Here is a 72,089-nt window from a genome sequence, read left to right on the forward strand (position 1 = left end):
TTTTATATGGGTAGACTCGTGAGCGAATGGGTTTCCAGTTTTTGATTTTTATTAGATTCCGAGACTTGGGCTCGGAGGCCTGGTTTGAGCCAATTTTGGGTTTTTTGAGTTAATTTGCTTATTTTTGCTTGGGCTTTGTTCCTTTAGCGTATATTGATGATAATATACTGATTTTGGTTAGATTTGGAGCATTTGGAGAACGATTCGAGAGGTAAAGGCATCGTGGGCTAGAGTTTGGACCGTATAGAGGTAAGTAATGATTGTAAATGTTAATCTTGAGGGTATGAAACCCCGGATTTTACATCGTTGTGTTGCTATGAGGTGACTCACACGCTAGATGACAAGCGTGGGGTCGTGCACCATTGGGGATTGTGACTTAGTCCGTCCTGTATGACTGTTAAGTCACGTATTTGATTGAAAATTGTTTGATATCATTGTGTTTGGAAATTATTATCATGTTTTGGGCTGAATGTCATATTTGGGCTTCGTGCTAATTGTTTTGGACCCTTAGAGGATTTTTACTACTATTCCTCACTGTTTTGACTTCATATTTGTACTCAGTCATGCTATATTCTACTGTTTTCATAACTCAGCCATATTTACTCGTTTTTGATATTTTAAATGATTTTTTGGACTGAGCATCATATTTTACTGTTGCCCGAGTGGCTTGAGTGGTTTCTGATTGAGCGAGGTCGAGGGCCTATGTTGTGAGGATATTATGGGATTGGGGTGCACGCTGCAGCAGCTTGTTATTGATTTATGATATTGTCAGGCCGAGGGCCTGATTGATTTATGCCACGAGGTGACTCGTTGTTATGAGGCCAATTGCCTGTTTGATTATGCCACGAGATGGATTGTTATTGCGCTTGGGCTATAAGGAGCCCCTCCTGGAGTCTGTACACCCCCAGTGAGCGCGGGTACCTAGTGAGTGATATGTTGTATCCCGATGGGCTATTGTTGTTTCATATTGATGCCCGGGGGGCTGTTCTTGATCCATGTTTGCCCGAGGGGCTGTTCTTGATCCATGTTATGCCCGAGGGGCTGATTACGAGTGATTGTGAGATAGCCCAAGGGGCTGGTTCTGTTGATATTATGCCCGAGGGGCTGTTTATATTTCTATCATTTTTAATCATTGTTTTTATCACTCATTTGAAACTATTGAAAGTTGTTTTAAAAGGTTTTTACTGAAACTGAGCTTGATTTACGAAGAAAACGATTTTTGTAATGTTTTGGAAAGGTATTGCATTTGCTGTAATGTTATGTTGTGCTTTACGTGTTTTCTTACTACTAAGATTTCATTTACTTTTATTACTTACTGAGTTGGTGTACTCAAATTAGTTCCTGCACCTTGTATGCAGATTTAGGCATTTCTAAACCCGGTAGCGGGTCTTGATTGCTCAGTGGTAGAGTCATCATTGTTGGCGAGGTAGCTGCCCGATGTTCGCAGCACTGCTTTTCTCCCTCTTGTTTTCCTTAGACTGTATCTAGTACATTTTTAGACTCTTTGTTGTATTTAGACCTTAGTAGATGCTCGTGACTTGTGACACCCCGATGTCGGGCTTGTGTATTTATTTTGCATTATTCATTTAAACTTACATTATGAGATATTTGATTAATTAAAAGCTTAAAAATGATTGTCATTGATTAAATGGCTAATTCGGGAGTTGTGTCGGCTGGCCTAGTTTCACAATAGGCGCCATCACCACCGAGTCGATTTTAGGGTCGTGACATACCACAATTTCATGCCCAATTCCATCGATTCTTTCGCCATGCTTGCCGATTCGTTCATAAATGCACACACCGGAGCAATAAAGGTCGCGACTAGGAAGTCAGACCTCTTCAAAGTGAGACAAAAGGACAATGAGATGCTAAGGGAATTTGTATTTTAATTTCAGATGGAGCGCATGGGCCTACCCCCGGTTACCAATGATTGGGTTGTCCAAGCGTTTACTTAGGGTTTGAACGAGCGAAGTTCGATAGCATCACGTCAACTGAAGAAAAATTTATGAATATCCAGCGGTGACCTAGGGCGATGTGCATCATAAGATTAGAGTCGAGGATGATCAGTTGGGAGCCCTATCCAGTTCTGTTTACCCAAATAGATCTGAAAGCAAGATTCAAAGAGACATTGATAGAGAGCCCCAATCAAACAGAGATTGGTACCAACCTTATAGCGCAGATCGTAGAAACAACGGACCAGGACGTAATCCCATTTGAAATGATCGAAGGAATGATCGAGGTCAAAATTCCCGAGGGCTCATGAGTAACAGTGGCTTCGATAAACATGTCGAGCTTAAAGAAGCACCATGATTATTGAAATACAACTTCAGCATCGATGCTTCAGGTATTGTGTCAGCCATTAGATGAATCAAGGATACTAGGTGGCCCAGACCCCTACAGACCGATCCAGCTTAAAGGGATCCAAATCAAATGTGCAAATACCATGGAACCCATGGTCACAGAACCAAACACTACAGACAGGTAAGAGAGGATGTAGCTCATTTATTCAACGAGGGTCACCTTTTGAGTGACCAAGCTAAAAATCACATCAAAGATCGGGACGCAAAGAGGAAAAATGAACAAGAAGAACCACAACACGTGATTTATATGATAGTTGGTGGGGTTGATATTCCTCAAGGCCCAATATTCAAACCCACCAAGGTGACAATCACAAGGCAGAATCGTACTCGGGATTACTTACCAAAGGATACCTTATCTTTCAACGATGAGGACGCAGAAGGAATTGAACAGCCTCACAATGACACACTGGTAATATCTATCCTTATGAATAAAATTCAAGTTAAATGTGTATTGGTTGATCCAGGTATCTTGGAAAATATTATTCGATCGAGGGTCATAGAGCAGCTCTGCCTTCAGGATCAAATCATACCTGCATCTTGAGTGCTCAACGGTTTTAACATAGCAAGTGAAACCACCAAAGGGGAAATAATGTTGCTAGTAAATGTGGTCAGAACTATCCAGGAAACAAAGTTCCATGTAATCAAAGGTGATATGAGATACAACACGCTGCTCGGGAGACCTTGGATCCATAATATGAGGGCGGTACCCTTCAATGCTTCATCAAGTCTTGAAATTCCAAACACCGAAAGGAATCAAAACGGCGTATGACAAATAACCAGCAGCCAAAGATATGCTTGCAATTGATGAGGTAATACCAGTATCGACACTAACATCAACCAAGGGGCCAGAATCGAAGGAAAAGCATGAAGTCAAATAGCAACCATAGTCGTCGGCTTCAACCATATCACAACAACAGGAAACTCTCGAGGATAATGATTATATGATACCTCAAACTTTTGTAATCCCCGATGATTCCGATGCTACGATGTCAACAGTCAAAGAGCAGGAACAAGTCATACTGATCGAGCATTTGCCCGATCGAAAGGTATACCTGGGCACGGGGTTAACTCCCGAGCTTAGGGAAAAACTCATTAAATTCCTTATTAAAAATATGGTTGTTTTGTTTGGTCCCACCTTGACATGACAAGGATCCCACCGGAGATCACCACTCATCGATTAAGTTTAAACCCAAAGTTCAGACCGGTAAAGCAAAAGAGAAGGCCACAGTCCGAGGTAAAGCATGTATTCATCAAAGAAGAGGTAACCAAACTTCTCAAAATAGGATCCATCCGGGAGGTAAAATATCTCGAATGGTTAGAAAATGTAGTGTAGTCCCCAAGAAAGGTACTAAACTTAGAATGTGCGTAGACTACAAAGACTTAAACAAAGCATGCCCTAAGGACTCTTTTCCTCTACCAAATATCGATCGCATGATCGATGCCACGACCGGCCACGAGATCCTCTCGATGCCTACTCCGTGTACAATCAAATACAAATGAACCTAGAGGATCAGGAAAAGACTTCATTTATCACTAAGTATGGTACTTATTGATATAATGTAATGTCGTTTGGGCTAAAAAAAACCGATGCTACTTATCAAAGCCTAGTAAACCGAATGTTTGAAGAACAAGTAGGTAAATCAATTGAGGTTTATATTGATGAGATGCTAGTTAAGTCCCTGCGAGGAGAGGACCATTTGAAACATTTGCAGGAAACCTTTGACATATTGAGAAAATACAACATGAAGCTCAACCCCGAGAAATATGAATTCTAGGTCGGTTCAGACAAGTTCCTCAGCTTTATGGTGTCGAATCGGGAAATCGAGATCAACCCCGATAAAATCAAGGCAATCGAAGACATTACAGTTGTGGACAACATTAAGGTCGTACAAAGATTAATAGGTCAGATAGCTGCTTTAGGCCAGTTCATCTCGAGGCCTTCAGATCGAAGTCACAGGTTCTTCTCACTGCTCCAAAAGAAGAATAACTTCACTTGGACTCCGGAATACCAACATGCATTGGAAGAATTAAAACGATATCTTTTGAGCCCACCATTGCTTCATACTATGAAAGCGGATGAGCAACTCTACTTATATTTGGTAGTCTTAGAAGTTGCGGTAAGTGCTGTCCTAGTTCGAGAAGAGCAAGGTACGGAATTTCATGTTTACTACGTTAGCTGAACTTTAAGTGAAGCCGAGACCCAGTACCCACACTTAGAAAAATTAGCGCTTGCTCTAATAAGCGCCTCTAGGAAATTAAAACCATATTTTCAATGTTACCCAATTTGTGTTGTAACTACCTACCCCCTTCGCAACATTTTGCACAAGCCCGAACTCTCGGGTCAACTGGCCAAATGGGCCATCGAAATCAGTGGGTACGATATCGAGTATCAACCCCGAATGGCCATCAAGTCTCAAATCTTAGCAGATTCGTGGCCGACTTTACACTAGCCCTTGTACCCAAGGTCGAAAAATAAACTATTGACTAAATCGGGTACCCGAGGTATGGACCCTTTTCATAGATGGTTCTTAGAATGTGAAGGGCTCTAGGCTGGGCATCGTTTTGAAGCCATCCACAAGCAATACAATTAGACAATCTATCAAAACCCCTAAGTTGACTAATAATGAGGCCGAGTATAAGGCCACGATTGCAGGTCTTGACCTAGCTAAGAGTTTGGGAGCAGAGGTCATCGAGTCCAAGTGTGATTCCTTACTCGTGGTTAACGAAGTCAACAAAACCTTCGAGGTCCAAGAAGATCGAATGTAGAGGTACTTGGACAAATTATAGGTAACCCTACACCGATTTAAAGAATGGACCCTACAACACATACCTCAAGAGCAGAATAGTGAGGTCGATGTCCATGCTAATTTGGGGTCATCGGTCGAAGATGACGAAATTAGCTCGGGGATTTTCGTACAACTTTCAAAGTCGGTAGTCAAAGAAGTCCATGCCGAAATAAACTCCACAAGCCTAACTTGGGATTGGAGGAACAAATATATCGATTATCTAAAGAATAGGAAGCTTCCATCAGACCGTAAGGAATCACGGATTTTGCAAATGCAAGCTATACGATTCACACTGGCCGAGGATGGAAAATTGTACAGAAGGATATTCGATGGGCCGTTGGCAATATGTTTAGTTCTGGGAGACATCAATTCTGTCCTGCGAGAAATTCACGAGGGTACTTGCGGGGAACATTCTGATACCGAATCATTGGTTCAAAAAGTCATCAGAGCAGGATACTATTAGGACAGTATGGAAAAAGACACTAAGGAGTTCGTTCGAAAATACGACAAATGCAAAATACATGCACCAATGATCCACCAGCCCAGGGAGAAACTTCATTCAGTCCTATCCCCATGGCCATTCATGAAATGAGGAATGGATATCGTCGACCCTCTACCATCGGCCCCAGGTAAAGCTAAGTTTATTTTATTTATGACTGACTATTTCATTAAGTGGGTTGAAGCACATGCCTTCGAGAAAGTCAGAGAAAAAGAAGTCATAGATTTCATTTGAGAACACATCATATGCCAATTCGGGAAACCCACCGAGATCGTGTGCGACAACGGGAAACAATTCATCGGCAGCAAAATAACAAAGTTCCTTGAAGATCACAAGATAAAAAGGATCTTGACAATGCCATATCATCCTAGTGGGAAGGAACAGGCCGAATCAACAAACAAGACCAACATTCAGAACCTAAAGAAAAGGTTGAACAGTGCTAAGGGGAAGTGGAGAGAAATTTTGCCAAATGTCATTTGGGCGTATTGAACAACGTCAAATTCTAGTACGTGGGAAACACCATTCTCCTTAGTATATAGCGTTGAACCCCTGATCCCGGTCGAGGTCGGGGAACCCAGTGTCAAGTTTCGATACATGACGGAATAATCAAATCACGAGGCTAGGAACACGAGCCTCGAGTTTCTAGATGAAAAACGGGAAGCCCTCGTTAGAATGGCAGCACAAAAGCAGCGCATCAAAAGATACTACAATCGAAGAACCAATTTTTGCCACTTTCGAATCGGGGACTTAGTTCTGAGAAATTTCACCCTCGACACTCGAGATCCAAACGAGAGGAAACTCGCCCAAATTGTGAAGGACCATATTGGCCCTCAGAGTCATCGAAAGTGATCATACAAACTTGGCACGATGAACGGCTAACAATTGCCAAATAATTGGAACATATTGCTCCTCAAACGATACTACTGCTAAGGTATGGCTCTTTCCTTTTTTTCATTTATATTTGATACTAACTTATTGCAGGTGTTTGATCGAAGACTTCAAGAAATCCTTCAACACAAAGACCTCAAGTTTTAAAGCACGCGTTGCACTCTTTTTCCCTTAGATCGGTTTTTGTCACAAATGGGTTTTTCTGGTGAGGTTTTTAACTAGGCAATAATTATTTGTGCTATCCGGGGACAATTCAACAGTATCCGAGGCTTCCTTACAATCGACCACGAATATTGGGGGGCATCACCCTCGGATGTAATGTTTTCAAGGAAAATACTTTGTGTCGACAGTGTCTTGATAGGTAAATTTTGTAAATTTCCAAACGGTCAAATAAACTGTGCTCGTGTAGATTACTCAAGCCCTAATGGAAAAATCTATACGCATGAACAATCTATTTAAAGAATTACCTTTTCCCTACCAAATGTTCCATGCCTTAGTGAAATTTCTACTTTACAATTTCATACTTTGCGAAAACCGGCTCAAGAGCCAATCGTAACTAAAGCTCGAGCAATTAACCCTGTACTCAGGGACTGCCTTCCAAAAATCGACATGCTCAGATTACTAAACTTCGAAATCATAAGACCTTAAAAAGGCAATACTCGATATTATTGGCCATGACCACCCCATTCGAGGACTGACAGTTTGAACAAGTTCGAAGTATAAGCGAGAAACAAGCCCAAAAGGAAAATCTCAAGTTAAAGGCTACAACCAAACTAACACGGTTCAGAGATGTCCGAATTCCATAATCAAACAAGCCTTAAAATATTTTCATAAAACCAGTTGAAAAAGGGGATACCCTCGGCAAATTTACATAGGATTTCGATAACATCAACCCTCGAAAACCTTACGAGGTATCAAGTTGTTCGAACTCTCGAACAAACTTATGCTAAGGTATTACAAAGCTTTTCGATAACAATGAATCTTAATGAGTACAAAATTATCTCCTTCTAAGGCATAACAAATTTGAATATGATTAAACTTTTTAAACCAAAAAAGGGAAAAGCCACTCTTTTAAGACATATCGGCCCAATCCATGAGCCCAAGGGCCATTGTATTTTTGAGTTCGAGAATCCACCCTCACTTAATTAAAACCTAAGGGTCTTTTTTTACTTCGAGTTTTAGAAAATACTCACTCGATTATAGAGACTACACTAGTCCAACTTTGATCAAGTCGCTTAAGTTTCGGGTTCACAAACAAATTTTTTGCAAGACAACGAAGCGAGTCAAAACCCTCACAGGATATAATGTATGTCAGAATTATTATAAGGCAAAAAGCAAAATAGACTTTTCACAATTCACAAAACAGAAATCAGAGACAAATCAGAAAGAAAAGGGATCTTTCATATATGCAAAAATATTTACAAAGACCACTCAGGGTCTTACACAAAAAATCAAAAAAAGAAGAAAAAATTCTAAGTGCCTAATTTTCCCCGGGAGCATCATCTTCATCCCCTCCACTCTCGGATCCACTCGATCTTCCGGAACCATCATCATCAGAGAACAAAGCTTTGGCTTTGGCCTTTAACACTTTCGCGTTCTCGATATCGGCAGTAAGGTCAAAACCATGAGCATGAATCTCTTCAAGACTGGCATTTGTCATGCTCAGCAACACAGAATGATCAAACCTAAGCAGCATCAAAAATTTCCTTTGCTCGAGCGTGAGCGGCTTTAGCATCAGCTCGGTAGATGGCCATGACCAACTCTACGTCGGCCTTTACTCTTTCTACCTTAGATGTGGCCTTTGCAAGCTCAGAAGCTAACCGAACCTCAAGCTCCTCAATCTTCTTGGCTCGGGACAAGCTATCCTCCTTCATGCCTTGGAGTTGACATTCGGCCGTAGATAGCTAGGCCTGAACAATATCTTTCTCCGAGGCAAGGCGGTCCATGTTTTACTTCCACCCCAAGGTCTCTGCCTCCTTCATCTTGGCCTCCTCACGAAGTTGCTCTATTTTTTGGCCTTCTGCTAAACCTACAAGATTGAAGTGTTGGTCGACGTCTTCAAATTAATAAAATGAGCCTCCAAAAAATTACATTACCTTCTCAATCAGGTCGGTTTGCCCTTTGTGAGTTGTCGCTAATTCAGCTCGGAGGTCCTTGATTTCCTCTTCTTTTTGCCGAATAAGAAGTTTTAGGGCATCCCTATCCTCCATGAGCCTTTTAAGGTCAGCCTCGCACCGGTTCAGCTCTGCCCGTGATTTAGAAAATGCTTCTCGATGAAGCGTCAAGGCCTATGAAAAACGAAAGTCAAACAAGAGGAAACAAAGGCAAAAGTAATATAGATAAAGGGAGTTAAGGCTTACCTGACTCAAAAGTCGATAGGCCTCATCAAAGATGCTCGACGCATCACCCGGATCGAAAGTATCTTCGGCCCCCATGAAACAGCCACGAAAAAGTTCTTCCCCTTTGTGGGTCGTTCCCACATCGGGGGTCCCGATGGCCCGGGCTTCATGAATTTGCCCCTCAAAAAATGTCGGGAGGGGCGTGTCATGACCCGAAACCCAGACCCGGTCGTGATGGCGCCTCTTGTGAAGACAAGGCTAGTTGACACACTCCCAATTCATTTTTAAGAAATTAAATAATACAAATTAAGTCTTTAACATAATAATAACAATCCCACAATAAGGTGAATAATACAGTTTGCAGAATAGACATAGCCCGACATCGGAGTGTCACCAGTCATGAGCATCTATCATAAAAACTACAAGTCTGAAAGAGTCTACACAACTATTACATAACTAAAACAGGAGAAAATAAGATATAGGGAGAAGCACTAGGCTGCGAACGCCGAGCAGCTACCTAGTGAATTTTCAAAGTCTACTGGAAGCTCTCAACCCTCGCAAGTAGGACCTAAAGCGCCTGAATCTGCACACGGGGTGCAGGGAGTAAAGTGAGTACTCCAACTCAGTGAGTAATAATAATAAATGAAGACTGAGCGATAAGAAATCATGTGAAAGCACATCAACATGCTATAAAGAAGCAGTATAAAACTAGTAAAAACAATGAAACAGTGAAAACATGTAAAAACACTGAGTTCAGAAGAAGCTTCTTAAAACACCGTTTTAACAGTTAAACTATTAAATGAGAAGCAGCTAGAATAGATAAACACATAAAAATCTTCCCCTCGGGCATAATATCAACAGAATTCGCCCCTCGGGCAATATCATGGAACAACACCAGCCCCTCAGGCTATATCTCATATCACAACGGGTACCCGCGCTCACTAGGGGTGTACAGACTCCGGGAGAGGCCCCTTACGGCCCAAGCGCAATATCGAGCCATCTTATGGCATAATCAATAGGTTCACGGCCTCATATCAACAAGCCACCTCGTGGCGTACAATCTCAGGCCCTCGGCCTCATAATCATAAATCAGTGTATCCTCACAACACAGGCCCTCAGCCTCGTTCAGTCAGAAATCTCTCATAAGCCATTCAAGCAACAGTAAAACATAATGCTCAACCCAAATTATCATTTAATGTGTTAAAACAAAATAAATATGGCTGAGTTACGAAAATAGTAGAATATAGCATGACTGAGTACAAGTATAAAGTTAAAACAGTAAGGAAATATCAGTATAAATCCCCTAAGGGTCCAAATAGTTGACACGAGCCCCAAATATGGCATTAAGCCCAAAACATGATGATAGCAAATAGTTTTCAATCAAATACGTGGTACAACAATCATTCGGGATGGACTAAGTCACAGTCCTCAATGGTGCATGACCCCACGCTCTCCATCTAGCGTGTACGTCACCTCAATATAGCACGACGATGTGCAATCCGAGGTTTCATGCCCTCAGGACAACATTTACAATCATTACTCACCTCTATCCGGTCCAAATCTCTAGCTCGCAATGCCTTTGCCCCTCGAATCGACCTCCGAATTCTCTAAATCTAACCAAAATCAGTGCAAAACTATCAAAATATGCTAAGAGAACAAAGCCCACTAGAAAAAAATCAAATTACAACACAAATCCCGAAATTGGCCAAACCTGACCCCCGGGCCCACGTCTCGGATTCCGATAAAAATTACATCAATAGACTCCTTATCATTCCCCGAGTTCATTCATATTAATAGCATCAAAATCCAACCACAAACGACCCCTCAATTCCCAAATTCTAGGTCTCCAATTACAAGCCCTAGCTCTTCAATATTAGGCTTAAATTCCATGATTAATTAGGTAGAATTCACGTTAGAATCGAGTATTAAATCCATAAATCTTACCTCCAAGTGTTTCCCATTGAATCCCTCTTCAATCCTCTTCAAAAAGCTCCAAAATCGCTGAAACATGGTGGAAGTTAGCCCCAAAATCACGGATGAATGGCTATTTGAACATTCTGCTCATGCATCCAATCCTTCTTCGCGAATGCGGTCAAAGCCTCGCGTTCACGAAACACAAACTAACTTTGACCAAATTTCCCTCTTTCGCGAACGTGACCACTACCTCGCGAACACGATGACTCCACAGCTGAACCTTCGCAAATGCGGCTCCCTTTCTCGCGAACGCGATGCTCAATGGCCCAGCCCTTCACGAACACGGGACCTCCCTCGCGAACGCGAAGGCCTAATGTCTGCAACACTTCAGCAGATTTTCTACAATTCTCAACATCTTGAAATGATCCGATTGACCACCCGAAACTCACCCGAGGCCCCCGGGCCCTCAACTAAACATACCTACATATCCCATAACATCATTCAAACTTGTTTCAACCTTCAGAACGCTCAAAACAACATCAAAACACCAAATTCGCATCGGATTCAGGCCTAAGAATTCCAAAATCTTCTAAATTACTCTTTTTATCAAAAAGTCTACCAAACTACGTCCGAATGACCTGAAATTTTGCACACACATCCCAAATGATACAAAGGAACTACTGCAACTCCCGGAATTTCATTTCGACCCCTATATCAAAATCTCACCTATCAACCGAAAAATGTCAAAATTTCAATTTTGCCAATTCAAGCCTAAATCTACTCTGGACCTCCAAAACATATTCTGATCACGCTCCTAAGTCCCAAATCACCTCCCGAAGCTATCCAAACCATCAGAACTCACATCCGAGCCCTTTAACATATAAGTCAACATTAATTTGTCTTTTTTAACTTAAGCTTCCTCAAAAGAGACTAAGTGTCTCAAACCTTACCAAAACCTTTCTGACCCCGAGCCAATCAACCCGATCACATATAGAACCGATAAACAAAGAAATAAGAAGAATAAATGGGGGAAACAGAGTGATAACTCATGAAACGACTGGCCGAGTCATTATAGGGCGAGTCGCTAATGTATGTTGCCCCAAGAGAGTCACTTGGGGCATTCTCTTCATTTTAAAGGGCCTCAGAATTGGCCCCTTCAGGTACATCCACCGGTTTCCCATCACGGCAGGGGGCATTCTCAGCCTTTGATTACTCGGGGACTTTGCTTGGGCCACCTTCCGAGATCCCCTCGGTCCGAGGTTGAACCTCTTCAGTCATCACCGTCTCGGCGACCTTTGGGACCTCAACGCTCCTCTTTTGAGCCACCAGCTCGCAAGTAGCATCTTCATTCTCCTCTTCTTCATCTCGTAGCTGTTGAACTACATTTTTAGGCAGGGCGGCATCATCTTGCTTCGACTTTCGAGCCTTGTTCTTTTTTTAGGGTTTGGAGTATCGGAAGGCGAGACCCTTTTCCTCTTCTTATCCTTAGTCGGCCTCGGGGCCTCCTCTTCCCCAGGTAGGGGCGGCCTCATGACAACATTGTGTCTGAGACCTATATGGGAGGAAATCAAGTAAAAATAAAAAAGAAACATTTTGCAGAAGAGCATCAAACACGAGTAAAGAAACTTACCGTGATTTTTGGCCTCCCATCGGCCCATTGCCAAATCGCGGCATGAGTGCTCAGCGAACGAAGAGGTCAAGGCTAGTTTCCAAAAATAGCCTTCAAGGTTCGGGATTACACCAGGCACCCAAGAAACCACTGCGTCATAGGAAATGACATCAATAAGAAAAGGCAAAAGAAACAAAATGATAAGCAGAAGTTATAGGTGGGTTTGTACTTATTCTTTATGTTCCACTCTTCGAGGAATGGCATCTTCTCGGTCGGAGTTATGTCGGAAGTCCACACTCGGACAAACCTGCTCATCCATCCTCGGTTCTTGTCCTCATCTATGCTCAAGAACAACACCTTGGTGGCCCGACGCTAAAGCCTTATTAATTCTCCTCGATAGAGACAGGGGCTGTACATTCTAATGAGATGGTCGAGGGTAAAAGGAATCCCCTCGAATTTGCTCACGAAGAATCGAAGCAAAATAACAATGCGCCAGAAGGAAGGATAGATCTAACCTAGGGTTATTTGGTATTGGCGGCAAAAATCGAGGATAACGGGGTCAACAGGACCTAGCGTAAAAGGGTAAGTGTAAACACTCAGGAACCCTTTCACGTGAGTGGTGATTTCCTCTTCGGGGGTTGGAATCACCACCTCTTGCCTGCCCAACAACAATCTTTTTTCACCTGCTTCAAATCACCCTCAATTATCGAGCATATATATCTCGACATCGGCTCACATCGGCCAGGGACCGACAAGGGTTTCTCGATCTTGAAATCAGAAGTGAGATCGCATACCCCGGGAACCCACTCCTCGATGCGTGGCTCCACCAGCATTTTATCGTCGGCCGATCACGATGAAGAAGCTTCTCCTTTTGAGGAACGGTTTTTAATGTTTTTGCCATTTTGGTATAGATTCAGAGAAAGAAGAAGATGAGATTTATAGTTTTGAAGAAAGATTAGTAACGAGGCCTAGAAAATGTGCAATAACAGAGAGGCTAAATGAGAAATGAAGAGCTTTGGAGACTTGCAAAAAAACTCAGAAGGATTTTGAAGATTAGTACAAGAAAATTTCAAAGTAAAGTTTAAAGAAGTATGAAGAAGACATATTTAAGGATTTACGGAGACTGTTCAAGGGCACTAGTAAACGACTATCAACTGACGCTAATTAATGATCTTGGGAACTGTACCGACGCGACGCGTTGGTCGTTTCTGTCGCTTACGTCACAAGAATGATGTCATAATTGGTCGAAGTATAAAATTGAAGGCTCAGTTCGTTTCTTCTCATTACACTCCAATAAACGAGGGGACTATCTGTATACGGTTAAAATCGGGCTTGCCCGATTTTGCTATTTAATCAAGACCAGGGGATCACGTCGAAGGTCAGCCTCGTAATGGATCGGGCTATAGCACGAAGACAGGGTGTTGAGTTCAAGAATCGAGGTGTCTGTCGAGATCGAGGCCAGCAACAATTGAGACTTAGTATGACCGACTTCGAGTGAAGTGCAATAACGGAAAGGCGAGATATCCGTAACTGGTCGAATATCATGGCAGAAATCTCGGAACAAATAAAATCAAGGGCGGTTATTTGTACCTATCATGGGTTTTGCTTCCGTAATTAGAATTGTACCATAATTAGGATTCCTCTAGTATATAAAGGAGAGTCTCCACCATTTGTAAACACCTTACATTCACGAATATCTCAGCAATATAATATTTGTTTCTTTTGTTTATCAACTTGCTGCTCTTTGGTTGTTCTTACTCTGCCAAACTCGAGGGTTCATTAGCCCGAGGGCACTGCCCAAACGCTGGTTTGCTTTATATTATTGTCAATTTGCATCACTTATATTTTTGTTTATTAATTTGTATTAGGTGAAATCACGTATCCTTAAAATCACATTATAAATTTAATTGTTATCCAATTTTTAGGGTAAACACCATCAACACCAGATTTTCTCCGTTTAGCGTGGCACTTTAGGTCTGACTTTATTTACGGGAAATAAATGATTTTGTTGTTTTGTAACTTATTATGTTAGCATCAGTTATTTACTGCTTCGAATAAGTAAATAATACTTGTATAATAAATAACAAATGACAACGATCAGTACATAGTTGAGATCGTTATTTCTTTTGAAAAATAAAACAATGCAGACCTGGGAACCTGCCAAGGGAAGCGTACGTATCTCGGGATTCTGCAGTAAAAAAAATAGTACTCTCCCCGTCTCATATTATCAGTCGTGGTTAATAAAAATAATTGTTTCAAATTTTTTGTCACTTTAAAAGTTCAAGACAAAACTGATAATCTTTTTTTATTTTTACCTTTAGTAATAATTATCCTTGAAGACTACAAATACCTCAATTATGGATAACTTTGATCAAATACCAATGAAAGACGATTAAATATTAAGACATGAATAATGGTAAAGTAGTCAAAATCCCATCCTAATTAATTTTACTTAAGGGATATATACAAGAGAATCATAATAGATAATATGAGAGGAGGTAGTATGTTTCTACGAGTATTGTTACCTTTCTCATATTGACATAGAACAAGTCCTGAATTTTGTCTTATATCAATAGATAATTAAGCTCGCGCATGTCAATCCTTTTGTTTTGTCCAATGGTGTATCTGTTGGAACCAATATTACGACCCGGATTTCCCACCCTCGAGAGTCGTGATGGGCCCTACTCGTCAAAGCTAGGCAAGTCGCGTAATATAGAACCACTAACCCTTTTATTTAGCCTTTTTAACAATTTAAATTAACATGCGATTAATAATGAAATATTAACGATAAATAAATACATGCGAAAGACTTAATCTGATAACTAGCCAAAACCAGTACGGCAATACCAACATACATCTCTACCCGGAATCCGGTGTCACAATATCACAGACCACCTACGAATACTACATACAAATGTCTGGAAAGAAAGGTACAATCTGTCTCTGAAGTAAATAAAAATAGAATACATATAAAGATAGAAGAGAATGCCGGGCTTGCGGCCGCCTGCAGGACTACCTCGGGATCTCTAACTGGACTGAAGGCAGCCACCCAATGCTACGGTCAAAAAGCTACTGCTCCGGGATCTGAACATAGTGCAGAGTGTAGTATCAGCACAACCGACCCATGTGCTGGTAAGTGCCTGGCCTAACCCCGATGAAGTAGTGACGAGTCTAGGACCAAACTACCAAATAAACTTGTACATTTATATAATATCCAGCGGAAAATAAAACAGGAATAAACAAGTAGAGATCGGACGGGGTACATGCTGGGGGAAATATCAATACCAACAGTAAATTAAGAGAAAGACATAAGGACAATTTAGAATTCATAGCAAACCAATAAGGAACTCGTCACCAATCTATAAGCACTTCGTATTATCCAATGTTGCGGCGCGCAACCCAATCCAAAAACATAATAATACTGTTGCGGCGTGCAACCCGATCCATATCATTTATCACTGTTGCGGCATGCAACCCGATCCATTATATCATTGTTGCGGCGTGCAACCCGATCCATATCATTTATCACTGTTGCGACGTGCAACCCGATCCATTTATATCGTTGTTGCGGCGTGCAACCCGATCCAAATATAATATTGTTGTGGCGTGCAACCCGATCCAAATATAATATTGTTGCGGCTTGCAACCTGATCCAAATATAATATTGTTGCGGCGTGCAACCCGATCAAAATATAATATTATTGCGGCGTGCAATCCGATCCACATATACAGTTTAACACCAATCACAACGAAAGTCCCGGCAAGGGATCAATAAGGAAACAACACCATCCCGGTAAGGGAATCGACAGTATAAGTAATTATGTCCCGGCAAGGGAAAATCAGCTATAACCAAACTTGTTCCAACATCTAACTACATCAATTAGCACCAATACCCAGTCATAAGTAATTCCCACGAGAATAATAATAATCCTTGCTCAACACAGAGAATCAACAACTTAGGCATTCGTAGGTTTTATTAAGAACACAACAATTTTAATTTAAGACTCACGGTCATGCTTGACACCAACGTATAGATACTCGTCACCACGCCTATACGTCGTACTCAACAAGTAACATGTAGTAGATAGGACACAACACCTAATCCCTCAAGCTAAGTTTAGACCAAACACTTACCTCTAACTTACACGGCTAACTCAAGCCTCAAACACAGCTTTTCCTTTAGAATCCGCTTCCAAACAACTCGTATCTAGTCCAAATTGATTTAACAACATCAATAAATGCTAAAGAATTCATACCCAATACTCAATTATAAGTTTTCTATCATTTTCCCCAAAAATAAAAAATTGACCCCGGGCCCACTTGGTCAAAACATGAGGTTCGGACCAAAACCCGATCACCCATTCAAGCACGAGCCTGAATATGTAATTAGTTCCAAAATCCGACCCCAAAATGAGGTCTAAATCCCAATTATGCAAAAAGCCCTAACTTTACCCAAATCCCTAATTTTCAACCCTTAAGAACATGATTTAGGCCTAAAAATCTAATGAGTGTTAATGGAAATTGAAGAAAATGAGTATAAGATTACATACCTATGAATTTGTGGTGAAGCTCCCTTTCAAAAATCGTCCAATTTGGAGTTTGGAAGAAGAAGTTATGAGGTTTTTGTTAAATCTCGTGTGTTCTGTTACTGTTTAAATGACTGAGCAAAATTGGTCTCTGCGATCGCGAACAAGGGTATGCGATCGCATAGGGTAAGGGGGGCTGGGCATCGCGATCGTGGAGCATGGATTGCGATCGCATAGAGGAAAATGGGTTCCCTTCCCATGCCTGGTTTAACCCTTTGCGATAGCGGAAGAAACAATGCAATCACATAGAACAATTGGTGACCTCCCAGAATTCACTCTACGTGATCGCGGAATGACCTATGCGATCGCATAGCACAAAATAGGACCCCCTGAAATTTACACTATGTGATCGCGAACCTTCCTATGCGATCGCATAGCACAAGCACCAGGACACCAGCAGACATCAGTTTTCTAATATTTCTCCTAAGTTCAAAACCTTCCGAGACCCATCCGAAACTCACCTGAGCCCTCGGGGCTCCAAACCAAACATGTACACTACCTCAAAAACACCATACGGACTTACTCGTGCATTCAAATCACAAAAATAATATCAACAACTATAAATTTAGCATCAAAATCATGAAATCACTTAAGAACTTCAAATTTTCCATTTTTCTCAAATACGGTTCAATTCACGTCATTTCAAGTCCGTTTCTTACCAAATTTCACAGACTCGACTTAAACCAAATATAAGATCTGTACCGGGCTTCAAAACCATAATACGGGCCCGATACCATCAAACAATTCCAAAACTCATAAATAATTCTAGAAAATAATTTTCTTTAATAATTCATTTCTCGGGCTTAGGACCTCGGAATTCGATTTCGGACATACGCCCAAGTCCCATATTTTCCTACGGACCCTCCGGGACCGTCAAATCATGGGTTCGGGTCCGTTTACCCAAAATGTTGACCGAAGTTACTTAAATTCATTTTAAAGTCAAAATTTTTCATTTTCACAGATTTTCACATAATGGCCTTTCGGCTACGTGTGCGAATTGCGCACGCAAATTGAGGTGATACTGAAAGAGGGTTTTTAAGGCCTCGGGACACAGAATTTGTTTTTAAAACAACCATTCGTCCTCGAACAAACATAAGAAGGAAGTACCTGAGTCGGGGAAAAGATGGGGATAACGACTCTGCATATCGGACTTGGACTCCAGGTTGATGTCTCAGCAGGCTGACCTCTCCACTGAATACGAACAGAAGGGAAACTCTTCGATCTCAACTGACGAAGCCGGTCTAGAATAGCTACCGGCTCCTCCTCATAGGACAAGTCCTTGTTTAACTAGATAGTGTTGAAATCTAACACGTGGGATGGATCGTCGTGATACTTCCGAAGTATGGACACATGAAACACTGGATGCACGGCTGATAAGCTTGGCGGCAACGCAAGTCTATGAGCCACCTCTCCTACTCGATCAAGAATCTCAAACGGGCTAATGAACCTAGGGCTAAGCTTGCCCTTTTTCCCAAATCTCAACACGCCCTTCATAGGAGACACTCGAAGCAATACCCGTTTACCGACCATGAAAGCCAAATCTCAAATCATACGGTCAGCATTACTCTTTTGCCTGGACTGAGCTATACGAAGCGTATCCTGAATAATCCTGACCTTGTCCAAGGCATCCTAAACTAGATCCGTACCCAACAACCGAGCCACCCCCGGCTCAAACCATCCAACCGGCGACCGACACTGCCTACCATACAAAGCCTCATAAGGAGTCATCTGGATACTCGATTAGTAGCTATTATTGTAGGCAAACTCTGCTAAAGGCAAAAACTGATCCTACGAGCCTCCAAAGTCAATGACATAAGCTCGGAGCATATCCTCCAAATCTGAATAGTCCGCTCGGACTGCCCATCCGTCTGTGGATGAAACGTTGTGCTCAAGTCAACCCGTGTGCCCAACTCTCGCTGCTTCTCTCCAGAAATGTGAGGTAAACTGTGTACCTCGATCCGAAATGATAGACACGGGCACACCATAAAGGCGAACAATCTCCCGGATATAGATCTCAGCTAACCTCTCGAATGAATAGGAGACTGCCACAAGAATGAAATGTGCTGACTTGGTCAGCCTATCAACAATAACCCACACTGCGTCGAACTTCCTCTGAGTCCATGGGAGTCCAACAACGAAGTTCATAGTGATACGCTCCTACTTTCACTCAGGAATCTCAATCTTCTGGAACAAACCACAGGGCCTTTGATGCTCGTACTTAACCTGCTGACAGTTCAAGCACCAAGCCACATATTCAATGATATCCTTTTTCATTCTCTACCACCAATAATGCTGCCGCAAATCCTGATACATCTTAGCGGCGCCCGGATGAATAGAGTACCGGGAACTATGGACCTCTTCTAAAATCAACTCTCGGAGTCCATCCACATTAAGCAGACAAACTCGACCCTGCAATCTCAAAAATCCATCATCACCTAAGGTAACCTACTTGGGACCTCTGTGTTGCACCGTGTCTCTAAGGACACACAAATTAGAATCATCATACTGTCGATCACGGATACGCTCCAATAAAGAAGAACGAGCGACCGTGCAAGCTAACACATGGCTAGGCTCAGAAACATCCAACCTCACGAACTGATTGGCCAAAGCCTGAACATCCAAAGCAAGCAGTCTCTCATCGACCGGAATATAAGCAAGACTGCCCATACTGACTGACTTCCTACTCAAAGCATCAGCCACCACATTTGCCTTTCCCGGATGATATAAGATGGTGATATCATAGTCTTTTAATAGCTCCAACCACTTTATCTATCTCAAACTCAACTCCTTCTGCTTGAACAAGTACTGCAGACTCTTATGATCAGTGAACACCTCACATGTCATGCCATACAGATAATGCCTCCAAATCTTCAACGCGTGAACAATGGCTGCTAACTCCAAATCATGAACCGGATAGTTTTTATCATGAATCTTTAACTGTCGTAAAGCATAGGCAATGACCTTGCCATCCTGCATCAACACCACACCAAGTCCAATACGAGATGCATCACAATAAACTATATATAGCCTTGAACCTATGGGCAAAACCAACACCAGTGCCATAGTCAAAGCTGTCTTGAGCTTCTGGAAGCTGGCCTCACACTCGTATGACCACCTGAACTAGGCACCCTTCTGGGTCAACCTGGTCATCGGGGCTAAAATAGACAAAAACCCCTCCACAAACCGATGATAGTAGCTTGCCAAACCCAAGAAACTCCGGATCTCCGTAGCTGATGCTGGTCTAGGCCAATTCTTGACTGCCTTAATCTTCTTCGGATCAAGCTGAATGCCCTCTACGGATACAACATGACCCTGGAATGCAACAGAACTCAACCAGAACTCACACTTCAAAAACTTGGCATACAACTGACTATCCCTTAGAGTCTGAAAAACCACTATAAGATGCTGCTTGTGCTCCTCCCAGCTGCGGGAATAGATTAAAATATCATAAATGAAGACTATTACGAACGAATCTAAGTAAGGTCTGAACACTCGGTTCATCAGATCTATAAAAGCTGCTGGGGCATTTGTCAACCCGAATGACATCACCAAGAACTCATAATGCCCAAATCGAGTGCGGAAAACTATCTTAGGGACATCAGATGCCCTACTCCTCAACTGATGGTAGCCAGATCTCAAGTCAATCTTCGAAAATACCTTGGCACCCTAAAGCTAATCAAACAAATCATCAATCCTTGGCAACAGATACTTATTCTTAATTGTAACCTTGTTCAACTACTGATAATCAATACACATTCTCATCGATCCGTCCTTCTTCTTAACAAACAACACTGGCGCACCTTAAGGCGAAACACTAGATCTAATAAATCCTTTTTCAAGCAAGTCCTGCAACTGCTCCTTCAACTCTTTCAACTCAAGCGGGGCCATACGATACGGCGGGATAGAAATGGGCTGAGTGCCCAGAGCCAAATCAATGCAGAAGTCAATATCCTTGTCGGGTGGCATACCCGGCAGGTCTGAAGGAAATACCCCAGGGAACTCACGAGCAACAGGCACAAAATCAATAGAAGGAACCTCGGCACTAGAATCACGAACATATGCCAAATAGGTCAAACACCCCTTCTCGACCATATGTCGAGGCTTCACGTAAAAGATAACACTACGGGTAGAATGACCAGGAGTCCCTCTCCACTTTAAACGAGGTAAACCCGACAAGGCTAAGGTCACAGTCTTGGCATGACAATCCAAGATAATGTGGTAAAGTGATAACCAGTCCATCCCCAATATGACATCAAAATCAACTATGTCCAGGAGTAATAAATCCACACGAGTCTCAAGACCCTCGATCATAACTATAAACAAGCGATGGACTCGATCTACCACAATAGAATCAGCCACCGGTGTAGACACATATACCAGGACACTCAAGGAATCACTAGGAATGACTAGATATGGTGCAAAATAAGATGACACATAGGAGTATGTAGACCCTGGATCAAATAAAACTGAAGAATCTCTGCCACAAACCAGAACAGTTCTATGATAACTACATCAGAAGCCTTAGCCTCAAGCCTGGCTGGAAGAGCATAACATCGGGGCTGGACCTCACCACCCTGGACTACATCTCTGGGATGGCCTGCAATTGGTAGGCCTCCACTTCTAGCGGTCTGAGCTCCACCTCTACCTCCACCTATAGCACCTCTACCCTCGCCCCTAGCTGGCAGAGCAGACGGTGGAACACCTGGTGCCTAAACCATAGCACAGGAACCATGCTGCTACGACTGAGTACCCACTAATCTTAGATAAGCCCTCTGGATATGACCATACTTACCACACTCAAAGCATCCACCTGAGCGCTACGACTGAGGAAACTGAGACTGACCCTGATGACCTGAATGACCACCCCAAAAACTCTAGAGCAGTGGCGCACTGATAGGAGATGGTGGTGTATTGTAGGGCTACTGATCAAAATACTGCATATGAGAACCACGACCACCTGAAGCACCGTGAGAAACCTGAAGGGCTAACTGAAAAGGCCTAGGATGATGGCCTCTACCATATGAATCTCTGCCTCTAGATGAGGTACCACTGAATTGGCCTGAATGACGAGGCCTCTTGTCAGACCCCTGACCACCTCCCTTCGATAGAACCATCTCAACTCTCCTGGCCACATTGGTCGTCTCCTGGAAAGAAATCACACTCCTAGTCTCCTTGGCCATCTGAAGTCGAATAGGCTGGATAAGTCCCTCAATGAACGTCCTCACCCTTTCTCTATCGGTGGGAAGTATGATAAGAGCATGACGGGCCAAGTCGATGAATTTGGTCTCATACTGAGTAATAGTCATAGAACCCTGTTGGACGCTCAAACTGCCTCCGATAGATCTCTCTCTGAGTAATAAGGAGAAACTTCTCCAGAAATAGCTGAGTAAACTGCTCCCAAGTCAAAGCTGGTGATCCGGCTAGCCTAGCCAAACAACAATCTCTCCACCAAGTCTGGGCGGATCCAGATAAGTGAAAAGTAACAAAATCGACCCCATTGTTCTCCACTATCCACATGTTCCTGAGAACCTCATGACAATTGTCTAGAAAATCCTGGGGATCCTCAGAAGATGCACCGCTAAAAGTAGTAGGGAAGAGCTTGGTAAACTTGTCCAATCTCCACAAAGTATCGGCAGACATAGCTGCTCCCTCACCGGTCTGAGCTACCACACCTGGCTGAACTGCTCCAACTAGTTGTGCTGCTGGAGTTTGAAACTGGGGAGTCGTCTGCTCCGGAGTGCGAGTAGCAGGAGTCCAAGCTCCTCCTCCAGCCTAAGAGACGGCTAGTTCTACAGGAAGCAAGCATGCTTGGGTGACATTCTCCATAAGGCCCACTAGATGGACAAGAGCATCCTGGAGTACTGGGGTAGCAGTAAACCCCTCTGGGACCTGAGCTGGGCCCACCGGAACTATCTGGGCCGGAAACTCATCATCAAAGTCAACCTGAGGCTCCGCCGCTGGTGCTGCTACTCTGGGATGAGCTCTACCCCTACCTCGGCCTATAGCTCGGCCTCGCCCTCTACCCCTCATGGAAGCTACTATTAGGGGCTCGAGCTACTAATCGGTGGATGAGGAAGTGCGTGTTCTCGCCATCTGCGAAAGAACAGAGTAAAAATTCAATTAGCATTGAGAAACCAACCCGCACGACATGAAAGAATAAATGTGAAGTTTTTCCTAACTCTGTAGCCTCTGGGGGATAAATACAGACGTCTCCGTGCTGATCCCTCAGACTCTACTAAGGTTGTCCGTGAATTGTGAGACCTATATGACCTAGAGCTCTGATACCAACTTGTCACGATCCGGATTTCCCACCCTTGGGAGTCGTGATGGAGCCTACTCGTGAAAGCTAGGCAAGCCGTGTAATATAGAATCACTAACTCTTTTATTTAGCCTTTTTAACAATTTAAATTAACATGCGATTAATACTAAAATATTAACGATAAATAAATACATGCAGAAGACTTAATCTGATAATTAGCCAAAACCAGTACGGCAATACCAACATACATCTCTACCCGGAATCTGGTGTCACAATATCACAGACCACCTACGAATACTACATACAAATGTCTGGAAAGAAAGGTACAATCTGTCTCTGAAGTAAATAAAAATAGAATACATATAAAGATAGAAGAGAATGTCGGGCTTGCGGCCGCCTGCAGGACTACCTCGGGATCTCTAACTGGACTGAAGGCAGCCACCCAATGCTACGGTCAAAAAACTACTGCTCCGGGATCTGAACATAGTGCAGAGTGTAGTATCAGCACAACCGACCCATGTGCTGGTTAGTGCCTGGCCTAACCTCGGCGAAGTAGTACCGAGGCTAGGACCAGACTACGAAATAAACCTGTGCAATTATATAATATGTAGCGGAAAATAAAACAGGAATAGACATGTAGAGATGAGAGGGGGTACATGCTGGGGGAAATATCAATACCAACAGTAAATTAAGAGAAAGACATAAGGACAATTTAGAATTCATAGCAAAACAATAAGGAACTCGTCAACAATCTATAAGCACTTCGTATTATCCATTGTTGTGGTGCGCAACCCGATCCAAAAACATAATAACACTGTTGCGGCGTGCAACCTGATTCATATCATTTATCACTGTTGCGGCATGCAACCCGATCCATTTATATCATTGTTGCGGCGTGCAACCCGATCCAAATATAATATTGTTGCGGCGTGCAACCCGATCCACATATACAGTTCAACACCAATCACAACGAAAGTCCCGGTAGGGATCAATAAGGAAACAACACTATCCTGGTAAAGAAATCGACAGTATAAGTAATTACGTCCCCGCAAGGGAAAATCATCTATAACCAAACTTGTTCCAACATCTAACTACCTCAATTAGCACCAATACCCAATCATAAGTAATTCCCACGAGAATAATCATAATCCTTGCTCAACACAGAGAATCAACAACTTAGGCATTCGTAGGTTTTATTAAGAACACAACAATTTCAATTTAAGACTCACGGTCATGATGGAAACTAACGTATACATACTTGTCACCATGCCTATATGTCGTACTCAACAAGTAACATGTAGCAGATAGGACACAACTCCTAATCACTCAAGCTAAGGTTAGACCAAACATTTACCTCAAACTTCCATGGCCAACTCAAGCCTCAAACATCGTTTTTCCTTTAGAATCCGCCTCCAAACAACTCGTATCTAGTCCAAATTGATTTAACAATAACAATAAATGCTAAAGAATTCATACTCAATGCTCAATTTTAGGTTTTCTATCATTTTTTCAAAAAGTCAAAAATCGACCCCAGGCCCGCTGGGTCAAAACACGAGGTTCGGACTAAAATCCGATCACTCATTCACCCACGAGCCCGAATATGTAATTAGTTCCAAAATCCGACCCCAAAACGAGGTCTAAATCCCAATTATGCAAAAAGCCCTTGCTCTACCAGAATCCCTAATTTTCTACCCTTAAGAACATGATTTAAACCTAGAAATCTAAAGGGTGCTAATGAAAATTGAAGAAAATGAGTCTAAGATTACATACCTATGAATTTGTGGTGAAGCTCCCTTTCAAAAATCGCCCAATTTGGAGTTTGGAAGAAGAAGTTATGAGGTTTTTGTTAAATCTCGTATCTTTAGTTACTGTTTAAATGACTGGGAAAAATTGGTCTCTGCGATCGCGAACAAGAGTATGCGATCTCATAGGGTAAGGGAGAGCTGGTCATCGTGATCGCGGAGCATGGATTGCGATCGCATATAGGAAAATGGGTTCCCTTCCCAGGCCTGGTTTAACCCTTTGCGATAGCGGAAGAAACAATGCAATCGCATAGAACAATTGGTGACCTCCCAGAATTTATTCTACACGATCACGGAATGACCTATGCGATCGCATAGCACAAAATAGGACCCCCTGAAATTTACACTATGCGTCGCGGACCTTCCTATGCGATCGCATAGCACAAGCACCAGGACACCAGCAGACAACAGTTTTCTGCAATTTTTCATAAGTTCAAAACCTTCTGAGACCTATCTGAAACTTACCCGAGCCCTCGAGGCTCCAAACCAAACATGTACACTACCTCAAAAACACCCTATGGACTTACGCGTGCATTCAAATCACCAAAATAACATCAACAGCTAAAAATGTAGCATCAAAATCATGAAATCACTTAAGAACTTCAAATTTTCAATTTTTCTCAAATACGGTCCGATTCACGTCATTTCAAGTCCGTTTCTTACCAAATTTCACACTCGACTTAAACCATATATAAGACCTATACCGGGTTCCGAAACTATAATACGGGCCCGATACCATCAAATTTTAAGCACATTTCATTTCCAAAACTCATAAATAATTCCAGAAAATAATTTTCTTTAAAAATTCATTTCTCAGGCTTGGGACCTCGGAATTCGATTTCGGGCATACGCCCAAGTCCCATATTTTCCTATGGACCCTTCGGGACCGTCAAATCACGGGTCCGGGTCCGTTTACCCAAAATGTTGACCGAAGTCAACTTAAATTCATTTGAAAGTCAAAATTCATCATTTTTCACAGATTTTCACATAATGGCCTTGCAGCTACGTGCGCGTGCTGCGCATGCAAATCGAGGTGATACTGAAAGAGGTTTTTTTAAGGTTTCAGAACACAAAATTTGTTTCTAAAACAAGTGATGACCTTTTGAGTCATCACAACCAAATTACTTTAAAAATAAAAACTATAATCTTTTACACAAAAACTATCATGTCTAATCATCGAAAATAAAACTAGATGCGAAAGCATTCCTGAATCCATAAAAACGACTGGAATTCTTTAGTCAAGAGGTTAGAAGTCTTTGAAATCAATACGTAAGTCGTAATTACCTTCCTAGCGATAGGATGCCTTGAAAGAAAACCTCACATATGTTTTGGGGGCCATAACTCTATTAATAGGTGCACAAATTTATGTATTTCTAATTTTTCTATTTTTGTTTTTTGCTAATTCTGTCGTACGGTGGCAATGCCTTTTATATCAAAACAAATACACCCTCTGTTCCAAGTTATGTGAAACTGTTTGACTGGACATGGAGTTTAAGAAAAAATAAAGACTTTTAAAATTTGTGATCCTAAATATGTTAGAAAGGGGTACATAATATTTGTGTGGTTATAAAAACGTTTTATTAAAGATAGACATGAGAGTTTAAAGATAGAACGGAAGTACTAAAGATCAACATGAAAAGGCTGGCTCTACTGCCACTCCATTTTCAATGTGCAGAGTAGCGACATCCACTCTGCATCAACAATAAAGAGTGCTTCCTTTACATTTATACTGTCATACCTCCTTTTTAACCATCCAAAGGGGATATAAGGGAGTTTTCCCAATTAAAGTGACATTATTCGAAATAAAATTATTTTATTTATTTTTCAGAGTCACCACTTGAAATAGTTTATTTGGGTGTCCCAAGTCACCGATTTATTTTTAAAGTCCCAAATAGAGGAAAATCGACTTTATTTAAAAGTCTGCGAAACCAAAAATTCTAGATAAGGAATTCTGTTAACCCGTGAGGAGGTGTTAGGCATTCCTGAGTTCCGTGGTTCGAGCACAGTCGCTTAAACTATTAATAATTGGCCTATTATCTGATTTACTACATGTTTTAAACTTATTGTGCATTTTAACTTTATAACCGCTTTTATTTATTTAAAACCACTTTTTAGGATTTATGGAATCATTTCTTGAACAAGTCACGATTGTCGTACACTTGCCGTTTTGGAGCATACCGCAAACCACGCTACATGAAATGCACCGGCAGTTCGCGACATGTTTATTTTTATTATTATTCGAAATTATGGTCAGGTCACATGAAATGTACATCCGAATTGAGATTTACGTATCGTGACCATGTCACGGGAACCGTACTCATGACCACGATAATTTATTAATCGCGCCTAGTGCAACTAACGCATTTAATTATTTTCCTAATTTTTGAGATTGTTGTGATGCCAAATTTATGAACAAGATATTATTGGAAGACAAATAGGCTAGCTAACATGATCTATTACTTGGCCAGGTTCCTTATGGTTCAAAACTAACCTTATGACCCATTCTTATTCCTTGCCAAGAAAGAAACAACTCCAATTTTCCATCTACCCAATTAAAAGCATTTATTCAAAAACCAAGACTAGACGAGATACATCACAATCGAAATAAAAACTAATTAAAACAATTTAAAGGAAAACTAAGACATGCTATTCAAATAATGTAGAATCACAAATCAATCAACACGCGCACCAAACTATCATAACAAAATGAAACGAGAATGAAAATTGAGAAATGAACCTTTTATTGATGCACAAAGCTAAAAATTACAAATCAATCGGGCTAAACAAAGTAACAATCCTTGGACCGAAACACCGAAATTACAAATCGGAACCTCGATCGGCAACATGAACTCCAACTAGAAATGGACTCATTTATCAAGCGTGGAATCCAAGCCGATGGAGGATCTGATTTCCCAAACTGAACATCAGCTTGGAGAAGAGCACGTGTAATTTCATTGAGGCATTCGTTGAGAACTTTCTCATCAATGATTGTGGCATTGCTCATTTGCTAGAGAGCACGTGATATGCTTCCCCTAATTCTGCTAACACCATCTTGATTCAACAATTTGATGATCAGATTATCGAATTGAGGATTGGAACGAAAGGAACAGGGATGATTTTAGAGTTTTGAATTATCGATTCGCCGGTGATGAAGGGTTTTCAGGTGAAGGGGGAAACTCCATAGCTGTCAATCAAACATAGATATCATCTTTTTTCTTGTAGAACTCTCGTGGGGGTATCAATCAAAAAGCTGTTGTCTTGGGTAATTGGGTTTGGATTTAGAGAATTGAGTTGGACAATATTTTTTTTTTTGAGTTTTAATTTAGGTCAAGAAGACCCAATAATATAATGTACCTATAAAGTATAAAAATTATTCTAAATTAAAATAAACTAATACAAAACTAAATACTAAAAGTGAAATTAATTTTTTTGTATTTTCAAATGTTATAATACTATAAATATAAATATACTAATTGACTTTAAGCTAAAGATTAAAAAAAAATTGTAATTTTTATTCTTTGTGATAAAAATAAAATAAAAGAGTCAACTATTTAAAATAGTGATATTAAATTTAAATTAAATATTTACGCTAAAATATGTAAAATCTTGGGAGGATCAAAAATTACATATCTACATGTACAATTATCTTCCATTTTATATCCATTTTAATGTGCATTTGACGACAGAGCAACATATCTCTCGCTCCTCCATGCAATGGTGTAGGCAGTCAACTTCTCCACATTCCCAAATATTCCAAATTATTCAGCTATAACATTAATTAATGTGACAGTATTTTAATTTTTTCAAAGCAACTCATTAAGGTCATTCTTTAAGGCATTTGTTGGAAGTTGAAGGTTAGCTAAAACATTAAACATGGTCAATCTTAGTCGTCAATGTTACCTCAATAATAACTAGGGAGTGGCAATTTGAGCTCAAACATATTTGATCCGTTTAAAATTGGACTGATTATTGACCTGCTCATTTATTGAATTCAAGTCATCTTGACCCAACCTATTTCAGCCTATCTAAAGTTGGACTGATTTTCAACCTAAATTGATACATAAATAATTTTGCTAAAATAACTTTCAAATAATTTTTTTGTTTGATATGCTATATATGACCATAACAAAAGAAGAAAGTCTTATTTGATAATTAAATAATTCATAAGAAAATAATGAACATTAATAAAGGGATTTTTACCTTTACATACACTATTTGAAACTTTATTACCAAAAATATTCACGTTTAGTTAAGTACCCGATCTAAACAAGTTTTATTTACAAAATATATGCATTCCACCTTAAAATACTCTCAATCTATTATTAGTGCCTTCAATCAAAAAATTTAGTTCCACCATTTTTCTTTTTCTTTTCTCCTCTTCTCTTTCCTTATTTTTCTTCCGCCTTAATTAATGAATGGTGGAGAACAAAAAAATACTCATTGTTAAGTTAAGATGCGCATATTCATTTGACTTTCAATGTTATCAATATCTTATTCTCCTAAAATGGGCTTTTATATCATTGTATCCCTATAATCGTTTTGAAACACTTTTTTCTAGCAATTTCAATGGCCACCATAATTAAAGAAAAGATGATGTATTTTAAAGTGGCAGTAGCAGCGATTGCGGAGGGTCTCATATTCGCCAATTCACCCGCTATTAAAATCAAAGTTTAAAAAGGAAGTAAAAAATGTAAGCAAGAGAAGAAGATCCAAAAACTAATTTTATACAAGCTAAATGAAAAAGTTTCTAATTGACTAGAATATGAAATTTTGATTTTATCTTTTAATGTGGGCTGGCAGTGAGTCCCACATATTTTATACAATGTGTCTTTTGTATATTTTATAGCTAATTTATACATAGTAAAAATAAATTTCATACAACTAATTATATATTATACAACTTATCTACAACTTTCATACATTATTTCGACATAGTTAAATTCAACTACAATATCATACAACTTAAATATAATTTTTATAAAAATTTTATAAAATTTTTATACAATATGTCTTTTGTATATTTTATATCTGATTTATACATAGTAAAAACAAATTTCATACAAGTAATTATATATTATACTATTTATTGTCACGACCCTAAATTCGGACCCGGTCGTGATGGCGTCTATCGTGAAACAAGGCCACCGACACAAACTCCCAATCCATTTAAAAAGTTATAATAATTTAATTTAAGTCATTAATAAGTGATAAACCCCAAAATACAGTGAAATAGAACAAGTGCGAAAATAAACACAGCCCACCATCGAGGTGTCACCAGTCATGAGCATTTAAACATCTATCTAAGAGTATGAAAGAGACTACGCAGTTTAATACAGAACTAATACAATGGAAATTAAGATAAGAGGGAGAAGCACTGGGCTGCGAACAACAGCTACCTAGTGAACTCCGAACAGCCTGCTAGAAGCAATCAGCCCTCGCTAGCGGGACCCAAGGCTCCTGAATCTGCACACAGGGTGCAGGGAGTAATGTGAGTACGCCAACTCAGTGAGTAATAAAAGTAAAGGCAGCTGAGCGATAAGAAAACACGTAAAACACAGCAAAATATTACAAAGAGACAGTGTAAAACCAATACAATGCAATAAAACAATGAAAACTTGTAAAAAACCTTAGTTCAATATAAGATTCTTTAAAACATCCTTTAACAGTTAAACGAGTGAAAGAAAAGTAGTGAGAAACGATAAACACATAAAACTATCCCTTTGGGCAAAGTACCTATAGAATCAGCCCCTCGGGCTATCTCACAATCACTCGTGTCAGCCCCTCGGGCAATAGCATGAAACAACATCATCCCCTTGACTATAATACATCTCACACTGGGTACCTGCGCTCACTGGGGGTGTACAGACTCCAGGAGGGGCCCCTTACGGCCCAAGCGCAATAACAAGCCATCTCATGGCATAATCAATAGGCTCTCGGCCTCATATCAAGGCACCTTGTGGCGTATAACTCAGGCCCTCAGCTTCATAATCATGAATCAACACAATATCGCTGCGGCGCGCAGCCTAATCCCATATTAACCTCACAACACAGGCCCTCGGCCTGCTCAGTCAGAAATCTCTAAAAGCCACTCGAACACGGTAAAATATGATGCTCAACTCAAAATATCACTTAAGATGTCAAAAAAGAGTAAACATGGCTGAGTTATAAAAACAGTAGAATATAGCATGACTGAGTACAAGTATAAAGTCAAAACAGTGAGGAATAGTAGTAAAAATCCCCTAAGGGTCCAACACAATTGACACGAGGCCCAAATATTACATTCAACCCGAAACATGATAATAGCAAATAATTTTCAATTAAATACGCACTAAAATAGTCATTCGGGACGGACTAAGTCTCAATCCCCAATAGTGCACGACCCCACGCTCGTCATCTAGCATGTGCGTCACCTCAAAATAGCACAACGATGTGAAATCCGGGATTTGATACCCTCGGGGCAATATTTACAATCATTACTCACCTCTATCCGGTCCAAACTCTAGTCCACAATGCCTTTGCCTCTCGAATCGGCCTCCAGATGCTCCAAATCTAACCAAAATCAGTATATAACTATTAAAATATGCTAAGGGAACAAAGCCCACCCGAAAGTAATCAAATTACAACGCGAATCCCGAAATTAACCAAAACCTGACCCCCGGGCCCACGTCTCGGAATCTGATAAAAATTACATCAATAAACTCCTTATTCTCCCACGAGTTCATCAATATCAAAAGTACCAAAATTCGACTACAAATGACCCCTCAAACCTTTACTCAAATGTCTCCAATCTCAAGCCCTAGTTTCTTCAATATTTACCCACAAATTTCCATAAATTTCAAGCCTAACCAATGAAATAACAACATAGGAACGAGTTTTAAGATCAAAATCTTACCTCAATGAAGTTCCCTCTGGTTCCTTCTCTAAAATCCCCTAAAAAGCTCCAAAATCGATTTAAAATGGTGAAAAAAGGCCGAAAATTGCGAAGGAGGGTTTATATACTTTCTGACCTAGAGATTCTGCACCTGCAGTCCTATTTTTGCTTATGCGGTCCAACCCACCGCATCTGCGGTTTTCACTTAAAAGTCCATTTCTGTATCTGCGATCACATTCTCGCACCTGCGACACCATAGGTACGCTCCATTTGCCACTTATGCGGTTCCAACTAATCCCCTCTTGGCCGCATCTGCCTCTCCATCTCCGCTTCTGCGAGTCCACGCCTGCAGTCCCCTAGCCACATGTGCGATTATGACAGCAATAGGAATTCTTCAGCTGCCAAAACCCAACTCAAAATCTTTCGTCAACCACCTGACATTACCCCGAGGCTCCCGGGACCTCAACCAAAAGCACGAATAAGTTATATACCACCATCCAAACTTATACCAATCTTCAAAACACCTTAAACAACATCGAAACAACCAAATCACATCGGATTCAAGCCTAAGAATTCCAAAATCTTCCAAATTCCGCTTTTGATCATAAAGTCTATCAAACCACGTCGGAATGACCTGAAATTTTGTACACGCATCCCAAATAACACAACGACCTACTGCAACTCCCATAATTCCATTTCGACCCCTATATCAAAATCTCACCTATCAACCGGAAAACGCCAAAATTCCAATTCAAGCCTAAATCCACTCCGGACCTCCAAAATACATTCCGATCACACTCCTAAATCCCAAATCATCTCCTGAAGCTATCCGAACCATCAGAATTCACATCCGAACCTTTTTTCACATAAGTCAACGCCGATTGACTTTTCCAACTTAAGCTTACTCAAAAGAGACTAAGTGTCTCAAACCTTACCAAAACCTCTCCGAACCCCAGCCAACCAACCCGATAATACTTAATACAACTGAGCAATGCGATAGGAAGCATAAATGGGAGAAACAGAGCGGTAACACATGAAACGACCGACCGGGTCGTTACACTTATCTACAGCTTTCATACATTATTTCTACTCACCTATATATAACTAAAATATCATACAACTTAAATACAATTTTTATACAACTTTGTTCAAATCTCATACAATATTTAAATAAAAAAATATATATAAACAACAGAATATAATTTTTCTATAATTTGCTACAACTTTACTATAATTTCGTAAGTATTATGTGTTTTAACAAGAAAATAAGAATTTCGGTCAAAGATTAATTTTAAAAGAACTCGAGTTACTGATAATCAAATAAGGAAATAACTATGTAATGAAAAAAGGGAAATTGAACTGAGAAGTAGCCGAGTAAGCAAAATAACGCAATGTAAATAATTATATTCCAATAATAATCAGTGTGTCCCATACAAAATATTATTTCTCTCCTTTTATAGCTATTTCTAAGTACTACGTTTCTTTCCTCTCATAATAGAGCCATTATGAGCAATTAATGAAACATTATAATTGGCAATCGTAACTGTTTCGTGAAGATTCTATAACGTTCCCCATCATTTATGCTCATTAATTGCAGATAATACGTATCTGTACTTTTTACTATCTTGGTTCATTCTACTGATGTCTCTTTAAATTATCAAGAGATCCGAGTAACCGTTCCTTCTTATTTTCTTGAACCTTTTCCCGTACCTATTAAGGCTCGCGTCTCTTTGTGTACTCTTTGCCAGCTGTCACTCTTTTATTTATCCACGTGTCTTGACATGTCAGCCACATAATTAATTCCAAATGTTAACTCAATTTTCCTCAATACAGATAGTCCCCCTACTTGCCATTTATTTAGCAATTGAATATTTGGGAAGTGGATCTCATTAAAACGGAAAAAGTTTTGCCGCCATTCCCATATATCATTATACCTTTTCCAGAACTAACCATTCGCATATCACTTCTATTTAATGCATGTGATACGTGGTGGCTTTTGATTGGTTATGCAGTCGTTCAGCGTCTTTTAGGGCTTTTTTATGGCTACATCAATCACGAAGTGACAGTTTTCATTATGATGTTCCCATCATTACCTTTTTATTTGACGGTTGCTTCTGAGTATAAATATATCCTTTGTCTTTTCTTACATAGAAATGTTTTCCATCTTTGACTTTTCAATCTTCTCTTCTTCTTCGTACAACTATGTCTTCTTCAAACCCTGATCCTCAAAAAGTTCTTATCGTAGCTGAACTTCCCCTTGCTCCTACTAGAAGCAGGAGAGGGGGTAGGCTGCGTAGTTTAGGGTCATTTTCCATTAGAGGTTCTTCTTCTTCTCAACCTAGTTTCACTCCTCCTTCATCTTCTAGAACCAGGGCTTCTCTTCCACATAGGTCTTCTGGCAGAAGTAGAGATTCCAATGAGTCAGTCTGTAAACCTACAATAGATGAGATTATCCCTTCTAAACTGTCTTCTTATATTGATAGAAAATCGATTAGAAACCAGGTTTCTTCTATGTCCTCTCATGATCGTGCCGATGTTTACCCTTCATAGATTACTGAAGGTTTGATCTCTGTTGTTCGTAGAGATCGTCATTGGAAGTTAGATTTCCCAATTCTGATCCTTAATGCAAATCAAAGGATCACTTCTTTTAAAGCTGGCTTTTCTTTTGTGTATACGTACCCCTTTATATTGGACTTTAAACCCCCTATTGATCAAGTCATTATTCAATTCTGCCACTTCTTCAATGTGTGTTAAGGACAAATTGGCCCTATTGTATGGAGGGTTGTTGCATGTTTAAGGTATTTGGCTAATTTGGCTCAATTGGCTTTCACCTTTTTTCATCTAATCCATCTCTACTCCCCTAAGTTGTTCTATTATGGGATTTTTACTTTGATGGCGAGGAGTAAGAGAGTTTTAGTTAGCCCTGAGGACGATAAAGATTATGCTTGGTACGCTCGATTTGTTGCTTCTCCTACGATAGGGTTAGTAGGTGAAGAAAATATGTCATTCCCTAAAAGGTGGAATTTTGCACGTAAGTTTTCTTTACAACTTCTCTCTTCTCTTTTTTTTAAGAGTTTGTACTTCCCGTGACTATTTCACTTTTCCTTTTTCAGCAACCATGGGAAAAGTTGAAGAGATTCCTAATTTCTATGGTTGGGTAGAAAATTTGTTGACCATTACTCTAATGGAAGTTAGATCTTAGAAGTACCTCTCAAATAGGTTTGGTTGGAAGGTTAAGACTCACGGTAAAAATTTTATTCTTTCCTTTCTATTTTTACTTATTCTTTCATTGGAGTTTATTTAACCCTTCTTTTTATCAGGGTTTCCTATTCATGGCGTAAGTGCTGAGTCAACCGCAACTTCTAGACTTTCTTTGGCAAGAGCTCAGAAGATAATTTTGAGTTCTTCATTGAAAAGAAAAGCTAACGGACCCCGGGACTCTGAAGATGAAGAGGAGCGGGATGGACGCTCTTTGGTTAGAAAGTTGCGGGCTAGAAGACGCGTCATTTCGGATGATGAAGTTACTCCTCCTCCTCGTTCTGTTCTTGTGACCGAGCGTGTTGAAGCCACTTTAGTGATCTAACGAAGAGACGCCTATGGCACCTCGTGACTGTGCTGATTACCTCTTTTCATGTGAGTTTGACAATGAAAGCTTTGATTTGGTGTTTAAGGAAGTACCTCTTGCCTTCTTCCCCGTATACGTCCCAATGGAATGCCATTTGCATGTTCTTACTGCTGCTATTTCTGCTCCGCCTCAAGTCATTATGACTTCGTCTACTGTCCCTTCCGCCAATATTTCTTGTACTGAAATTGGTTCTTCAAGTGGAAGCAGGGTAATGAAGCAAATTACCATTGAAGTTCCTGCCGATGGTAATCTTCTGAAGATGTCAAGTCAGGCTAACGTATGATTAAAACCCTTGATTGGTACGATTGAAAAGTCCAAGCTAGAAAGTCATAGTTCTTTGATTTGGATGAATGACAACGTGCAATCATCATTGAAGGTATAAACTTCTTTTTATATCTTATACCATTTTCCTTCTACTAGGATTCTTATCCTTTTCTCTTTATGTAGATCAATCTCATCGGCATGGAGATCATGAAAAGGGTTTCCCATACGAAGCAATTGATGCATGAATACCAGATTGAGGTAGACAATTGGAAAGAGCAGTATGGAAGCCTCCAGCTTGAGATAGAAGTTTTAGAAGAGAACAAATGTACCTTGGAGCAACAACTAAGAGTCATGGCAGCGGAGCTAGCTATTGAGAAAGCTTCTTCCAACCAGGCGGGCAAGGATAAGAACCTTCTTGGGTCGTTTTTTGTTGAATAACTCTCCAAAGCTACAGAAGAGATCAGAGGTCTGAAGGCCCAGTTGAATGAGAAAGAAGTTTATGTTGGTGAGCTTGTTCAAACACTCACTCAGACCCAAAAAGATCTCCAAGTGTCTTCTGATAAGGTTAAGTTTTTGGAGAGTTCACTTGGTCCCTTACAGACTTCTTACGATGCTGCATTAGCTGATAGAGAAGAGTTCAAGAGTGAAATTGATCATTGGGAAAGAGACTACGAAGCTCTTGAAGACAAGGCTACTGTTGAAGTAAGTTGGGCCATTTTAAATACGTGTCATGATACTCTTATGGAGGTAAGCCAGGAAGGTTTTAACTTAGACGCTGAGTTAGCAAAGATTAAGGAGACAATTGAAAAGACTCAGCAAAGCTAAAGTTTTTCTTCATCCATGGCTGATACTCCCGAAAGTATTGAAGCTAATCCTGGTGTAATGGTTGTTCAAGCTCATTCTGATCAAGTTGAACCTTCTGCTGCTGATGACGTCACCTTGAATTCTTCTTCAGAACCTGCTCCACAGTGAAAGTTTGTTTGTGAAGTTTAACTTTTTATTTGTTGGTAGAATATTTGGTGGTTTTATCCCTGGTCCCATTTAGGGGTAATATTGTTGGTAACAACATATCCCCAGGTCTTTTCGGGGATTTTTATAATGATAATTAAGTTAGGACTAAGTTCATACTTAGTTTTAACTAAATATTATAAAGTTTTTGCTTCAACAGACTTGAGTTTCTGTTATTCTCTTTTAATGATTTGTCCTTGCCTTTTTCCTTTATAACTTTAAGGACTTGCTTCCACTTCAATTTTAATATATGTGGGTTTTTATTTTACCCTTTTAACTTTTGCATTTAAAAATGCTTAGTTAATGTTATGGATTTTGACTCAAGCATGAACTATAAAAGAGGGCCCTTTTATATATGACACTTAATGAAGAAGACGTCTCAACTTCACAATAGTGTAAACATATGAAGGGAGAAATAGGAACACACGTGTTTCTTGGAATAACTTTGAGAAAAGTTTTATTTCATTCGAACTTGTCAAGCTAAATAATACCTTACATGTATTTAAATATCTTCTATAACTCTTCCATAACTGTTTTCTTTACAACATATTTATAAAAAAGAAAATCCAAGGGTTTCTTTATCACCCATGGTGAAATACTACCTTTAACCTAAACATTTGTAAGATTTTGAAATTTATATCCACGAGTGTATTCTTCACAGGTTTTTGGATCAGGATTGCATTTTTGGCTCGTGACTTTGCTCTGAACTTGATATTTGTTGAGTAGAGTTTTAGGCTTGACTTGAAATTTAATTGTTTCAGCCTTCTTTGCCTTCCTTATACATATATTATATGTATATTATATAGTCCTCCAAGTGTTTGAGCTTTGATGTATGAAATCTTGAGTACTTGATATTCCTTCCATTGGTCATTTTCCTGAAAAGGAAAACATACGAGACTCTAAGGTATAATTTAGATGAAGACTGCTTAACCCATTACATTTCCATTAGAATATTTGTAACCCTAGACCGGAAATTATGTTTCTTCCACGTGTCTTTTAGGTCTAAATTTATCATTTAGTGTGTGCTAGTTTTTTGCATATCATCTAAATTTGTTAGTATAACTTTAACAATTCAAAAATAAAAATCATAAGTGGGGATATCTGACCATTGGTATTTCCTTCCCTTAGAAATAGTACTTCTTCAGATGAACAACATTCCAACTCGAAGGTAGAATTTTGCCATCCATGGTTTAAAGCTCATATGCACATTTTCCTACGATACCACGAATCTTGTAAGGCCCTTCCCAATTTGGACTTAACTTTCCTGCATTAGCTGCTCTCGTGGATTGGAAGACTTTCTTGAGTATGTAGTCTCCAATCTTGAAGTATCTGAGATGAGCTTTCCGATTGTAATATCGCTCAATAACTTGTTTTTGCGCTGCCATCCTTATTAAGGCAGTTTTCCCTCCTTTCTTCAAGCAAATCCAGATTTACCCGCATCTCTTCTTCATTCGACTTTTCAGTACCTTGAGTATATCTCGTACTTTCTCCCCTATTTCAACTGGAATTAAGGCTTCAACACCATATACAAGCGAGAACGGTCTCTCTCCCGTACTTGTTTTTGTTGTTGTTCGGTAAGCCCACAAGACTCCAGGCAGTACCTCTGGCCACCTACCCTTTGATTCTTCTAGTCTTTTCTTTAAGTTGTTGATAATAACTTTATTTATTGATTCAGCTTGTCCATTGGCCATTGGATGATAAGGTGTCGAGGTAATCCTTTTAATTTGCCAACTTTGGAAGAATTCTGTGATTTGTGCACCTATGAATTGCGAGCCGTTATCACACACGATCTCTTTGTAACCCCAAACCGGCATATGATGTTTCGCCAGATAAAGTCTCTGACCTCTTTTTCTCGTACCAGTTTGAAGGCTCCTGCTTCTACCCACATATTAAAATAGTCGATGAGTACTAACAGAAATCTTACCTTGCCTTTGGCTTGTGGTAGTGGACCTACGATATCCATCCCCACTTCATAAAAGGCCTTGGTGCAACAACCGGATGTAATAATTCAGCTGGTCGATGCATGTTGTTACCATATCTTTTGCATTTGTCACATTTAGCCACAAAATTTTCCACCTCTTCTTCCATTTTTGGCCAGTAATAGCCAACTCTAATTATAGTTTTTACCAAAGATCTTTCTCCAGCGTGATTTCCACAATGTACCTTATGTATTTCTTTCATCACATATTCCGTTTGAGAAAGCCCGAGACATCTTGCTAGAGGGCCACTGAACATCTTTCGATATAATTGCCCTGATTTAAACAGTAACGAGTAGCTTTTTGGTGAAGTGCCTGAGCCTTTTTTTTGATCTTCAGGTAATATTCTATACTACAAAAAATTGACAATCTCGTTTCTCCAATCCCAAGTTACATTATTGTAATTTACCTCGTTTGTTATCTTGATCAAGCACTGAATGAAACAAATGTATTACGGAAACGTTTTCTCCATTTGTCACTTCTATAGCGAATGCAAAATTAGCCAAAGAGTCTACCTCAGCATTCTTTTCCCTTGGTATCTGCGTGACTTTCCAAGTTTAGAATTGTCTGACCAAGTCCCGTGCCTTTTCCACGTATTGTTGCATCCTTGCCTCTCTAGCTATATAAGTCCCCTGCATTTGGTTAACTACGAGATGCAAATCACTTTTGATTATGACCTACTCTATTCTGAGTTCTCGTGCTAATTCTAAACCTACAATCACAGCTTCATATTCTGCCTCATTATTAGTGATAGGATGACATTTTATAGCTTGTCGTATGGTTTCTCCAGTAGGTGGTACCAAGACAATGCCTAGACCTGCTCCTTTTACCTTTGACGAACCATCAGAAAATAAGGTCCAAATACCTGGATTAGACCCGTTAAATACCTACAGTTCTTTTTCTGCCTCTACTTGTAACCCTAGGCTAAAATCTGCCACAAAATCTGCCAAAACTTGTGACTTTATTCCAGTTCTAGGTTGATATGTAATGTCATATTTGCTTAGCGCTGTAGCCCACTTGGCTAATCTACCCGATAACTCTTGTTTATGCAATATATTACGTAAGAGGTAGGCAGCTACTACAAAGATAGGATAACATTGAAAATAAGGCATTAATTTCCTAGTGCCATAATTAATGTTAGTGCAAGTGTTTCTAAATAAGGATATCGAGTCTCAGCATCTAATAAAGACTTGCAAACATAATAAATCAGAGATTGTTTACCTTGGTCCTCTCAAACTAATACGGCACTTACCGCTACTTCTGAAACAGTAAGGTAGATGAGTAGTTTTTTCCCATCTTTTGATTTGGCTAGCAACGATGGATTTGACAAGTACACTTTTAAATTTTTAAGCGCATGTTGACATTCTTCAGACCATTCAAATTGATTTTGCTTTTTTAGGGCTGAAAAGAATTTGAAGCACTTTTCCGATGACTTGGAAATAAACCTTCCCAAAGCTGCTATTCTTCCTATCAACCTTTGTACTTCTTTTTTGCTCGTAAATATATTCGGAATTTCCTTAATAGCTTTAATCTGTGTGGGATATACTTCAATGCCACAGTTAGAAATAAGGAATCCCAGGAACTTACTTGATGGCACGCCAAATGCACATTTCTCAAGATTTAACTTCATGTTAACTTTGCGCAGAATCTGAAATGTATTCGACAGGTGTTAAATATGATCCCCTGCTTGTTGTGATTTGACCAACATATCATTTATGTACACCTCTATGGTTTTTCCTAGATGTTCTTGAAACATTTTGGTCGCCAGCATTTGGTACGTGGCCCCAGCATTTTTTAGGTCGAACGGCATAACTTTGTAACACTAAGTCCCCCTGTCTGTGATAAAGGAAGTTTTTTCTTCATCTAGAGGATCCATTTTAATCTGATTATATCCTGAATAGGCATCTAAAAAACTTAATAATTCAGGTCCTGCAGTAGCATCAATTAGTTAATATATGTGCGGTAATGGAAAAGAATCTTTAGAGCAAGCTTTATTTAGATCAGTATAATCTACACAAACTCGCCACTTACCATTCTTTTTGGGCACTAATACAATATTAGCCAACCAATCTGGATACTTTACCTCGCGGATGGACCTGATTTTTAAAAGCTTTTGTACCTCATCTTGAATCACCTAATTCTTGAAGGAACCTTGCTTCCTTTTCTTTTGTTTGACAAGTGGGTATGATGGATCTTCATTTAATTTATGGGTCATTACCTCTGGTGGTATACCTGTCATATCTGAATGAGACCAAGCAAAATAATCTGAGTTAGCTTTTAAAAATTCAATCAACTTACATTTCATTTCTGGGCTGAGGTTTATGCCAATGTAGACTTTTTTGTCCAGCCAATGTACAAATAGTACACAGCTTCCAGTTCCTTGATTGTTGTCTTGATGTTTTCATTTTCTTCCGATTCTTGAATAGTATCAGGCCTCGAGTCTACATCTGTTTGCTTGTCTTCAGTTGAGGCTCGTGTTGCTGCATCCTCAACTGAATTTTGTGATTGCTATTTTTTGTCACTTTTAGCGCTTGAATATGCCACGGAGTTAATGCTTCGAGATGCTCGTTGGTCACTACAGATTTGTCGTATGCCCCATTATGAAGGGAACTTGATGACTTGATGTAACGTAGATGGGACAGCATCCATTTCGTGAATCCATGGTCTGACGAGAATCATATCATAAGCCATATCTATTTCTACTACTTGAAATTTGGTGTCTTTGACTACTCTTTCTGCGAATGTGGTAAGTATTGTCTCCCCTTTTATTACGATGCTCGAATTGTCAAAACCAGACAAGATGCGTGCCTTGGGTATCAGCTTATCATTGGCTTGCATCTTATTTACAACTCTCAACAGAATGATATTCACAGAATTACCTGGGTCAACCAAAACTCGTTTTACATTAGGTCCATGTATAAGTAAAGATATTACCAGTGCATCATTATGTGCGCTCAGTACACCATCTGCATCTGTATCATCAAATGTTATACTATCTTCTTCCAAAACCTGTCAAACTCGCTTCCCGTGGGTGACTGTAATTTTTGACACCTTCTTTGTTGCCGTATATGTTACGCCATTGATCTTCTCCCCTCCACTTATGACATTAACTGTCCTTTTTGGTAAAGGAGGTTTTGGAGGTTCCTGCCTATTCTTCAAATATGCTTGCTTTCCCTTTTCACTAAACAATTCAGTTAAATACCCTTGTTTTAATAAATGTTCTACTTCACCTTGTAATAATCTGCAATCCGCCATTTTGTGACTGTGGTCGTTGTGAAACTCGCACCAAAATTAGGATTTCTCCTATTTGGGTTTGATCTCATTTCTTTTGGCCACCGTACCTTGTCTCCCATGCTTCTTAAAATAGCCACCAACTTAGATGTGCTAACATTAAAACTGTAGCTGCCGATTTTTACTTTCGAGCTTCTGTCACAGTCTCGCGTATCTCGTATGCTTCGTTCTTTTCCAAACCTTGACGATGAACCTGACTCTCTATCTCTTAATCTAGGATCATACCTTGGGTTTTCCTGTTTTGAATGCGAATCCCTTCCTGCTGGTCCTATATAAGGTTCGTACCTGTTTTTACTGGACCTTTTTTCAGTTTCAGCTCATCTTGAACTCACTCTTTCATCTTTCCGGGATTGAATAATAGTATCTTCTTCTATCCACAGCTTTGTGTTGTATCTATTATAAACATCATTCCAAGTTGTTGCTGGAAATTCTCGTAAGCATTCTTTGAGCCTCCTCGTGGCTTTCGAGCTTTTTTCATTTAGATTACTGGCATAGGCCATAGCCGCCCAATTATTAGGTATACGTGGCAATATCATCTTTTCACGTTGTAATCTGTCTACGAATTCCCTGAGCAGTTCCGTATCTCCTTGTTTTATTTTGAAAATGTCCTCCATTTGCTTTTCAACTTTTTGAGCTCCTAAGTGTGCTTTGATAAATGAATTTGCAAGCTCAGCAAAAGAATCAATAGAATTTTCAGGTAAAAGAGAATACCATGTCAATGCTCCCTTCGTGAGTGTTTCCTCAAATTTTTTGACCAACACTGATTCAATTTATTGCTTGGTCAAATTATTGCCTTTTACACCAGTTGTAAATGCAGTTACGTGATCCTGTGGATCAGTTGTTCCATTGTATTTCAGAATATCAAGCATCTTGAATTTCTTTGGAATTGGTAAAGGAGCGGCACTTGGCTTCCAAGGTTGTTGAGAGCATCTGTCCATATCTATTCCCTTGGTTACGAGGGGCAATCCAGGTATCTGCTCTATGCGATCGCTATGCTCCTTGAGCTGTTTCTGCAAAGTTAGTACTAAACTTTGTAAATTAGAATTAACTGGGTTACCTGACCCTCCATCACAAGATTCGCTAGGAGTTCCTCCACTGCCTGAGTTAACGAGTCCTAAACGAGGATATTCCACGATGTTATTTTTTGGAGTTGGTGTTGTTGTTTGGAGTCCTGAGTCCTGAGTGAGGATTTGCATATATATATATATCACTACTAAAAAAATCTGATTTTAGCGGCGAACAAATTCTGTAGCTAAATTGAAAAATTCGTCGCTAATGTCATTTAGTGACGGATTAACAACGGATTATCAAGAAATTCTGCTAGCTATGAGCGATTCAACGATAGATTAGCTACGACATTCGTAGCTAATTCCAATTTTTTTTGTAGTATTGGCAGTACAGCCGACAACTGGTTAGCAAAAGTCTGAAGAGCATTACTGACCTGTTGAGCGATTAATTTTTTCAAAGCTTCATCAATAGCTTGATCATTCTCAAACTGCTCGTTCATATTTGATTCAGATCCGTCATGAGTCCCTTCTCGAGATTGTCGAGGAGAGTTTCATTGTTAGGGGAGTGGAGTTCCATCACCTTGTTGATTCTCCTGATGTTGCTGATTTTTTTGGTGCTGTAAATTTTGTTGGTTATTGTCGTTGACATTCGACATGATTGTTTTGACAAGATTGTTGATTTAGAAAGTAAAAGATTATCAGATTACCGATAATGAAACCAATTTGTTTAACTAGTAAATAAGAATTTCGATCAAAGCTTAATTTTAGAAGAAATCGGGTTACTGATAATCAAATAAAGAAATAATTATGTAATGAAAAAAGGAAAATTGAATTGAGAAGTAGCCAAGGAAGCAAAATAACGCAATGTAAATAAGTATATTCCAATAATAATCAGTGTGTCCCATATAAAATGCTATTTCTCTCCTTTTATAGCTATTTCTAAGTACTACGTTTCTTTCCTCTCATAATAGAGCCATTATGAGCAATTAATAGCATTAATAAAATATTATAATTGGCAATCGTAATCCTGTCATTTATGCTCATTAATTGCAGATAATACGTATCTGTACTTTTTGCTATCTTGGTTCATTCCACCGATGTCTCTTCAAATTATCAAGAGATTCGAGTAACCGTTCCTTCTTGTTTTCTTGAACCTTCGCCCGTACCTATTAAGGCTCGCGTCTCTTTATGTACTCTTGTCAGTTGTCACTCTTTTATTGATCGACGTATCTTGACATGTCAGTCACATAATTAATTCCAAATGTTAACTCGATTTTCCTCAATACATAATGTATGTCATGTCTTCTTCTTCTTCTTTGACGAGTTTCAATCTGAAATTAAGCCAAAATAAAGTCCAATCTTCACCAAAACACCCTCAAAATTGAGATATCTCTAAATCCGGTTATGTCATTAGGATAGGAGGGAAATCAGCAGATCGACGGGGAGCTTGCCCGGCCTATAAACTCCAAACAATATTTTCAATTGTTTGCAACAACACTCAATCCAAACAAATAATGGTTTTTGAAAACCCAAATTCGAATTCAAAGTTTCAAATTTTTTTAATGGTTGTCAATGGTGAAATTGCTGCTCTCTTTTCCTTTGCTCTGAAGCTGCTCCTTCAACTCTTTCAACTCTATTGGTGCCATACAATACGGTGGAATAGAAATGGGCTGAGTGCCCGGCACCAGATCAATACCAAAATCAATATCCTTGTCCGGTGGCATGCCCTGCCATCTCCAGGAAATACATCGGGAAAATCCCTCATAATAGGAACAAAATAAATACTGGGAGTCTCTGCACTAACTTCCCGCACAAAGGTTAAGTATGAAAGACAACCTTTCCCAACCATCTATTGGGCCTTCAAGAACAAAATCACCCTACTGGGAACATAATCAGTTAAACCTCGCCACTCAATTTGTGGCACACCCGGCATAGCCAACGTCACTGTCTTAGCATGACAGTCCAAAATAGCATGACACGGAGATAGCCAATCCATGCCCAATATCACATCGAAATCCACTATGCAAAGTAACAATAGGTCCACTTGGGTCTTCAGACCCCCAATAGTCACCACACATGATCGGTACACACGGTCCATAATAATAGTATCACCCACCGGAGTAGATACACGAATAGATGAAACAAGAGACTGACGGGGCGTATCCAAATAACAAGAAAAATATGATGACACATAAGAAAAAGTGGAATCGGGATCAAATAATACAGAGGCATCTTTGTGGCAGACTAAGACAATACTTGTAATCACGGCATCTGAAGCAATAGAATCTGGTCTAGCTGGGAGTGCATAGAAATGGGCCTGACCACCACTTGATCGACCTCCCCCTCTAGGGCGGCCCCTAGCTGACTGTCCTCCACCCCTAGCTGGCTGGTTGGGTGATAGTAAAGTAATTGGTGCTGAAGTCGATGGCTGTCTCCTTTACTAAGATGAACCCTCAGACGACAAGGACATTGCCTCCACATATAGCCCAACTCTCCACACTCATAACAGCTCCCAGGTGCTGGAGAAGTGGACTGAAGGGAACCCCTAGCACCGGAATGACTAGCAGATGCACCTGCCATAGAAGAGCCCTGAACTGATGGAGCACGGGATGATCTCTAGGCTAGAAGGGCACTGAGTGATGAATGGCCCTAATGAGAACTGTGAGAACCATGACCCGATGACGCCCCACGATAACCCAGGCGAGCTGACTGAGCATGTCTGAATGGATGGCCCCGCCATGCTGGAACTAACCCCTCGAAGGAGCACCACCATAGCTACCAGATCCCCGAGGCCTCTTGGCCTCCCTCTCATCTCGCTCTTGGCAACGAACTGACTCAATCTCGCGAGCAATGTCAACAACCTCCTCAAAAGTAGCACCAGACACCCTCTCCCTAGTCATGAGAATATGAAGCTGATACCTGAGGCCATCAACGAACCTCCTGATCCTCTCTCTATCTATCGGAACCAAACAAATAGCATGACGAGTTAACTCTGAGAACCTTATCTCATACTGCGTCACAGTCAAATCTCCCTGACGTATTCATCAAACTGCCTGTACAGCTCCTCGCTGCGAGAATGTGGCACATACTTCTCCAAAAAGAGAACAGAGAACTACTGTTAGGTAAGGGGTGCTGTACCAACAGGCCTACACCTCTCATAAGCCTCCCACCAAGTGAAGGCAGCTCTAGAAAACTGAAAGGTAGTGAAAGCGACCCCGCTAGTCTCCAAAATACTCGTTGTACAAAGAATCCTCTCACACTTGTCCAAGAAACCCTGAGCATCCTCACCCTCTACACAACTAAAAGTCGTAGGTTGAAGCTACCAAACCTCTCTAATCTATGTTGCTCATCCTCTGGCATAACAGGAGCCACATAGTCCTGAATAGCTGCAACCGGCTGGACTGAGGTGCCCCTAGTATCTGAAGTCCATGCACGACATGCTCAGGTGTGTGAGCGGCGGGAGTCTAAGTACCTCCCCGGCCTGAGAAGTAGTTGCAGCTGTAGTAACTGAGACCGCCTGAGCTAGGCTAGTGCATACTGATAGAATCTGACCTAAGGCCTCTTAAAGACCCAAAATCACAATGGACACAACTGGTGCCTGAACTGGTGCTGCTAGAGCATCCACAACTGGGACTTGATTATGAACTGGGGTGGCTAGTGGATATGCAGGTGCTGCCCTAGCTGTTGTGCGGGCTACAGCCCTGCCCCTACCACGGTCTTGACCGCATCTTCGGCCTCTAGTGGCCACAGCTGGTGGTACTGGTGGTCATCCATCCTGACTGGTCGCTCGTGTCCTCACCATATTTGATATAATAGAATAATAGCAGTTTAGTAGTCTGATCAACAGATTCGCACAACAAGAATTTCAAGAATATGAAGTTTTTCTAAAGGTTCTGCAGCCTCCCGAGAATAAATACAGACGTCTCTATAGCGATCCACGAGACTCTACTAAACCTGCTCATGACTTGTGAAACCTATGTAACCTAGGCTCTGATACCAACTTGTCACGAACCTAAATCTGAACTCAGTTGTGATGGCGCCTCTCGTGAAGATAAGGCCAGCCGACATAAACCCCCAATCAAAATTAATAGTTATAATAATTCATAATTAAGTCATTAATAAGTGATAAACCCCAAAATACAGTGAAATAGAACAAGTACGGAAATAAACACAGCCCGATATCGGGGTGTCACCAGTGATGAGCATCTAACAACCATCTAAAAGTAGGAAGAGTCCACATAGTATACTACAAATCCAGTACAAACGAAAATAAAGATAGGAAAGAGAAGCACTAGGCTGCAAACGCTGAGCAACTACCTAGTGAACTCCGGACAGGCTGCTGGAAGCAATCAACCCTCGCTAGCAGGACCCGAGGCTCCTAAATCTGCACGTAGGGTGCAGGGAGTAATGTGAGTATGCCAACTCAATGAGTAATAAAATTAAAGGAAGCTGAGCGATAAGAAATCATGTAAACCACAGCAAAACGCTACAACGAGGCAGTATAAAACCAATACAATGCAATAAAAATAGTGAAAGCTCGTAAAAACACTTTAGTTCAATGAAAACCTCTTTAAAACATCTTTTAGCAGTTTAAATGAGTGAATGAAAAGCAGTGAGAACAAATAGAAACATAAATCAGCCCCTTAGGCAAAATACCAACAGAACTAGCCCCTCGGGCTATCTCACAATCACTCGTTCCCCTCGGGCAATAACATGGAACAACATTAGCCCCTCGGGCTATATCACATATCATACTGGGTACACGCGCTCATTGGGGGTTTACAAACTTCGGGAGGGGCCCCTTACGGCCCAAGCGCAATATCAAGCTATCTCGTGGCATAATAAAATAGGCTATCGGGCTTATATCAAGCCACCTTATGGCATCACAAATCGGCCCTCGGCCTCAAAATCATGAATCAGCACAGTACCGTTGTGGCGTGCAGCCCAATCCCATAATAGCCTCACAACACAGGCCATCGGCCCTACACAGTCAGAAATCTCTAAAAGCCACTCCGGCACAGTAAAATATGATGCTCAGCTCAAAATATCATTTATGATGTCAAAACAGAGTAAACATGGCTGAGATATGAAAACAATAAAATATAGCATAACTGAGTACAAGTATAACGTCAAAACAGTGAGGAATAGTAGTAAAAATCCCCTAAGGGTCCAAAACAGTTGGCACGAGGCCCAAATATGGCATTCAGCCCTAAACATGATGATAGAAAATAGTTTTCAATCAAATACACGGTAAAACAGTCATACAGGACGGACTAAGTCACAATCCCCAACGGTGCACGACCCCACGCTCGTCATCTAGCGTGTGCGTCACCTTAGAGTAGCACAACGATGTGAAATCCAGGGTTTCAAAGCCTCAGTACAACATTTACAATCATTACTCACCTCTATCCAGTCCAAACTCTAGCCCGCGATGCCTTTGCCTCTCGAATCAGCTTCTAAATGCTCCAAATCTAACTAAAATTAGTACATAACCATCAAAATATCCTAAGGGGCAAATCCCACTCGAAAGAAATCAAATTACAACAAGAATCCGAAATTAACCAAAAGTTCGTTCACATCAAAAGTCCCAAAATCCAACCACAAATGACCCCTCAAACCCTTACTCAAAGGTCTCCAACACCAAGCCCTAATTCCCAATTTTTAACCCTTAATTTCCATTAATTTCAAGCCAAATCGGTGAAATAATGTCATAGGATTGATTATTAGGTTCAAAAATCTTACCTCCAACCGTTATCCCTTGAATCCCTCTTCAAAATAGCTTCCCCAAGCTCAAACCCGGATGAAAATGGTGAAGAATAACTCAAATATCGCGAAGGAGGGTTTATATACTTTCAGGCCCAGCAAAACCGCACCTACTTCCTAAATCACGCTTCTGCGGTACCGCTTCTACGGTCAACCAACCGCTTCCGCGGTTTTCACTTAAGTCCCTCAGGGCCGCATTTGCATCCAGGAACCGCACCTGCGGTCCCGCGGATGCGCCCGATGCACCACATCTGCGGCTAAGATCCAAATGGACAAACTCCGCTTATGTGGCCTTCTCTACATATCTTCAGTGTCGCACCTACGGTCCCCAATCTGTAGGTGCAGAAATATGAGAAATAGAAAATTCTGCAGCAACATTCAAGCTCCAACTCTTCCGTCAACCATCCAAATCCATCCCGAGGCCCTCGGGACCTCAACCAAACACGCCAACAAGACACATAACACTATTCAAATTTGTACCAATCCTCAAAACACCTCAAACAACATCAAATCAACCAAAACGTATCGGATTCAAGCCTAAAGTTCCAAAATCTTCTGAATCCCGCTTTTGATCAAAAAGTCTATCAAACCACGTCCGAATGACCTAGAATTTTGCACACACATCCCAAATGACACAACGGACCTACTGCAACTCTCGGATTCTATTCCGGCCCCTATATCAAAATCTCACCTATCAACCGGAAAAATGCCAAAATTCTAACTTCGCCAATTCAAGCCTAAATCTACTCCGGACCTCCAAAACCCATTCTGATCATGCTCCTAAGTCCCAAATCACCTCCCGAAGCTATCCAAACCATCAGAATTCACATTCGAGCCCTATTCCACATAAGAATGTCCGATTGACTTTTCCAACTTAAGCTCACTCAAGAGAGACTAAGTATCTCAAACCTCACCAAAACCTTTCCGAACCCGAGCCAACCAATCTGATAGCACATAATACTAATAAACGAAGCAATAAGAAGTAGATAGGGGGAAGCAGAGTGGTAACTCATGAGATGACTATTCGGGTTGTCATAGGTATGTTGGCTAAACTTCTCTCTTAAAATTGAATCCCACAATGCTCTTGTAAGTCTCGAGTTGTTCATTATAAAATGACTATTCCAAATAAGATTTATACTGAAAGAGATACGTTAAATATGTGTTACGAATTCTCTTATCATGTTATGTTATCCTTCGGGAATGTGTTCAAAGTATGGGTTATGTATTAAAATGTTATGGCTTTGAGTCGTGTTTCAAATGAAAGTTATAATGCTAAATTGTGTGAGAAAAACTCGATGAGCTTAAGACTCTTAATTACTCATATGTGTACCTAAAGTCTTGATTAGAAATGCCTTGTTGTTGATAACCGATAAAGATGATAGAAAGTTAAAGAAGTGGGTTGGAGATGTAAAGTGTGGCCACCGTGCCAATAATGAAAGTTATATTTATGGCCAATGGTGCCAATGAAATGAAATGAAATGATGTGAGAAAGGTTATGAAATAAGCATTGATTCAACTATTCCAAAATGACTTAGAAAATATATTTTCCTAACATCTTATGTATCATGCCCAAATGTGGCTGTTTTAACTAATGCTATGCTTTGTAAGTATTTCCAATGTGTTTTGAGTTCTTACATATTCATGAGTTGAAATTGTGTATTGCCCTTTTTCGGAAAAAAGTATTTCAAAAATGGTGTGTTAATCGTTTATGATTTTTAACTCACGCTTTGATTGCTAATCATTTTACTCCATTTCTTGGAAAGAAATTCATTGTATTTAAAGTCTTCATTTCTAATGAACTTAAAGTTGTGATTTCCGAAATATTCTATATGTTGATGTTTATGATGATGATCCTTGAAAGTAAAGAAATAAAAGTGTGGAATATGAAGTACGACTATTGTGCCATGAAAGAAGAATCATATGTATGGCCAAGAGAGCCAATGAAATAATGATGTTGTAAGTGATTGAAAGTATGAATGAAGTGATATATGGTGTGAAAGGTTATGAGATGAACGTATTTGTACTTTTGTTTCCAATGTGTTATAAGCTCTTACGTTCTCATGATGGTGTTCCTAAATGTTTTTAAATTCTCTTATGTTCTATGGTCACCCATGGCAAGAAAAAGGAAGTGATAGTATGAACACGAAATGTGGCCGCTTGCCAAAATGAGAATTTTGAGGCATTGTATATTCCAATGGTTTCAATCATAGTATGCATGCTTCTAAAATAATAAATTAAAATGACTTCGATGTTAAGTCCCCAAGAATCATGAACTTAACTAATGACCTTAAGATGAGAAGCGAGTGAATAACGAGATGAAAGGGAGATGTCCTATGCTAAATGATGATGAATCTTATAGACGAATTTGGGTCATGTGCCATTGAAATTGACTTATTGATTCACCATGCATGTGTTAATGTAATGTTAATCATGTCACTTTGAGTTTATATATGGTTATATGCTTAATGATGTGTTATGAACCCTATAGACGGTCTATGAAACGCACAGGTGTATAATATGAATGAATACTATGGACAGTCTATGAAATGCATAGGTGTATAATATGTGATCCTATGGACGGTCTATGAAACGCATAGGTGTATTGTATATATAATCCTATGGACAGTCTATGAAACGCATAGGTGTATAATATGAATGATTCTTATAGACGGTCTGTGAAACGCATAGCTGTATAATATGAATGAATCTTATGGATGGTCTATGAAACGCATATGTGTATAATATAATATGTAAATCCTATGGACGGGCTATGAAATGCATAGGTGTATAATATGAATAAATCATATGGATGGTTTATAAAACGCATAGGTGTATAATATAATATGTGAATCCTATGGATGGGCTATGAAACGCATAGGTGTATAATATGAATGAATCCTATAGAGGGTATATGAAACGCATAGGTGTATAATATGAATGAATCCTATGGACGGCCTATGAAACGCATAGGTGTATCATATGAATGAATCCTATGGACGGATGTGACGACCCGGCCAATCGTCTCATGAGTTACCGTTCCATTTCCCACATTTCAACTTCTTTACGCTTCGTTATTCGTGTTTTATGTGATCGAGTTTATTAGTTCGAGTTCGGAGAGGATTTGATAAGAAATGAGACACTTAGTCTTTTTTAAGAAAGCTTAAGTTGGAAAAGTCAACCGGATGTAGACTTATGTGTTAGGAGGATCCGAAGTGAGTTCCGAGAGTTCGGTTAGCTTCGGGAGGTGATTTGTGACTTAGGAGCACGATCGGAAAGGGTTTTGGAGTTGTAGAGAAGATTTAGGCTTGAATTGACGAAATTGATATTTTGGCAAATTCCGGGTGATAGGAGAGATTTTGATATAGGGGTTGGAATGGAATTCTAAGAGTTGCAGTAGCTTCATTGTGTCATTTGGGACGTGTGTGCAAAATTTCAGGTCATTCGGACGAGATTTGATAGACCTTTTGATCGAAAGCATAATTTAAGAGTTCTTGGAGTTCTTAGGCATGAATCCTATGTTAAATTGGTGATTTGATGTTGTTGTGAGCATTCCGGAGTTTTGAGCAAGTTTGAACGATGTCATGAGATGTGTTGGTACAATTGGTTTGAAGTTTCGGGAGTTCCGGGTAGGTTCCGGGTAGGTTCCGGGATGTTTTAGTGCAAAAATCATAGCTGTAGCAGGTCTACAGGGGTTGCAGGCCCCAGAACTCACCCATGCGGTCCGCACAAAAGTGAGTGCACCCGCGGTGAGTGTCGTGCGGCCCGCACAAAATGGTATGCAGCTGCGGTAGGTGTCATGCGGACCGCACAAAATGGTGTGCGGTCGCGGTGGGGAACGATCTGCTGGTCCTACTTCGGAAGCTCATAGATTTTGATCTACAAGGAATTTTAAGATGATTCAAAAACGAAAGTTATAGCCCTTCGTGTATAGTTTCCAGAAAGATAAAGATGTCGAAATTTGGACATATTTAGAAAAAGTTATAGCCAAAATACTAAAGCCTATTACTGTAGAGGGAGGCCTGTGCGGCCGCACGTTGCCTTTGCACGGACCGCACTGGCTTGCGCGGACCGCGTGAGTTTTGGTGTGGCCCGCGGTAGCTGATACCGGAGGAGTACCTATAAATATGAGGTTTTGGGTTTTATTTAATATTTTGACCTAGAGAGCTCGGATTTTGGCGATTTTTCGAAGGTTTTTCAAGAAATTCACCGGGGTAAGTGATTTTAACTCAGATTTGGCTAGAATACATGAATCTATCACTGAATTCATCATTTAATTCTTGATTTGAGATGGAATTTGGGAAGAAAATTGTGAAACCTTTCAAAAATATAAAATGATGATTTGAAGGACCAAATGGTATCGAAATTGGATAATTTTTGTATGGTTAGACTCATGAGGGTATGAGGATTCTGGAAATGTAAATTTTACCCAATTCCGAGACGTGGGCCCGGGGCTCGGGTTTTGCTAATTTCGAGATTTTTGATATTTTTCGAATGTTTTCGCTTGGGCTTTGTTCCCTTAGTATATTGTGACGTATTCGTTCTGATTTTGGATAGATTCGACGCGCGTGGAGGCCAATTAAAGGGGAAAAGGCGTCGCGAGCTAGAGAATTAGCCAGTTCGATGTGAGTAATGGTTGTAAATGATGTCCTGAGGGTTTGAAACCCCGGATTGCACATCGTAGTGCTATATTGAGGCAAGATACGCGCTGGATGATGAGCGTGGGGTCTTTCACTACTGGGGATTGTGACTTGGTCCATCCCGATTGATGACTTTACTGAGTATTTGACTGAAATTCATTTGTTATCATCATGATTTGGGCTGATTGCCATATTTGGGCTGATTGCCAACTATTTGAACCCTCCGGGGATTTTTATCACTGTTTCCTTACTGCTTGACTTATTATTTGAACTCAGTCCTGTTGATATCTACTGTTTTAAAAATTCAGCCACTTTTACTCAGATTTGAAACTTAAATGATATTTCTACATCATGTTTTAGGTTGAGAACTACTATTTTACTAATACCCAAGGGGCTTATGATGATTTCTGGACTGAGTGATATGAGGCCGAGGGCCTGAGATACTATTTATGCCATGCGGTGACTTGAGTGATGTGAGATATGCTGAGTGATGATGCCACGAGGTGGCTTGATATAGCGCTTGGGCTGTAAGGGGGCCCTCCGGAGTCTGCACACCCACAGTGAGCGCGGGTACCCATGTGATTTGAAATAGTGGTAACAATGACACTGTATGTGTAAGCACGTGATTTTTGCCCAATATGAGAATTACTCCCAAAAAATTCAAAAAATAAAATGATTTTTCTTTGGTGTGCAATTTTTGTGATATTTTGAGAAATTATTTGTATTTGTCTGTGCGTGTTTATTCGCTAAATAAATAAAAAATACAAAAATATGTCGCATTTTGCATATAGGATATAATTCTACAATTGTTAGTAATTAAATTTGTTTTACAAAAATTAAAAATTACAAAAATAGGCATCGTTTGCATTTTTAGCATTTAATGTCCAAATATACAATTTTATGCTTAATTAATACTTAATTGTGCGTTAATTATTATTGGGAGTTAATTTGCACTTTTATAACTTAATTTAGTTCTTAATAATAGTTTAAGTATTTTTATAATTTAGTTTTAGAAAAAATAAAAGAAGAAAAGAGAGCGAAAATATAAAGAAAGTCGGAATTAGGCCTCTTCTTCAATTTCAAGCCATAGGCCCAAAAAATGGCCCAATCTTCCCTACGACCCAGTCCATTTCGAACTGGGTCGACCCAGTCCATAACCCAACTTCCCCTCTTCATTTTCATTTTTTCATTTTTACAAAACAAAAACAAAACAAAACAAAAGAAAAAAACCAAAAACCCTAAAAACCTAAAAAACACATCCGCCCCCCCCCCTCCCTTTGCTTCTTCTTCTCCAAGCTTTCCTCACACCCCATCCATGGCTGCCTCCCATAGCTTCGCCTGTCGTCCCCAGTCGCGACCATGCCGTCCCCAACTCCACCATAACACCATCGTTGTTTTGACTTCATCATCTTCGTCGAAGCTCTAACCATCGTTGCCTTTGCTTCATCGTCTTCGTTATGGTGTAACCCACGTTGCTGCTGCTTCTTCCTCACTTCATGCTGCTGCTATATCTGCTTTCATCTTCCCCGTCGCCACTGCTTCGTCGTCGACCAAGAAGACCACGCTGCTGCTTCTCCGTCGCAGCTGTTGCCCGCATCCGCCATTGACGCAGCCATTTTTGCTCCTCGCTGCTTCTACTTCAGCCTTCTTCTACTGTTGCTCGTCGAAGCTCCTGCTGCTCATCGAAGCTCCAGCTGCCTCCATTCATCACTGTCCATCGCCTTCTGTCGCGTCTCCGCTGCTTCCATGGCCAAGTTCATCGTCCAGTTCGAAGCCCCCCAGCTGCCACGTCTTTGTTGTTCGTCGACCTTCCATATGGGTCTGTTTTGAAACCTCGTTTGTTGTTGTTGCTTCGGTTGCTTCGTAGGTTCATGTTCGTCGTCGTCTGCTCGTGTTAGTCATCGTTGGTTCGAGCTTTGGTCGAGGCTCGTCAAGATTCGTTGTTTGTTTGGTCGTTGTTTGTCGTTTCAATCCGGTTAGTAGTTTTTAAATTTTATTTCGTCCGTTATTTTGTTTTGATATTTTTCGAATCTAAAATCGGCGAATGTTTGCTTTGTTCATGTCTATGGTTAGATATTTGATTTTTTTGGTTTTGTTCATGTTCATGTTGTTTGTTAAATTAATTTTCAGATTTCAAAATAGAAGTTTAATTAGTTGTTTTCATATTCATTTCATGTTTGTATTATTGTTTAAGTGAATATTTGTTAGTATGATGTTTGTTAGATTCAAATTGAAATTTAATTAACTATTTCTTCAATTTGTTTCATGAGTTTATGTATTGTTAGAAATTGTTAATATTGTTAAGTTCAAGTTTAAGTTCATAATTGTTTCTTCGTCGATCTTGTTATTTGTCTAAAGAATTTAGTTGTGTTAGAGAAATATGTTGGTTTAATCGTTTAAATCCATCATGTTTTTTGTTCAAAATAGATTCAATTCATGTTCGTACTTTGTTTGATTGTTCTTGAATTGTTGGTTGTAATGTTGTTAGAATTGATTTTAAGTTCAATATGATTGAAGTTTAGAAATCTTCATACTTTGTTTGTTGTTGTTGTTGAATCCGAAAATAGGATTGTTTGTTGCTAAAATATTGTTCAAACAAATTTTAGTTGTTCTTTATTGTTCAATTCGTATTCATGTGATTTATTGTTGAAATGTTGTTAAAATCGTGTTCATGTGATATTGTTGTTATGATGTTCATCCATGTTCATATTGTTGTTTGAACATTGTTAGAAAATTGATCATATTGTCTATATTTTGGTTAAGTTTGATTAATTGATGTGTTATAGCTGATGGGTAGTTTGGTAAATTTGTAGTACGTTCAGGGGTAGTTTGGTAATTTCAATAAGGTCGGAGGGGGTAGTTTAGGAATTGTACATTTTGAAATTGTTTATTTGAAGCATGGGGGACAAAATGAAATGGGGTGGGTTGTGATATGATTATTTAATATAAAGGGGGGACAAGATTTAAATTAAAGGGGAATCTTGCATTATTTTAAATAAAGCATGGGGGACAAAATATAATGGGGTGGTGTGATATGTTTATTTAATGTAATGGGGATGAGTGGAAAGATAATGGGTTGGGTAGAGAAAAAGTATTGATTTTAATTAATTAAAAGGTTTATGGGATGTGTTATATATGTGAAGTCTTGAAGACAAATGAGGGAGAAGAGAAATACAGAGAGAGAACAGAAAAGATACGAGAAAAAATACAGACACAGATAGAGAAAAAAACGGACAGAGAATAGAAGAGAGAAAAATTCCGAAAAAATATTTAAACTTTCAAAATAAAAATAAAAGCTAAAAAATCTACTGCTTTCTTTCTTTGTTTGAAATTAGTATTAATGGTTGTTGTTTCATTTAAACTTAAAGCTTTTGTTTTTGAGATTACTACTCCACCGGTCTGTACTGGGTTGTTACTGTTGCTGGGCAGTTGTTGATGTTGTACTGTTATTACTGCCGCTGATTCTCATCTTCATTTTCTTGCTTCCAATATCAGGTACATATCTGTAAATTCATGTCATGAAAAGCTTCAACATGACATATTAATGAAGTTCGGGAATTATAATTCTGTTTTCCATTCGTTCAAGTTCATTAGTTTAAAATTTGGTTTTGTTTCAGTTGATTAATATAGTAGTATGTTTGTCGTGATGAATATAAGATAATTGTTACCTCTTAAAGTTCGTATAAGTGTTGTAATAATATCACCTATTTCGGAATTTTCATTAAGTGAAGTCATGATTGAATTATCAAGGTAGGGAACATGACATAAAATGGGTCATTAATTACATCCCGTAATATTGTTAGCTAAATGTAAAGTAGAATGGAAGTATCAAGAAATTACATTATTAGTATATCTTGTAAAAAATCTGATTTTGGTTTAGATTGATATAAGTTGTATGTTCATATATGGCATGATGATGAGTATATATATAATCATATATGGAAGGTGATTTGATATAGCTCGTTACGATGTTAGAGTGTTATGAATGTTTTAGACGGACAATTGTGTTGCATGTAAGGCAATTTTATTCAATCGATTTGTATAATAATTCCCTTTCTTATCAACTTGATGCCTATCTACCATCATAAACAAATTAATCAAACGATTATAACTTTGGATTAAAAACAATTAATGTAGAAGGTGATTAGGTTTATAGATTATAACATTTTTTTAGCATTCGCTTCAAATAGAACAATGAAAATTCTTCAAAAATATCACTTCCTTACATCCATTCTTTCCCAATTTTTATACGTAATTTGCATGTTGTTTATTTGGGTAGGCAAATATTGTATTCACTAAATGGTAGTATTAATCACACATTTATTTTTACTCCACAAATTCGAATGGTTTGAGGAATATAATTCATACGCGAAAAACATAAATTGCGACCAACGTCCAATAAATTGTAAATTCTTTTTAAGGAATTTAGAGACTAAAAGAATATTTATTTCTCATGATGTTCACATAAAAATACGTGGATATAATAAACAATTTGTAAACAAATTTATACTACCATCAAGAATATTTTTGTGATTAGGGATACGTTCGCGTAACCTAATTATATTTCTAAAGGCAATTCGGATTATGCGTTCGCGCAACTTCGATCGAATATTTAATAAAAGGGATTTCTCGGAGAATATCATTATTAATTTCATAAAAACCCGAGATGTGAGGTTCACTACTTAATTATACAAAAAGGGCGAATATTCTTGATTTTATTTAAAGCATAATTTCGAAAATAATTATTTTAATAAAAATATTATCTATATTATTGTGTACACGTGCGCGTGACACAACTCCGCATGTTTTAAAAAATATAATTTATAACACGAATATACGTACGCGTGATTCGATTCAAAGAAGGGACTTTAAATCTAAATAGAAGCGGTAACAATAAAATCATGCAATAAAAAATGTATTTAGCAAATCAAAATAATCAAGCCGAATATAACAGTTGAGCGACCGTGCTAGAACCACGGAACTCGGGAATGCCTAACACCTTCTCCCGGGTTAACAGAATTTCTTATCCGGATTTCTGGTGCGCAGACTGTTAAATAGACAGAGTCATATTCTTTTCCTCGATTCGGGATTAAAATAGGTGACTTGGGACACCCTAAATCTCCCAAGTGGCGACTCTGAAATAAAGAAATAAATCCCGTTTCGACTGTCCTTTAATTGGAAAAAACTCCCTATCCACCCTCGCGGGGGCGGAAAAAGGAGGTGCGACAGCTCTGGCGACTCTGCTGGGGACCAGACCCAGAACCACTGGTTCAGGGTTCAAGAATTCGAGCTTAAAATAATTGTTATAGTTGGCTTTATTTATTATCTGATTTTTTTTACATGATATATGCCCAATGTGCTAAATGACACTTTTACCGCTTTAATATTATTTGAATTATGAATATATACAACTGCTACGAAACCCCCTTCTTTCTGAGTCTTCTAAATTTATGGTGCACACGTGCGCGTGGCCCACCTTTCTGTTAAAGTCATACCAAATAAGACGAAGTTGGGACAAGTAACTAGGCCGGGTAGACTTTCGTGCTCCCGGTACGTTGCCCCCGCTTCGGCTCAAACTGTCCGTTTGGGTAAGCCAGGGCTAGATCAATATGCCTCAGGTTTTTTCACTTAGAATAACTCAGCTTCATGCCGGATCCCTAGTAGGAGCGATTGTTTGCATCACGTGCATTTGACTTTGGAGACTCAACACAAGGGTTGGGTCTGTCTAGGACAGGTGTACCAAAAAAAATGACCATCCTGATGCATCTTACTTGCTGCTACTTGCGCATTTATTTGATCCGGATTTGTGTGTTGACTGACTTTTGAATATCATGAATAATATTTTAAAATTGAAAAAAAAGAAATAGCGGTTAGGGAATTGACTGTTTATTTTTGGAAAAAAAACCAATGCCCAAATACTGTCAAAACTCTGCCGAAATTTTGAGAAAATGAAAAAAAAATATTTTATTAGTTTGTTTTATTAAAACTAAAGAAAAAATAGAAAAAAAAAATCGTTGTTCTGTCTTATTTTTCAAAAAAAAAATAAAAAAAATATATATATATATAAAGGAAAATAGTTTGTCTTCCCTTGAAAATGACAATGAAAAAGAGTCTTACTTTTAAAATAGTTTTTTTTTATTCGTTTCTGAAAAATTCAAAATAATAAAATAAAAAGAGTCGCGTTGAAAGTGGTTTTATTATTTGTTGCAAATATATATATATATATAAAAATCCAAAAAAGTTTTTCTTTATTTCCAAAAAATGTATATATATCTTTATTTGTTCCAAAAATATTTGTCCTGCCCAAAAAGTCTGGAAAAGTTTTTTTAGACTCCCAATTTTCAAAACAAAAAAAAATCCAAAAATATTTTCCATTATTGACTTCTTTAGAAAGTCTTTTTAATTATTAAATATATATATATATATATATTATAAAATAAAACAAATTCGAAAATATTTTGATTCCTCTTTCAAAATTGAATAGAAAATTCAAAATTCAAAAAGTATTTTTTAGAAGCATTTCTTTTATCAAAAGTAAAATTCCAAAAATATTTTTTTTCTTTAGAATAAAAAAAAAGACAAATGGAAATTCGAAAAAAAAAACTTCCTTTTACTTTTGAAATTCTCAAAGTTCAAATCAAAAGAAAAGGAATTTTTACGAGTTTTTCTTTCAAAAAGAAATCAATCAAAAAAATATATATATATACTTCCTTTGAGCAGTTCTTTCACAGTTCCAATAAAAAAAATATTAGTTCATTTACTTATTCACGAGGCCCGAACTACGCGGGTTTGATTCTCACTGGATGTGAGATACGTAGGCAACCCTCATCGGGTCCAACCCCCATTTTTGCTAAAATAGCTAAAAACCAATAAATAAATAAAAAACATGTCAAAATTTTAATTTTTTTTCATAAATAAGTCGGGCAGTGTCCAGCCTCTACTTTTTGCTAAAACAAAATAGCCAACAAAAAAAATATGTCAAATTTTAAGAGTCATAAAGAAGTCGGGTGACGTTGTTTTATCAAGACATAGCCGAATGTTCCCGAATGGGACGCCAGAAGACCGACTTTGCATAAACAACCACCTTTTGGGTCATGTTTAGGATTTTGGTCTAGTTGACCCACACAGCCTTAAAAATCTTCGTCCCCGAGGCGCTGAAGGGCCGTGTTTGCAACACCAGGTTTTTATTGTAATTTGAAAAAAAAAAAATAGTCGGCGGTCAGGTGAATACCGTTTGAATTTTGTCATAATAAGCCGAGCCAGCTTCGGCCGCGTCTTAAACCGTTCTTGCCGAAATAGCCTCAGAGTATCTTTCAGTTGTCGAAAGGCTATTTTCGTAAAAGAACGGACAAGTGTGTAAAGTGTCATAAAATAATCCTCTCCGGCCTCAAAATTTGGACGGGGCCACATTTGCAAAAATAACCGTTTGGTTGCATTTGTCAAACGGAGAAAGGAAGCTGGCCGTTTGTTTTGGAGTTTGTAAAACTTTTGATTATAATATGTGGGTCGTTTGATTTTCAAGTTTGTAGGTCATTTTTAAACCTTTGAAACCCAATATGAAAATTGAAAAAAAAATGATTAGTATTGCTTATCTTTTATTGGTCCGAACTACGCAAGGTCTGATTCATGCGGGGTCATGATACGTAGGCAATCTCCATAAGATTCGACCACCACTGGAAAAAAAAGGAAGAAAGAAAAATAAAGGAAAGCGCAAGTGCATCGCATTTCTGATAGAACAGTTTAACTGCTTAGGTGCATTGCATCTCTAATATATGATTATCTGTCAAATGCCCTGAACACTAATGTGCTGGCTTCCTTTTGTTGTGTTCATATATAGAAAAGTGGTTGGTTGTGGTAACTCCTCCCTGCAAAGCAAATGACACAGAACATCAAAACAGGATGGGTCGGTACTGATGACCGACAACAATTGGTCGAACAGAACAACGGGTTGGTAGAAGAAGTGAAAATGCTTAGACAACATGTGGCAGACATGTATCAGGCATGGATAACTGGGAAAGCACCACCCCCACCACCGCCAAGCTTTTCAAACTCTGGCATTACCCATCCCCCATACTCTCCATCCCAACCCACTTATGACAGCTTTCCTAGCTACCCGAGTAGCTCCATCACTCGTCCACGCTACTCCCCTCCCCAATGCTACTTCTCTCCACGAGGTTCCCAAAGATGGGCTTCACTTTCCAAATACCCAGCTCCACAGAAGGCCTATCCACCCTCACAAGCCTACCGGAAGCCCCCTGGATCAGGTTTCCGGCCCAATCAAGCATTTAGGAACGAAAGGTTGCTGAAACGAGGAAAGGCTCTCACCCCTATCGGAGTATCTTATGCAAGTCTGTTTGAAAGGCTAAAGCATGCTGGCTTGATTGAGCCGCTCCCCGCATATACTCCAGATCCACATGCAAGAAACTTTGATCCGGCAGCGCAATGCGCGTACCACTCCAATGTCATAGGGCACAACATTGAGAGTTGTCGTAATTTGAAAAGGGAAGTAGAGAAAATGATCCAAGAAGGGCGGATTGTGATCGATAACAGTAACATGGAGCACTCGAACCCTATCGAGAACTTGTTGACGGAGGTTGATGATATGGAAGCTGATAATGGTCTTGGCAATACTAATGCAAAGCTTAGTGGCTAAGATGCCAATTTTGATAAAATGGGAGGACGCTCCGTTCCTTGGTTAGCAAGAGAGAAGCTGTTGGTGGTTTATTTTGTTGTCATTTCTGTTATCCGGATTATTCTTAGGGTTGTAATCCGAATATTGTCTTGTGTCAAACCTTCTTATCTTTCCATTTTTGTCGTATCAGTTTGTTTAAGTCTCGTTGATGTTGTGTTAAGATTTTATTCTGGTTGTTTTGTTTGTTTTTCTAACCATTTCGCCGGAAGTTTAATACAAAAGCCGGTCTTTTATTATTTCCAGTCATCTTTTTATTTAGTCCTTTTGTCATTTTCGTTCAATGCCGATTCTAGGGACATGACATGCGCACACAGTTTGGGCCTAGTCTATAAAGTTAATCATAAAACCCTGGGAAGGTGATCAAAGCATTTAAAGGAAATAAGAACGGTTTGAGATTATTTGAAGCCCGAGTCATGTGGAACTGGGGCAAGTAAAACATAAAGAAAACCGTTAAATGCAAGATTCGCCAAATTGGCATGAGGGTCGTGCATGAGAGTGAGAGTGTCGCCAGCAGTGCTTTAGAAAGGACAAATGAAAAGTAAGTGTTTAACATAATTGTCAAGGCCAGCACCGTCGGAAGAGACTATAAATCTATGTTCAATTGTGTTGTTTGCACTTGGCATGTTTTGAAGACTGGAATGACGAAGGCATTTTGTTCTGCTACCTAAACACTTTATCCTTCGTTACCCCTTTTGAGCCTTATTTTATTTTCTTTCATACCCCTCGTTCGGAATCAATAGCAACGACTAGGAAATACGAGCCTGGAAGGTAAAGAAAAAATCAACAAAAAAAATATAATAATAAAAAAAACGAAAAATAAGAGAAAAATGATAAAAGAAAGTCAGAAGAAAACTGAGGAATTGGGAACTACGTTTGACCTGATTCCTCAAAGAGGATACGTAGGCGCTTCACGGCTCGGTCATAGGGTGCATAGTGTGCATAATGTGCATGGTATGCATGGTGTAATAAATAAAAAAAATTTAATAAATAATCCCCAAGCAAGAAACTGGGGCAAGGGTTGCGCTTGTTATAAACAAATATGATTTCGAAGGTTGTAATTTTGAACCCCAAATTGATTTGTTTTTTAGCCTTTAATACCCTTTCTTTCTAAGCCTATCCAAAAAACCCACATTACGGTCCAAAGAAAGACCTTCTGATCAGTCTGCAAAAGATGCCAAGTCAGACAAATGAGAGTCTTACCGGCGAACATAACATTCTGTTCCACAGCAGAAAGGACTCTAATCTCCAGCAGAGAGAGTCATACCGGCAACACTCCAAATCCCCAGCTGGAAAGTGATACAAATGAGAGAGTCTTATCGGTGAAAATCTTTACGGACACCATAAGGCGACGCAAGCTGAGAGAAAAACCAAAATGAGAGAGGCTTGATAGTGAAAACCCTTCGGGCACTACAAGTCGAATAAGATTGGGAATCAGATGGGGAATCGCCAAGTCAAGGGAAGATATCGAAAGACGATTGATGACGATGGATAGGCCACATGTGCATGTCATGACCATTAGAGTCGGTATTTGCGTTTGATAGGTTTTTATTTATAGTTTCTTTTGTTAAAGAGTCATCTTTTTCCGTTGTCTTTTATTCTGTTCCCTTTTATCTTTTCCTTTCATAGAAATTTCCCCAGTAGAGTCTGTTTGGTCAGAACCAGTGGGAAATGACTTCAAAATAGGCCATTAGCTTTCCAAGATAAGATCTGACTAATACATACAAATGGTATAGTCAGCAAGGAACAAGCGCGAGGCCAGTGTCAAAAAAAAAAAATATATCCCCAACAAAATGGAATTGACAAAAAGATCAACGAGTGTCAAGAGGGATATCCTTGCCAAAATCAGAGGTTATTAAAACCTCAAGGCCAAGGCCCGTGGACAAACAAGGAGAGCAATAAGCATGATTTGGGAAATTCATGCGAGACTAAAAGGTCGGGAAAATGCAAGTCTCCGAGCCATGCCACGAAAGAAGAGGGATATCCCCAGCAGAAAAGGATTATCCCCAGCAAATAATATCATCCAAGTTGTGGAATGCAGAGCAAGGAAGGAGAAAGGGAAAAGCCATCCGAGTGGAGTATCACAACCAACTACCACGCTTTAAGCTAACAAATTTTGTTTTGAAACAGGTAAAAGAAATGGCATTGATGACAGAAATGCATGCCATAAGGGAGACTGTAAAACTGGGGCAGAAAATTTTCCTTTCATTTGAAAAATTTTCTGGAAGTCAGGTACCCATTTGAGGAAGAATAAAAAATAACACCAGTCTCAAGAGAAGTGGTCTTTGAACCAGTGTTGCCCCAACATAATAAGTTTCAATGGAGGAAGTTATCCCCAGCAGACAGAATAAAGGGATGACATTTGTGCTCAGAAAAGCAAAAAGCCATTATCATCCCCAGCAGCTTCCACAAGAATGAAGCATAGATTTGAAGGGATAAAATTCCCCAGCAGCGTTATCCTCAACAACGTTATCCCAAGAAGATAACACTTTTATCCCCAGCAGTGTTGGAAAAAAAAAAGAAAAAAAAAAAGAAAAAAACAACAAATTTGAAGGAGGGGAAGAAAGGAGACTCCCACAGTGGTATTATCCCCAGCAAGCAAGAACAAAGCAGCGCAAAGGAAGGAGAAAAGAAAAGAAGAAATTACGAAGGTAAGTTTTTCAAATCATTGATCTTTACTACATTTTTCTCCTAGGATAAAAAGTCCTAGTCTGATGAATTTACCTCCCGATACAATCTTGGTCCGATGAAATTTTTCTCCCAAGATAAGATATCAAATCTTAGTCGGATGAATCTTTCTCCTAAGATCACAACAAAATGGACCTAGTCTGACGATTTATCTCCTAGAGTCAAAATCTTGGTCTGATGAAATTGTTCTCCCAAGATAAAATCTTAGTCGGATGAATCTTTCTCCTAAGATCACAACAAAATGGACCTAGTCTGACGATTTATCTCCTAGAGTCAAAATCTTGGTCTGATGAAATTGTTCTCCCAAGATAAAATCTTAGTCGGATGAATCTTTCTCCTAAGATCACAACAAAATGGACCTAGTCTGACGATTTATCTCCTAGAGTCAAAATCTTGGTCTGATGAAATTGTTCTCCCAAGATAAAATCTTAGTCGGATGAATCTTTCTCCTAAGATCACAACAAAATGGACCTAGTCTGACGATTTATCTCCTAGAGTCAAAATCTTGGTCTGATGAAATTGTTCTCCCAAGATAAAATCTTAGTCGGATGAATCTTTCTCCTAAGATCACAACAAATGGACCTAGTCTGACGATTTATCTCCTAGAGTCAAAATCTTGGTCTGATGAAATTGTTCTCCCAAGATAAAATCTTAGTCGGATGAATCTTTCTCCTAAGATCACAACAAATGGACCTAGTCTGACGATTTATCTCCTAGAGTCAAAATCTTGGTCTGATGAAATTGTTCTCCCAAGATAAAATCTTAGTCGGATGAATCTTTCTCCTAAGATCACAACAAATGGACCTAGTCTGACGATTTATCTCCTAGAGTCAAAATCTTGGTCTGATGAAATTTTTCTCCCAAGATAAAATCTTAGTCGGATGAATCTTTCTCCTAAGATCACAACAAAATGGACCTAGTCTGACGATTTATCTCCTAGAGTCAAAATCTTGGTCTGATGAAATTGTTCTCCCAAGATAAAATCTTAGTCGGATGAATCTTTCTCCTAAGATCACAACAAAATGGACCTAGTCTGACGATTTATCTCCTAGAGTCAGGAGCCCGCCTGAAGAGAGGAATGGCGATTATTTTCAAAGTTGTTGTTGAAGTCAGGAGCCCGCCTGAAGAGAGGAAAGGCGTTTTAAAAAGTTGTTGAAATCTTGCCAACCTAAAGAAAGGAATGGCGATATATGGTTTGAAGTCAGGAGCCCGCCTGAAGAGAGGAATGGCGATTATTTTCAAAGTTGTTGTTGAAGTCAGGAGCCCGCCTGAAGAGAGGAAAGGCATTTTAAAAAGTTGTTGAAATCTTGCCAACCTAAAGAAAGGAATGGCGATGTATGGTTTGAAGTCAGGAGCCCGCCTGAAGAGAGGAATGGCGATTATTTTCAAAGTTGTTGTCAGGAGCCCGCCTGAAGAGAGGAAAGGCGTTTTAAAAAGTTGTTGAAATCTTGCCAACCTAAAGAAAGGAATGGCGATGTATGGTTTGAAGTCAGGAGCCCGCCTGAAGAGAGGAATGGCGATTATTTTCAAAGTTGTTGTCAGGAGCCCGCCTGAAGAGAGGAAAGGCATTTTTAAAAGTTGTTGAAATCTTGCCAACCTAAAGAAAGGAATGGCGATGTATTGTTTGAAGTCAGGAGCCCGCCTGAAGAGAGGAATGGCGATTATTTTCAAAGTTGTTGTCAGGAGCCCGCCTGAAGAGAGGAAAGGCATTTTTAAAAGTTGTTGAAATCTTGCCAACCTAAAGAAAGGAATGGCGATGTATTGTTTGAAGTCAGGAGCCCGCCTGAAGAGAGGAATGGCGATTATTTTCAAAGTTGTTGTCAGGAGCCCGCCTGAAGAGAGGAATGGCGCTTATTTTTAAAAGTTGTTGTTGATGTGGGGAGCCCGACCAGATAACAGAGGCATACATTTCAGTCTTTACATTTCAGTTGTTGAAGTTGGGAGCCCGCCCATAGAACAGAGGCATACATTTCAGTCTTTACATTTCAAGCATTGAAGTTGGGAGCCCGCCCAGATAACAGAGGCATACATTTCAGTCTTTACATTTCAAGCATTGAAGTTGGGAGCCCGCCCAGATAACAGAGGCATACATTTCAAGTCTTTAATTTTCAAGTATTGAAGTTGGGAGCCCGCCCAGATAACAGAGGCATACATTTCAAGATCAAGTCAGAGGACAATAAAACAGAGGGTTACAATAGGAATCCCCAGCAGGAAACAATAAAATTCCCCGGCACCGGGAAGCAGAAGGTTGCAACAAGAGGTCACAGCACAAACTCAAGTGCATGTGTCAAAAGAAGAAAAGTACCGGAAGAAATGCAAGCAGACAAGGAAGCAAGGCAACAAAAACAAATTGTACTCTAGCCTAGCTTCTTGTTTTCTTTTAAGCACGTTGTAACAAGGAGATCGGTAAGCAGTAGTAATAGCATGCAACAACAGTAACAGTGCAGTCCAACGGTAGTCCCAGCTACCAAAGTTTCCGAACTACATTGACCTGATTCCTGTTTAGCCCAGGATATGTAGGAAACCTTTGAAGCAAAGGTTCGGTCAAATCTTTTTCAAAAAAATGCTTCAACGGAGTACTCGGATGGGCAAAAAATCGCTCGCTTTATCTTTGCACGAAAACCCTTCGTGTCTTCGGGCAAAGAGGGGCAGCTGTAAGCACGTGATTTTTGCCCAATATGAGAATTACTCCCAAAAAATTCAAAAATAAAATGATTTTTCTTTGGTGTGCAATTTTTGTGATATTTTGAATAATTATTTGTATTTATCTGTGCATGTTTATTTGCTAAATTAATAAAAAATACAAAAATATGTCGCATTTTGCATATAGGATTTAATTCTACAATTGTTAGTAATTAAATTTGTTTTACAAAAATTAAAAATTACAAAAATAGGCATCGTTTGCATTTTTAGCATTTAATGTCCAAATATACAATTTTATGCTTAATTAATACTTAATTGTGCGTTAATTGTTATTGGGAGTTAATTTGCGCTTTTATAACTTAATTTAGTTCTTAATAATAGTTTAAGTATTTTTATAATTTAGTTTTAGAAAAAATAAAAGAAGAAAAAAGAGCGAAAATATAAAGAAAGTCGGAATTAGGCCTCTTCTTCAATTTCAAGCCATAGGCCCAAAAAATGGCCCAATCTTCCCTACGACCCAGTCCATTTTGAACTGGGTCGACCCAGTCCATAACCCAACTTCCCCTCTTCATTTTCATTTTTTCATTTTTACAAAACAAAAACAAAACAAAACAAAAGAAAAAAACCAAAAACCCTAAAAACCTAAAAAACACATCTGCCCCCCCTCCCTTTGCTTCTTCTTCTCCAAGCTTTCCTCACACCCCATCCATGGCTGCCTCCCATAGCTTCGCCTGTCGTCCCCAGTTGCGACCATGCCGTCCCCAACTCCACCATAACACCATCGTTGTTTTGGCTTCATCATCTTCGTCGAAGCTCTAACCATCGTTGCCTTTGCTTCATCGTCTTCGTTATGGTGTAACCCACGTTGCTGCTGCTTCTTCCTCACTTCATGCTGGTGCTATATCTGCTTTCATCTTCCCCGTCGTCACTGCTTCGTCGTCGACCAAGAAGACCACGCTGCTGCTTCTCCGTCGCAGCTGCTGCCCGCATCCGCCATTGACGCAGCCATTTTTGCTCCTCGCTGCTTCTGCTTCAGCCTTCTTCTACTGCTGCTCGTCGAAGCTCCTGCTGCTCGTCGAAGCTCCAGCTGCCTCCGTTCATCACTGTCCATCGCCTTCTGTCGCGTCTCCGCTGCTTCCATGGCCAAGTTCATCGTCTAGTTCGAAGCCCCCCAGCTGCCACGTCTTTGCTGTTCGTCGACCTTCCATATGGGTCTGTTTTGAAACCTCGTTTGTTGTTGTTGCTTCGGTTGCTTCGTAGGTTCATGTTCATCGTCGTCTGCTCGTGTTAGTCATCGTTGGTTCGAGCTTTGGTCGAGGCTCGTCAAGATTCGTTGTTTGTTTGGTCGTTGTTTGTCGTTTCAATCCGGTTAGTAGTTTTTAAATTTTATTTCGTCCGTTATTTTGTTTTGATATTTTTCGAATCTAAAATCGGCGAATGTTTGCTTTGTTCATGTCTATGGTTAGATATTTGATTTTTTTGGTTTTGTTCATGTTCATGTTGTTTGTTAAATTAATTTTCAGATTTCAAAATAGAAGTTTAATTAGTTGTTTTCATATTCATTTCATGTTTGTATTATTGTTTAAGTGAATATTTGTTAGTATGATGTTTGTTAGATTCAAATTGAAATTTAATTAACTATTTCTTCAATTTGTTTCATGAGTTTATGTATTGTTAGAAATTGTTAATATTGTTAAGTTCAAGTTTAAGTTCATAATTGTTTCTTCGTCGATCTTGTTATTTGTTTAAAGAATTTAGTTGTGTTAGAGAAATATGTTGGTTTAATCGTTTAAATCCATCATGTTTTTTGTTCAAAATAGATTCAATTCATGTTCGTACTTTGTTTGATTGTTCTTGAATTGTTGGTTGTAATGTTGTTAGAATTGATTTTAAGTTCAATATGATTGAAGTTTAGAAATCTTCATACTTTGTTTGTTGTTGTTGTTGAATCCGAAAATAGGATTGTTTGTTGCTAAAATATTGTTCAAACAAATTTTAGTTGTTCTTTGTTGTTCAATTCGTGTTCATGTGATTTATTGTTGAAATGTTGTTAAAATCGTGTTCATGTGATATTGTTGTTATGATGTTCATCCATGTTCATATTGTTGTTTGAACATTGTTAGAAAATTGATCATATTGTCTATATTTTGGTTAAGTTTGATTAATTGATGTGTTATAGCTGATGGGTAGTTTGGTAAATTTGTAGTACGTTCAGGGGTAGTTTGGTAATTTCAATAAGGTCGGAGGGGGTAATTTAGGAATTGTACATTTTGAAATTGTTTATTTGAAGCATGGGGGACAAAATGAAATGGGGTGGGTTGTGATATGATTATTTAATATAAAGGGGGGACAAGATTTAAATTAAAGGGGAATCTTGCATTATTTTAAATAAAGCATGGGGGACAAAATATAATGGGGTGGTGTGATATGTTTATTTAATGTAATGGGGATGAGTGGAAAGATAATGGGTTGGGTAGAGAAAAAGTATTGATTTTAATTAATTAAAAGGTTTATGGGATGTGTTATATATGTGAAGTCTTGATGACAAATGAGGGAGAAGAGAAATACAGAGAGAGAACAGAAAAGATACGAGAAAAAATACAGACACAGATAGAGAAAAAAACGGATAGAGAATAGAAGAGAGAAAAATTCCGAAAAAATATTTAAGCTTTCAAAATAAAAATAAAAGCTAAAAAATCTACTGCTTTCTTTCTTTGTTTGAAATTAGTATTAATGGTTGTTGTTTCATTTAAAGCTTAAAGCTTTTGTTTTTGGGATTACTACTCCACCGGTCTGTACTGGGTTGTTACTGTTGCTGGGCAGTTGTTGATGTTGTACTGTTATTACTGCCGCTGATTCTCATCTTCATTTTCTTGCTTCCAATATCAGGTACATATCTGTAAATTCATGTCATGAAAAGCTTCAACATGACATATTAATGAAGTTCGGGAATTATAATTCTGTTTTCCATTCGTTCAAGTTCATTAGTTTAAAATTTGGTTTTGTTTCAGTTGATTAATATAGTAGTATGTTTGTCGTGATGAATATAAGATAATTGTTACCTCTTAAAGTTCGTATAAGTGTTGTAATAATATCACCTATTTCGGAATTTTCATTAAGTGAAGTCATGATTGAATTATCAAGGTAGGGAACATGACATAAAATGGGCCATTAATTACATCCCGTAATATTGTTAGCTAAATGTAAAGTAGAATGGAAGTATCAAGAAATTACATTATTAGTATATCTTGTAAAAAATCTGATTTTGGTTTAGATTGATATAAGTTGTATGTTCATATATGGCATGATGATGAGTATATATATAATCATATATGGAAGGTGATTTGATATAGCTCGTTACGATGTTAGAGTGTTATGAATGTTTTAGACGGACAATTGTGTTGCATGTAAGGCAATTTTATTCAATCGATTTGTATAATAATTCCCTTTCTTATCAACTTGATGCCTATCTACCATCATAAACAAATTAATCAAACGATTATAACTTTGGATTAAAAACAATTAATGTAGAAGGTGATTAGGTTTATAGATTATAACATTTTTTTAGCATTCGCTTCAAATAGAACAATGAAAATTCTTCAAAAATATCACTTCCTTACATCCATTCTTTCCCAATTTTTATACGTAATTTGCATGTTGTTTATTTGGGTAGGCAAATATTGTATTCACTAAATGGTAGTATTAATCACACATTTATTTTTACTCCACAAATTCGAATGGTTTGAGGAATATAATTCATACGCGAAAAACATAAATTGCGACCAACGTCCAATAAATTGTAAATTCTTTTTAAGGAATTTAGAGACTAAAAGAATATTTATTTCTCATGATGTTCACATAAAAATACGTGGATATAATAAACAATTTGTAAACAAATTTATACTACCATCAAGAATATTTTTGTGATTAGGGATACGTTCGCGTAACCTAATTATATTTCTAAAGGCAATTCGGATTATGCGTTCGCGCAACTTCGATCGAATATTTAATAAAAGGGATTTCTCGGAGAATATCATTATTAATTTCATAAAAACCCGAGATGTGAGGTTCACTACTTAATTATACAAAAAGGGCGAATATTCTTGATTTTATTTAAAGCATAATTTCGAAAATAATTATTTTAATAAAAATATTATCTATATTATTGTGTACACGTGCGCGTGACACAACTCCGCATGTTTTAAAAAATATAATTTATAACACGAATATACGTACGCGTGATTCGATTCAAAGAAGGGACTTTAAATCTAAATAGAAGCGGTAACAATAAAATCATGCAATAAAAAATGTATTTAGCAAATCAAAATAATCAAGCCGAATATAACAGTTGAGCGACCGTGCTAGAACCACGGAACTCGGGAATGCCTAACACCTTCTCCCGGGTTAACAGAATTCCTTATCCGGATTTCTGGTGCGCAGACTGTTAAATAGACAGAGTCATATTCTTTTCCTCGATTCGGGATTAAAATAGGTGACTTGGGACACCCTAAATCTCCCAAGTGGCGACTCTGAAATAAAGAAATAAATCCCGTTTCGACTGTCCTTTAATTGGAAAAAACTCCCT

At 39.2% G+C, this 72,089-nt stretch overlaps 2 protein-coding genes across 2 annotated transcripts; both read right to left on the minus strand.

Moving 5' to 3' along the window:
* Positions 1 to 38,000: 38,000 nt before the first annotated feature.
* Positions 38,001 to 38,501, minus strand: LOC138872753 (uncharacterized). Its single transcript, XM_070151171.1, has 2 exons — positions 38,277 to 38,501; positions 38,001 to 38,222 (listed from the first exon to the last, which is right to left on the minus strand). The coding sequence occupies exons 1-2, from the start codon at positions 38,499 to 38,501 to the stop codon at positions 38,001 to 38,003; spliced, it is 447 nt and encodes a 148-aa protein (XP_070007272.1).
* Positions 38,502 to 41,384: 2,883 nt separating this feature from the next.
* On the minus strand, positions 41,385 to 42,041 carry LOC104227394 (uncharacterized). Its single transcript, XM_009779633.2, has 2 exons — positions 41,838 to 42,041; positions 41,385 to 41,795 (listed from the first exon to the last, which is right to left on the minus strand). The coding sequence occupies exons 1-2, from the start codon at positions 42,039 to 42,041 to the stop codon at positions 41,385 to 41,387; spliced, it is 615 nt and encodes a 204-aa protein (XP_009777935.2).
* Between the last annotated feature and the right edge of the window lie 30,048 nt (positions 42,042 to 72,089).

Source organism: Nicotiana sylvestris, chromosome 7 (assembly GCF_000393655.2).
Source record: "Nicotiana sylvestris chromosome 7, ASM39365v2, whole genome shotgun sequence".
Lineage (NCBI taxonomy): Eukaryota > Viridiplantae > Streptophyta > Magnoliopsida > Solanales > Solanaceae > Nicotiana > Nicotiana sylvestris.

What these genes read in the sequence shown, in the direction of transcription:
- LOC138872753 (XM_070151171.1), bottom strand. Translation starts at nt 38,501, where the DNA reads ATGGCCAATGGACAAGCTGAATCAATAAATAAAGTTATTATCAACAAC. An exon ending in AAGTACGAGATATACTCAAG is followed by an intron (nt 38,223 to 38,276) that starts GTACTGAAAAGT and finishes ATTTGCTTGAAG; the next exon opens with AAAGGAGGGAAAACTGCCTT.
- LOC104227394 (XM_009779633.2), bottom strand. Translation starts at nt 42,041, where the DNA reads ATGGCGGATTGCAGATTATTACAAGGTGAAGTAGAACATTTATTAAAA. An exon ending in CATATACGGCAACAAAGAAG is followed by an intron (nt 41,796 to 41,837) that starts GTGTCAAAAATT and finishes CGAGTTTGACAG; the next exon opens with GTTTTGGAAGAAGATAGTAT.